Source organism: Rutidosis leptorrhynchoides, chromosome 8 (assembly GCF_046630445.1).
Source record: "Rutidosis leptorrhynchoides isolate AG116_Rl617_1_P2 chromosome 8, CSIRO_AGI_Rlap_v1, whole genome shotgun sequence".
Classification (NCBI taxonomy): domain Eukaryota; kingdom Viridiplantae; phylum Streptophyta; class Magnoliopsida; order Asterales; family Asteraceae; genus Rutidosis; species Rutidosis leptorrhynchoides.
In genome coordinates this window covers 106,769,029-106,841,117 of record NC_092340.1, presented here as the reverse complement: position 1 = coordinate 106,841,117, position 72,089 = coordinate 106,769,029, and the positions used below count along the sequence as shown (strand labels likewise).

Below are 72,089 nucleotides of genomic sequence, written 5' to 3'. Positions count from 1 at the left end.
AGTTTCTAAATTCTGAAAAATTTGAAGTTAAATTATGAATGTTTTTGAAGTAATGTTGGGAGCTGATGCATGAGTAAGTATAATATAATGACACTTGATCAACGTAATTATATTACAGTAAGTCATGTTGAGTTTCTATATGGAACGTGATGATTCACAAATCATAATGTCATCATGTGCCATATTACACGACTTTTACATTTTATTTAATCTACAAACATATTAAGAACATATTTTCTTGATAGTCCTATCTTTTCCCTTGAATTCTGGTAATTTAACCAATCAAGAATCGTGCTATTACAATTTCTTTCTTAAAACATTAACTCTGTTCATTCTGAAATTCATATCTACAAATTCTGGACCATTTTTCGTTTGACTTAAAGTCGGGAAGAGAAAACAAAAGAATAGAACTCTAAAATATAAAAGAAATGAAGAGAATGGATTTATAGTGAAATATCAGGCAGAGCAATCTAGACGATCATCGCATTTAACCTAAGAGGACTCTAATTTCCTTAATTACCGAAGAATCAAATCTTATTAAGAAGATTTTCTCTAAATCCCTTGAACTCCGGAAATCAACCCTATCTACGTCAAAAGTTATGACGAAACTTTATTTCCTCATTTCACTCTTTTGTGATAGCTTCACTTGTACTCTTCATATAAATGAAATTGTTTTATCCATATTACTTGATGGTGATAAAACTTTAATTTCCAACTCATATGAGTCATGAAAACATATTTATTGTCAGCCATGACCATCCAATCAAATTTCGGGATGAAATTTCTTTAACGGGTAGGTACTGTGATGACCCGGAAATTTCTGACCAAATATAAACTTAATCTTTATATGATTTAATGTTTTCAACACGATAAGCAAAGTCTGTAATGTTGATGTTTCAAAAACTTTGAACTATGTTCATTTAATCAATTACCCTTCGACTATTCCTGACGATTCACGAACCATTATGTGTAAATAAATATATAAATAAATAAATAAAAATATATATATATATATATATATATATATATATATATATATATATATATATATATATATATATATATATTAATTATTATAAATTAAAATATTATATGAGTTAATTAATTATGTAAATAAAATAATATATGATATTAAAATAGATCTATATATATGTAAGGTATATTGAATGTATATTTATATAGTTCTGAATTTATTTAGTAAACGATAGAAGCACTCGTTTATCATTCGATAGTTATTTAAATAAGTTAAGTTCAAACTTGGGTGATTTTAAAATAAACGGTGACCTAAAAATGAGTAATATAAATTTTAGGCTTGTAAAAAATGTATTTAGGAACTATTTGTTGAATTTTAAAACTTTTTATATTTTACTTGGGGATGGGAGTGAATAATTAATGTAAATTTTATTTAATAATTTATGATCGAATTTTATACCATAATGACCAAAATAAATAAATATATTTAATTTAAAAATTTAAGATCTTTTCGAAACCTTTTATTCGTCACTATTTAACAATGGGGTACGAAATGTACCCGTGAAAAGTGTCGGTAACTATAAAACAATATAGATGGCTGCTACACTGTTACACTGATTATGTGTTTAGATATTTATGCCCCATATTACTGTTATTTTATGTTCTTAAATCTAATCTCTATCTCTATATATCTATGTATCCACGACATATCCACGTACACATGTAAGTATTTTTTTTCTTCCTTCTTCTTTGTTACCCGAAACCATGATCTACACCTTCACCACTTAAACCACCATGACACACCACTTTTGTTGCTTCATGTCCTAAATTGCCACCATCAATGAAACCACCAACAGGAACTGCTGCGACTAATTTCTTGATCGGTTATAGCTCAAAAACGAAAACCCACTTGTCTATATTACTTACGTTCAATCAATCACAAACCTTCCTGCGTTTCTTTTATTGTTGTAGCTTACTACTACTGTATCGGTTCAACAAACCTACCACACCTTCAGTCTCCATCGTAAACCACCTAGCTTTTATGTTATTTATTTTCTTCTTCTTCGAAACCCAGAACCCGCAAACAGTGGAATAGTTAATGAAAATGGTGAACGAGGAGAAGGACGAGGATGGTTTGATTACGGAGATGATGATAATTAAGATGGTGACAAAGGTGATCCTGTGATGATGAAGATGCAACTGTGGTCGTTATGATATTGTTAGATGATGTTAACAATGTATAATAATCGATGTCTTAATGATGATATTGATGCGTATGTGATGGTGATTATGGTGAAATAGAAGAGGATGATGATATAGATAGTAGTTAAGAATGATGATGATAGTATTATTACTTTGAAGAGGATGATGAATAGTGAAAGCGAGAGGTTGATGGTGAAAGGAATCGAAGACGATGACTCGATGATGATGATATGATACGGTTTAGTGATAACGATTAAACAATAGATGATGGAAGGATGTTTAGGAAAATAATAATAATCGAATGATAATAATAGGCGATGATCTGGATGATGATTAAAGTGATGATCATGAAAAAGTTTAATGAAGAAGAAGTAACAGCTGGAATATTTAGGATAAATTGATTTAGGGTATTAATAATAATAGAAATGAGGTAGCAGAGGAATGGCAGGGACGTGTGGTTGCTGAACGAATGGTCTTGGGTTCGAATCTTGGCTACCACGCTTATTTTTATCTTTTTCAACTAATAACTACACCAGTTTGGCCAGAATCATGGTGTTGGGCCTGAGATCGAGTAGTTGGGTTGTGTTACGTTTTTGTTATTTGGCCTGCCTTATTATTGGGCTGTGAAGAGGCTATACGGTTCATGTAAGATGTAATACGAGTTATATATATAATCGGGAGATATAAAAACAGAAAATGAACGAGCAGTTGGATGGTTAAGGGTGTTATGGGTTGAACAAGAGGTCACAGGTTCTAGTCTCGTCTGGGTCAATTCTTTTTAGTAAAGGCTTTTAAAAGGGTATATACTCTTAATTATATTATTATTATTATTAGTAATTAATATGATTATTATTAATGTTATTATTATTATGATTATAATTATTATTGTTATTATTATGATTATTATTATTATTATTGTTATTATTAACATACTTACAATTATTATTAGTATTACCATATTTATAAGTAATATCATTATTACTATCATTAGTATTAGTATATGTATTATTTAAATAATTATTATTAATTTTATCATTTTAAGTATCGCTATTAATACTATGATTATTATTATCGTTGTTATTGTTAGTATTATAATTATTATTATTAATAATATCATATTTATAATTATAAGTATTAGAGATGTTATCAATATTAGTATTTTTATAAGTATTATTAAGATTATTATAAACTGTATCCTTTAAATATCATTATTTTTATGATTATTATTAGTATTATTATTATTAGTATTATCAATATTATTAAACATTAAAGTTATCATGAAAATAAAAGTTTTAAAGATATTATTAAGGTTATAAGTATGTATTAATCGTATTAACACTTTTTATATAAATATTCATAAATAATAAATTAGGTATTTTAATCATATATATATATATATATATATATATATATATATATATATATATATATATATATATATATATATATATATATATATATATATATATTAATATAACTATATAAATATTAATCATTTTGAATATATATATAAATTAAATATAATATAAATAATATTTAATTTAGGATATAATATATAAATTTGTTCAATTACGATTATATGTATTAATAGATATACGAATGATATAGGTTCGTGAATCCGATGCCAACCCTACACTTGTTCAATGTCGTCATATGTATTTTTACTACAAAATACGATAAGTGAGTTCATTTGCCCCCTTTTACTCTTTACATTTTGGGACTGAGAATACATGCGCTGTTTTTACAACTGCTTTATTAAATGCCTTTGAAATCTACATTTTTGAATTGAGATGCTTTTATAAATGTTTGACGAGATAGACACAAGCAAAACATTCCTCGAATGAATTATTATGCAGACAGAAGTTATGTGGATTATTATTGAATTAGTTGGACGTGATAATTGCCACTAATTGTTGTGAATATTTTCCCCTGATTATTATTGCTTGGTAACCTAAGAATTAGAATCGGGTATGACCCTAATTCACGCGAATCCTAAAGGTAGCTACCGGGTTTAACACCCCCACCCAGAATGTTCACTAGACGGAAGAGCTAGTGGGCGTGGTGTTTAGTACTTCGAGGTTTATATATTATACATACAAGTTGTTCTATTTTGGGATATTATTGATGCGCATTATATGTTAAGGTCGGTTACCAAGCCAAGTAATGAATGAAAAGTGAATGTTATGTATCGAGAGAATGATTTTATACACAGGTTTGTGTATGATATTTTTGTACACGAGATATGTGTACGGTTACTAATATTTATGAAAATGGTTTCGTACATGAGATAGGTGTACTGTATTTAAAACTTGTGGTCTATCAAAATGATGAATTTTATAGTTTACGATAAACTTATGAACTCACCAACCTTTTGGTTGACACTTGAAAGCATGTTTATTCTCAGGTATGAAAGAAATCTTCCGCTGTGCATTTGCTCATTTTAGAGATATTACTTGGAGTCATTTATGACATTTTTCAAAAGACGTTGCATTCGAGTCGTTGAGTTCATCAAGATTATTACTAAGTCAATTATAGTTGGATATATTATGAAATGGTATGCATGCCGTCAACTTTCAATGTAAAGAAAGTTTGTCTTTTAAAAACGAATGCAATGTTTGTAAAATGTATCATATAGAGGTCAAGTACCTCGCGATGTAACCAAATGTAATGTATTCGTCCAGATGGATTAGGACGGGTCGTTACAGCCTTTTCCCTTCGTGACCCTTTTAAATTAATTTTCCAATGAAGATAATCTCCTTAAACATTAGAGGTTTAGGTTTTGATGACAAAAGCAAATTCAATTGGTTTAAAAAGTTATGTTTTCGTGAAAAGCCTAATTTCATTGCTTTACAAAAAACCAAATGTAACATTAATCCTGAAAAGTGGGTCGAGAAAATTTGGGAAAACATGGACTTTAAATTCACTACAAAAACATCCAAATGGAAATTGGGAGGGATTCTAACGATATGGGACTCAAACCTTTTTATTGCTAACAATGTTGTTGAGCATGAATCCTTTACTGCGGTAAAAGCAAATTGGAAGGATTTAGGTACTGAGCTAGTTAACGTGAATTTTGTGGACATCAATCGAACATGGAAAAGAAAAACATTTGGGCTGATCTGGACGATGTATTGAATTATGATGGAGCAATTTGGCTATTGCTTGGCGATTTCAATGAAGTTAGATCAAACTTGAAAAGAAAAAACATAAAATATATTGAAAACCGTGCTGTTTTATTCAATGATTTTATAAAAAGAAATGGGTTAATTGATGTTCCTCTTGGGGGAAGAATGTATACTCGTAAGTGACAACAACCTCAAATTCAGCAAACTTGACAGATTTTTGGTATGTGAGAATCTCTTGCTAAACTGACCGGACATTAACACAATTGTCCTTGATAACAAACACACTGATCACTGCCCAATAATGTGAAAAGATGGAGATTTTGACTTTGGTCCAAAATCGATAAAAATTTTGATGAGTGGCTACGTCATAAGGATGCCATGAAATTATCAAAAGCGCATGGGATATTAGAGTCAATAGTAAAAAGCCAGACTATATTTTCCGAGATAAAATAAAAAACGTCAAGAATGAACTTCGAAAATGGTACTCAATCTCTCAATTCATACTACAATCGAAAATTGATAGTTTAACTAAAGAAGTTAATGATTGGGAACGAAAAGCTGAACTAACAAACATAACTGAAAACCAGAGACAGGTCTGGATGAAAACACGCAAAACTCTATTTCAAAAGGAAAATACTCAAACAGAAATGCTTAAACAAAAGGCTAGATACAAATGGTCGTTAGAGGGAGATGAAAACAACAAATTTTTTCATTCAGTTATCCTTAGAAGGCAATGCAAAAATAATATACTAAAACAACCCCAACCAATTATCATACCGACCCGGAAAAGTTTTCTTTTATTTAATGCATTAATATCGATAACAACGACACCATAGATATGTTTACAAAACATTTCCAATACTTAACAAGTTTAAACAACTTTAATTTATACATTACGTAAGTTTAGATGTCAATATGGGCATAACAACCCACGACCCGTTTAACACGACCAAAAGACACTTTCGACCCAAAGCGTTTAACTCCAACATAAGACCGAGAATGGTGATTGGGAAAACACTACCCAATCCTAAATCGAATCTAAAAGCAAAGTCTTCTAAAGTAACCCGCAATATTCCACTAACCCCGCGCTTACCCTTGCCACCTCTTTCTTGCGAATCTATAAAAATATAAACAACGAGAGGGAAGCTATAAAGCTTAGTGAGGATAAACATACTATATACATATATATGCATAAAATGAATGCGTATCTCCAACACAAGTAATAAACACATAATGCATCTTTGTATAACTAAGCAAGCTATACATAACGTACCACCATGTCAATCTGCAAGATTAACTACAACACAACAATATATATATATATATATATATATATATATATATATATATATATATATATATATATATATATATATATATATATATATATATATATATATATATATATATATATATATACGCGTGTGTGTGTGTATATATGTATACGCAACACTCAAAAACCCCAAGGTTAACCCCTTAACCTTAAATGCATGAAGATTGGCCGAAAACTCACGCGCCCTAGTGTATCCAAAAACTCACGCGATACACTACCTCAAACCACACGACATTAGGGATGTACGAACTACACAAGACATTGTGAATCCGAACTACACGAGATTCACTAGTGAAGCTGAACTACACGAGAATCACTACCCTAAGCCACAACAACAACAACAATGGGAACGTCCGAACTACACGCGACATTGTGAATCCGGACTACATGAGATTCACCAGTGAAGCCGAACTACACGAGAATCACTACCAAAATCACCACAACAACATCAACGAGATTGACCTACTTGTCAATATGAATTCGAAACTCGCGAGATTCACTACCCCACAGGTGGTAACCCAAAACGCACAAACATGCCAAGTGGACCCTAACTCACAAGGTCCATCATCCCACGCACATGTAAAGTGAACCCGAACGCACAAGGATCACTCTACCCCACCCACACCCATCCTATACATACATACGCATATAATATATTTACGCTTACCTTAGCGCCTTGATGAATACAATAGAATATAACGCAACTCATTAATGGAATGTACATATTCCATTTATCACATAACAAACAACACAATTAGGGTGGATCACAAACCAACCCAAATTGACACTTAGTGCAATTTTGACCCAAATTGCACTTTCAAGCACAACCAAAGCCCAAACTAACCAATAATCACTTAACGCTAGTGAAAATGGTCCTATAACGCCAATTAAACCAAAACACAAGTATTAAATACTTGTATTCCCCAAATTGACCCATAATCCCTAATTTGACCCATTTCAAAACTAGTCTTCCAAACACACTCTTATGAGTTCAAACATCAACACCATCACTAGTTTACACCTTTATTAATGATTATCACTAACATCTAGACCTAAACAAGGTCAATTAGTCTTCCAACCCAAAACCCACCAATAATGATTCTAAAACCCACTTACTAGCAACAACAAACTCACTCCATGAGCATCAATGGGTTTCTCATCAATTCAAACTCAAACCCTAACTTTGAATATCAAACTAACAAATGAAAATAGGAGTTAGAAATTACCACCACTATCAAAATGTAGCTAGAAATGATATGAACAACTTTAACACTAGCACTTTGAGGAGATTTCTACTTCTTCTTCTCCAAACCAAGCTTTCTCACTCTAAGAATCACGCTCTCTCTCTAAGATAAGATGAGATGTAGTGACCCGAACTTTTCCATGTTTATATATATTAATTGAGATTGATATTTACATGACTAAATGTTTCCAACGTTTTAAGCAATCAAACTTGTTAAGACTTGATTAAATGAAATAAGTTTCATATAGACAATTGATCACCCAAGTTGACCGGCGATTCACTTACGTTACGAATTTGTAAAAACTACATGTTGTGGTATATATAGACATATATATGTGGTTGACATGAGATTTTGATGAGTAAGTATCTCACTAAGTATATTAACAATGTGTGATATACATAAGAAATGAGATTACTAAGTTAAAAAACTCAAAATGATATATATAACGATTATCGTTATGATAACGTCTACTAAATATATATGTATCATATTAAGATATTGATACACTATATTTAACATGATAAAATGCTATTTAAATATATCATTAAGTGTGTTAACAATGAACTACATATGTAAAAACAAGACTACTAACTCAAGAATTACGAAACGAGACTTATATGTAACGATTATCATTGTAACGATATTTTAATGTATATATCATATTAAGAGATATTCATACATCATAATATCATGATAATATAATAATTTAACATCTTATTTGATATAATAAACATTGGGTTAACAACATTAATTGAGATCGTTAACTTAAAGGTTTCAAAACAACACTTACATGTAACGACTAACGAAGACTTAATGACTCCATTAGAATGTATATACATGTTGTATTTTGATATGTATTCTTACACTTTTGAAAGACTTCAAGACACATATCAAAGTACTTCTACTTAACAAAAATGCTTACAATTACATCCTCGTTCAGTTTCATCAACAATTCTACTCGTATGCACCCGTATCCGTACTCGTATAATACACAGCTTTTAGATGTATGTACTATTAGTATATACACTCCAATGATCAGCTCTTAGCAGCCCATGTGAGTCACCTAACACATGTGGGAACCATCATTTGGCAACTAGCATAAAATATCTCATAAAATTACAAAAATATTAGTAATCATTCATGACTTATTTACATGAAAACAAAATTACATATCCTTTATATCTAATCCATATACCAACGACCAAAAACACCTACAAACACTTTCATTCTTCAATTTTATTCATCTAATTGATCTCTCTCAAGTTCCATCTTCAAGTTCTAAGTGTTCTTCATAAATTCCATAAGTATAGTTTCATAAAAATCAAGAATACTTCCAAGTTTGCAAGTCTACTTCCAAGCTTTCTAATCCATTCCAAGTAATCATCTAAGATCAAGGAACCTTTGTTATTTATAGTAGGTTATCTTTCTAATTTAAGGTAATATTTATATTCAAACTTTAATTCAATTTCTACAACTATAACAATCTTATTTCGAGTGAAAATCTTACTTGAACTGTTTTCGTGTCATGATTCTGCTTCAAGAACTTTCAAGCCATCCAAGGATCCTTTGAAGCTAGATCCATTTTTCTCATTTACAGTAGTTTTATCCAGAAAACTTGAGGTAGTAATGATGTTCATAACATCATTCGATTCATACATATAAAGCTATCTTATTCGAAGGTTTAAACTTGTAATCACTAGAACATAGTTTAGTTAATTATAAACTTGTTCGCAAACAAAATTTAATCCTTCTAACTTGACTTTTAAAATCAACTAAACACATGTTCTATATCTATATGATATGCTAACTTAATGATTTAAAACCTAGAAATACGATTAACACCATAAAATCGGATATACGCCATCGTAGTGAAACCGGGGGCTGTTTTGGTTTGGATAATTAAAAACTATGATAAACTTTAATTTAAAAGTTTTTCTTCTGGGAAAATTATTTTTCATATGAACATGAAACTATATCCAAAAATCTTGGTTAAACTCAAAGTGAAAGTATGTTTTTCAAAATGGTCATCAAGATGTCGTTCTTTCGACGAAAATGACTACCTCTTTAGTAATTGACATGTAAATTAAATTTCCGACTATAAACCTATACTTTTTCTGTTTGGATTCTTAAATTAGAGTTCAATATGAAACCATATCAATTTGATTCACTCCAAACGGATTTAAAATGAAGAAGTTATGGGTAAAACAAGATTGGATATTTTTGATCTTTTTAGCTACGGGAAATGTTTAACAAATCTATACAAATCATATCCTAGCTAACTTATATTGTATTATACATGTATTCTAATATATTATGTAATCTTGGGATACCATAGACACGTATGCAAATGTTTTGACATATCATATCGACCCATGTATATATATTATTTGGAACAATCATAGACACTCTATATGCAGTAATGTTGGAGTTAGCTATACAGGGTTGAGGTTGATTCTAAAAATATATATACTTTGAGTTGTGATTTAGCCTGAGACGTGTATACACTGGGTCTTGGATTGATTCAAGATAATATATATCAATTTATTTCTGTACATCTAACTGTGGACAACTAGTTGTAGGTTACTAATGAGGACAGCTGACTTAATACACTCAAATCTTTAAAACATAATAAAAATGGTTGTAATTATATTTTGATCATACTTTGTTATATATATGTACATATTTGTATAGGTTCGTGAATTGATCCGTGGTCAAGTATTATTTCCGAGGAAGGAAATATCTGTGAAAGTGAGTTATAGTCCCACTTTTAAAATCTAATATTTTTGGGATGAGAATACATGCAGGTTTTATAAATGATTTACAAAATAGACACAAGTACGTGAAACTACATTCTATGGTTGAATTATCGAAATCAAATATGCCCCTTTTTATTAAGTCTGATAATCTAAGAATTAGGGAACAGACACCCTAATTGACGCGAATCCTAAAGATAAATCTATTGGGCCTAACAAACCCCATCCAAAGTACCGGATGCTTTAGTACTTCGAAATTTATATCATATCCGAAGGGTGTCCTGGAATGATGGGGATATTCTTATATATGCATCTTGTTAATGTCGGTTACCAGGTGTTCACCATATGAATGATTTTTATCTCTATGTATAGGATGTGTATTGAAATATGAAATCTTGTGGTCTATTGTTATGATTTGATATATATAGGTTAAACCTATAACTCATCAACATTTTTGTTGACGTTTAAAGCATTTTTATTCTCAGGTGAATATTAAGAGCTTCCGCTGTTGCATACTAAAATAAGGACAAGATTTGGAGTCCATGTTTGTATGATATTGTGTAAAAACTACATTCAAGAAACATATATCGATGTAATATATTTCTATTGTAAACCATTATGTAATGGTCGTGTGTAAATAGTATATTTTAGATTATCATTATTTGATAATCTACGTAATGTTTTTAAAACCTTTATTGATAAAATAAAGGTTATGGTTGTTTTAAAAATGAATGCAGTCTTTTAAAAACACCTCATATAGAGGTTAAAACCTCGCAATGAAATCAATTAATATGGAACGTTTATAATCAATATGAACGGGACATTTCAGTTGGTATCCGAGCGTTGGTCTTAGAGAACCAAAAAATTTGCATTAGTGTGTCTTATCGAGTTTGTTAGGATGCATTAGTGAGTCTGGACTTCGACCATGTTTTCTTTAAAAATGATTGCTTAACATTTTTGTTGGAAACTATATATTATTAACATGTAAATATTATGTGATATATTAATCTCTTAACATGTTTGATATTGTGTGATAGATGTCTACCTCTAGCACAAATCCCATTGACTCACCTAATAATAATGAAGAGTTGAATATATATTGGCAAGATTCACAAGTTCCCGAAGAACCGGAAGAAGAGGAAACAGAATCGGAAGAAGAGGAACCAGAAGAAGAGGAACCAGAAGAAGAAGAGGTTCCGGAGGGAGGAATAGTAGGAACCACAGAAAACCGGTCAAATAAAAGAAAATCCTCAACCAATGGACCAAAGTTAATAATGGTCAATGGTGTTTCCGCTAAGGAAGCAAAATATTGGGAAAATTACCAATTTTTCGATGAATCAGATCCTGATGAGGATTCCAATGATGTTATAGAAATTACCCCGAACCAATTTAATGAGGCAAAAGAAAATAATAAGGGAAAAGGAATCAAAATAGAGAAATCTGATTCCGACCCCAATGAACTTTATATGTACCGTCAACACCCGTATTTTCAATATCGTGACAATAACCCGGGAACCTCTAAACCACCAGGTTTTTCTAAACCAATGTGGAAAATGACGACTCGTATTAGAGGAACATCATATATCCCTAGAAGATTAGGAAAAAGAACCAAGTCCGAAGAAGAAGAAACCAGTGATTCAGATTAGAGGGGTGTGAGCATGTTGTGTAATAAATGTATTGTAGTGTGCTTGTACTTTTATGTTCTTTGTAAAAATTACTTGTATTGTTTGTTATTACGAATCTAATCCTTGTCTATTTTACAGTATAAAAACAAAATGGACGTTACGGGTAGACAACCGAATATTTTAGAAGACCTACCAGAGAATATGATTGAGGAAATCTTGTCCAGAGTCAGTCAGAATTCATCAGCACATTTAGTTATGGCGAAATTAACTTGTCAAACATTTGAAAGACTTTCCAGAAATGCCTTAGTTTATAAAAGGCTTTCCTTTGATAGGTGGGTTATATCACATTGGGGAGACTTTAAGTTACGCCGTGTTTTCTTTAAAGCGCTAAATGCGGGGAACCCAAATGCAATTTTACGCTACGGGTTAAGAACCTATTTTGACTCAACATATCCCAACATAAGATTTCGTGAATTAGAAAGAGCTTCTAACATGCAACATAAAGAAGCATGTTATGCTTACGGGTTAGTGATGTTCGCTTCTTACCAAAGTGAGAAAAAGAACATCGGATTGCAGCTTTTAAATAAAACTTTCCCACAAGTGACGGATTCAGTAGTTGGGGTGAGAAACAAGGTTTTTAGATTATTACGGGGCTGTTGGACATTACAAAACCCTCGTCCTTTTGACGACATTACAACATGCTGCCTAGCCAATGGTCATAACGGTTATTTTCCACAAGACCAAGGATGGGAAGTCGTCTTAGTAAAACCAGAATGCATGACTTGTTTCTGGACTTATGAATTACGTGTCTTTATTTCCTTTGCTGAACAACTTGCGTATTAACTAGATTTATCTTCAAAACTGTCATGTATCATAGTGTACTATATTTCATGTTATATGTAATATAGCGAAGTTGTAAGTTTGAAGAATATTTGTATGTGATATATTATTATAATCAGTTTTTCATATGGAATTGTAGTAGTTGAATTGTATATTAGCTACTAAGTATGAACTTAACGGGTAGGTAGTACCCTAATTTAAACTTATAAAATGCTAATATGAAGAAAAAGCTTTTATAAATGAGTTCATATTATGCTACGAGATACTATTGACTACTTTTAATATTCTGTATGATTAACTTGTTTCATTTGACTATTTTGAAGGAAATGGCACCGGCTACTCGACACACCTTGAATATGAGCGAAGAGGAATTTCGTGCCTTTCTTGCTTCAAACATAGCCGCAGTACAGGCCGCGCTACATACCAACAATAACTCTGAATCTAGCAATACAGCTAACGCCGCAAGAAATCGTGTAGGATGCTCCTACAAGGAATTCGCTGCCTGCAAACCTTCAGAATTTGATGGGACCGAAGGACCAATCGGATTAAAACGGTGGACCGAGAAAGTTGAATCGGTGTTTGCTATAAGTAAGTGTGCTGAAGGAGACAAAGTGAAGTACGCTACACATACCTTCACAGGTATTGCGTTAACATGGTGGAATACCTATCTAGAGCAAGTAGGACAAGATGCTGCTTACGTGCTACCGTGGTCAGCATTCAAGCACTTGATGAACGAGAAGTACCGTCCTAGAACCGAGGTCAATAAGCTCAAAGTCAGAACTTAGAGGGTTATGAACACAGGGATTCGATATTACTTCGTACGAAAGACGATTCACAGAAAATTGTGCCTATTGTGTCCGAGAGCGTTCGAAGATGAGGAAGAGAAGATCGACGCGTTTGTGAAAGGGTTACTGGAGAGAATTCAAGAAGATATAAGTTCACACGAGCCTGCCTCTATACAAAAGGCATGTAGAATGGCTCACAAACTAGTAAACCAGATTGAGGGAAGAATTAAAGAACAGGTGGCCAAAGAGGCCAACGTGAAGTTAGTCAAAAGAAAGTGGGATGAAAACGGTGATAAGAGTCACCAAAACAACAACAACAACTATACCAACAATCGCAACATCAATTGCAACTACAACAAACGGCACAACAACAACAACAACAACAACTACAACAATCATCCCAACAATAATAACAACCGCAACAACAACAACAATCAGAAGCAGCTATGCCAAAGGTGTGAAAAGTATCACTCGGGGTTCTGCACCAAATTTTGAAACAAGTGTAAAAGAAATGGTCATAGCGTGGCGAAGTGTGAGGTCTACGGACCAGAGGTTAACAAAACGAAAGGAACAAATGGTGTCGGAACGAGTAATGGCGGAGCAAGTTATGCCAATGTAGTTTGTTATAAATGTGGAAAACCGGGCCACTTTATTAGAAATTACCCGAACCAGGAGAACACGAATGGACAAGGCCGCGGAAGAGTTTTCAATATTAATGCGACAGAGGCACAGGAAGACCCGGAGCTTGTTACGAGTACGTTTCTTATTGACCATAAATCTGGTTACGTTTTATTTGATTTGGGTGTGGATAGAAGCTATATGAGTAGAGATTTTTGTGCTAAATTAAGTTATCCATTGATGCCGTTGGATAGTAAATTTTTACTCGAATTAGCAAACGGTAAATTAATTTCAGCAGATTATATATGCCGGAATCGAGAAATTAAACTGGGTAGCGAAATATTTAAGATTGATTTGATACCAGTAGAGTTAGGGAGTTTTGATGTAATAGTTGGCATGGACTGGCTGAAGGAGATGAAAGCAGAGATCGTATGTTACAAAAATGCAATTCGCATTGTACGAGAAGAAGGAGAACCCTTAATGGTGTACGGAGAAAAGGGCAACACGAAGCTACATCTTATTATTAATTTGAAGGCACAAAAACTAATAAGAAAAGGTTGCTATGCTGTTCTAGCACACGTTGAGAAAGTACAAACTGAAGAAAAGAGCATCAATGATGTTCCCGTCGCAAAAGAATTTCCCGATGTATTTCCGAAAGAATTACCGGGACTACCTCCACATCGATCTGTTGAATTTCAAATAGATCTTGTACCAGGAGCTGCACCAATAACTCGTGCTCCTTACAGACTTGCACCCAACGATATGAAAGAACTACAAACCAACTGGAAGAACTATTAGAACGTGGTTTCATTCGACCAAGCACATCACGATGGGGAGCTCCTGTTTTGTTTGTCAAGAAGAAGGATGGTACATTTAGGTTGTGTATTGACTACAGAGAGTTGAATAAACCTACCATCAAAAACCCTTATCCACTGCCTAGAATTGATGACTTATTTGATCAACTACAAGGCTCGTCGGTTTATTCGAAAATCGATTTATGTTCTGGATATCATCAAATGCAAGTAAAGGAGGATGATATTCCAAAAACTGCTTTTAGGACGCGTTATGGTCATTACGAGTTTATGGTTATGCCGTTTGGATTGACTAACACACCAGCTGTGTTCATGGACCTTATGAACCGAGTGTGTGGGCCATATCTTGACAAGTTTGTCATTGTTTTCATCGATGACATACTTATTTACTCAAAGAATGATCAAGAGCATGAAGAACATTTGAGAAAAGTGCTAGAAGTATTGAGGAAAGAAAAACTGTACGCTAAGTTTTTAAAGTGTGCATTTTGGTTGGAAGAAGTTCAATTTCACGGTCACATAGTGAACAAAGAAGGTATCCAGGTGGACTCGGCAAAGATCGAAACCGTTGAAAAGTGGGAAACCCCAAAAACTCTGAAGCATTTACGTCAATTTTTAGGATTGGCTGGTTACTACAGAAGATTCATCCAAGATTTTTCCAAAATAGCAAAACCCTTGACTGCATCAACGCATAAAGGGAAGAAATTTATATGGAAGGATGAACAAGAGAAGGCATTTCAGTTATTGAAGAAAAAGCTAACTACGGCACCTATATTGTCATTTCCTGAAGGGAATGATGATTTTGTAATTTATTGTGACGCATCAAAGCAAGGTCTCGGTTGTGTATTAATGCAATGAATGAAGGTGATTGCTTATGCGTCTAGACAATTGAAGATTCGCGAGCAAAATTATACAACTCACGATTTGGAATTGGGTGCTGTTGTTTTTGCATTAAAGACTTAGAGGCATTATTTATATGGAGTCAAAAGTATTTTATATACCGACCACAAAAGTCTCCAACATATATTTAATCAGAAGCAACTGAATATGAGACAACGCAGGGGGATTGAACTGTTGAATGATTATGATTTTGAGATTCGATACCACCCGGGGAAGGCGAATGTGGTAGCCGACGCTTTGAGTAGAAAGGACAGAGAACCTATACGGGTAAAAGCTATGAATATAATTATTCGTACTAACCTTAATACTCAAATAAAGGAGGCACAATAGGGGGTTGTAAAAGAAGGAAAGTTGAAGAATGAGATACCCAAAGGATCAGAGAAACATCTTAATATTCGGGAAGACGGAACCCGATTTGTGCTGATAGAATTTGGGTACCAAGGTTTGGAGATGTGAGAGAAATGGTACTTAAAGAAGCACATAAAACCAGATATTCAATACATCTCGGAGCGGGGAAGATGTATAAATATCTCAAGAAACACTTTTGGTGGTCGGGTATGAAAGCCGATATTGCTAAATATGTAGGAGAATGTTTGACGTGTTCTAAGGTCAAAGCTGAACATCAGAAACCATCAGGTCTACTACAACAACCTGAAATCCCGGAATGGAAATGGGAAAACATTACCATGGATTGCATTACTAAATTGTCAAGGACTGCAAGTGGTTATGATACTATTTGGGTAATAGTTGATCGTCTCACCAAGTCAGCACACTTCCTGCCAATGAGAGAAGATGACAAAATGGAGAAGTTGGCGCGATTGTATTTGAAGGAGGTTGTCTCCAGACATGGAATACCCATCTCTATTATCTTTGATAGGGATGGTAGATTTGTTTCAAGGTTCTGGCAGACGTTGCAACAAGCATTGGGGACTCGTCTAGACATGAGTACTGCCTATCATCCACAAACTGATGGGCAGAGCGGAAGGACGATACAAACGCTTGAAGACATGCTATGCGCATGTGTTATTGATTTCGGAAACAGTTGGGATCGACACCTACCGTTAGCAGAATTTTCCTACAACAACAGTTATCATTCTAGTATTGAGATGGCGTCGTTTGAGGCACTTTATGGTAGAAAGTGCAGGTCTCCGATTTGTTGGAATGAAGTAGGGGATAGACAGATTACGGGTCCGGAGATAATACAAGAAACTACCGAGAAAATCATCCAAACTCAACAATGATTGAAAACCGCCCAGAGTCGACAAAAGAGCTACGCGGACAGTAAAAGAAAAGATGTAGAGTTTGAAATTGGAGAAATGGTCATGCTTAAGGTTTCACCTTGGAAAGGCATTGTTCGATTTGGTAAACGGGGGAAACTAAATCCAAGGTACATTGAACCATTCAAGATTATAGATCGTGTCGGACCAGTAGCTTACCAACTGGAGCTACCTCAACAACTCGCGACTGTACATAACACTTTCCACGTCTAGAATTTGAAGATATTGTTTTGCTAAAGAGGATCTCACTATTCCGTTGGACGAAATCCAAATCAATGAAAAACTTCAATTCATTGAAGAACCCGTTAAAATAATGGATCGTGAGGTTAAGAGACTTAAGCAAAACAAGATACCGATTGTTAAGGTTCGATGGAATGCTCGTAGAGGACCCGAGTTCATCTGGGAGCGTGAAGATCAGATGAAGAAGAAATACCCGCATCTATTTCCAGAAGATTCGTCAACACCTTCAACAGCTTAAAATTTCGGGACGAAATTTCTTTAACGGGTAGGTACTGTAGTGACCCGAACTTTTCCATGTTTATATATATTAATTGAGATTGATATTTACATGACTAAATGTTTCCAACGTGTTAAGCAATCAAACTTGTTAAGACTTGATTAAATGAAATAAGTTTCATATAGACAATTGATCACCCAAGTTGACCGGCGATTCACGAACGTTACAAATTTGTAAAAACTACATGTTGTGGTATATATAGACATATATATATGGTTGACATGAGATTATGATGAGTAAGTATCTCACTAAGTATATTAACAATGTGTGATATACATAAGAAATGAGATTACTAAGTTAATAAACTCGAAATGATATATATAACGATTATCGTTATGTTAACGTCTACTAAATATATATGTATCATATTAAGATATTGATAGACTATATTTAACATGATAAAATTATATTTAAATATATCATTAAGTGTGTTAACAATGAACTACATATGTAAAAACAAGACTACTAACTTAAGAATTACGAAACGAGACTTATATGTAACGATTATCGTTGTAACGATATTTTAATGTATATATCATATTAAGAGATATTCATACATCATAATATCATGATAATATAATAATTTAACATCTCATTTGATATAATAAACATTGGGTTAACAACATTAATTGAGATCGTTAACTTAAATGTTTCAAAACAACACTTACATGTAACGACTAACGAATACTTAACGACTCCATTAGAATGTATATACATGTTGTGTTTTGATATGTATTCTTACACTTTTGAAAGACTTCAAGACACATATCAAAGTACTTCTACTTAACAAAAATGCTTACAATTACATCCTCATTCAGTTTCATCAACAATTCTACTCGTATGCACCCGTATCCGTACTCGTACAATACACAGCTTTTAGATGTATGTACTATTGGTATATACACTCCAATGATCAGCTCTTAGCAGCCCATGTGAGTCACCTAACACATGTGGGAACCATCATTTGGCAACTAGCATGAAATATCTCATAAAATTACAAAAATATTAGTAATCATTCATGACTTATTTACATGAAAACAAAATTACATATCCTTTATATCTAATCCATATACCAACGACCAAAAACACCTACAAACACTTTCATTCTTCAATTTTCTTCATCTAATTGATCTCTCTTAAGTTCCATCTTCAAGTTCTAAGTGTTCTTCATAAATTTCATAAGTATAGTTTCATAAAAATCAAGAATACTTCCAAGTTTGCAAGTCTACTTCCAAGCTTTCTAATCCATTCCAAGTAATCATCTAAGATCAAGGAACCTTTGTTATTTATAGTAGGTTATCTTTCTAATTCAAGGTAATATTTATATTCAAACTTTGATTCAATTTCTACAACTATAACAATCTTATTTCGAGTGAAAATCTTACTTGAACTGTTTTCGTGTCATGATTCTGCTTCAAGAACTTTCAAGCCATTCAAGGATCCTTTGAAGCTAGATCCATTTTTCTCTTTTCCAGTAGTTTTATCCAGAAAACTTGAGGTAGTAATGATGTTCATAACATCATTCGATTCATACATATAAAGCTATCTTATTCGAAGGTTTAAACTTGTAATCACTAGAACATAGTTTAGTTAATTCTAAACTTGTTCGCAAACAAAAGTTAATCCTTCTAACTTGACTTTTAAAATCATCTGAACACATGTTCTATATCTATATGATATGCTAACTTAATGATTTAAAACCTGGAAACACGATGAACACCATAAAATCGGATATACGCCGTCGTAGTGAAACCGGGGGCTGTTTTGGTTTGGATAATTAAAAACTATGATAAACTTTGATTTAAAAGTTGTTCTTCTGGGAAAATTATTTTTCACATGAACATGAAACTATATCCAAAAATCTTGGTTAAACTCAAAGTGAAAGTATGTTTTTCAAAATGGTCATCAAGATGTCGTTCTTTCAACGAAAATGACTACCTCTTTAGTAATTGACATGTAACTTAAATTTCCAACTATAAACCTATACTTTTTCTGTTTGGATTCTTAAATTAGAGTTCAATATGAAACCATAGCAATTTGATTCACTCAAAACGGATTTAAAATGAAGAAGTTATGGTTAAACAAGATTGGATATTTTTGATCTTTTTAGCTACGGGAAATGTTTAACAAATCTATACAAATCATATCCTAGCTAACTTATATTGTATTATACATGTATTCTAATATATTATGTAATCTTGGGATATCATAGACATGTATGAAAATGTTTTGACATATCATATCGACCCATGTATATATATTATTTGGAACAACCATAGACACTCTATATGCAGTAATGTTGGAGTTAGCTATACAGGGTTGAGGTTGATTCCAAAAATATATATACTTTGAGTTGTGATTTAGCCTGAGACGTGTATACACTGGGTCGTGGATTGATTCAAGATAATATATATCGATTTATTTCTGTACATCTAACTGTGGACAACTAGTTGTAGGTTACTAACGAGGACAGCTGACTTAATACACTCAAATCTTTAAAACATAATAAAAATGGTTGTAATTATATTTTGATCATACTTTGATATATATGTACATATTTGTATAGGTTCGTGAATCGATCCGTGGCCAAGTCTTATTTCCGAGGAAGGAAATATCTGTGAAAGTGAGTTATAGTCCCACTTTTAAAATCTAATATTTTTGGGATGAGAATACATGCAGGTTTTATAAATGATTTACAAAATAGACCCAAGTACGTGAAACTACATTCTATGGTTGAATTATCAAAATTGAATATGCCCCTTTTTATTAAGTCTGGTAATCTAAGAATTAGGGAACAGACACCCTAATTGATGCAAATCCTAAAGATAGATCTATTGGGCCTAACAAACCCCATCTAAAGTACCGGATGCTTTAGTACTTCAAAATTTATATCATATCCGAAGGGTGTCCCGGAATGATGGGGATATTCTTATATATGCATCTTGTTAATGTCGGTTACCAGGTGTTCACCATATGAATGATTTTTATCTCTATGTATGGGATGTGTATTGAAATATGAAATCTTGTGGTCTATGGTTACAATTTGATATATATAGGTTAAACCTATAACTCACCAACATTTTTGTTGATGTTTAAAGCATGTTTATTCTCAGGTGAATATTAAGAGCTTCTGCTGTTGCATACTAAAATAAGGATAAGATTTGGAGTCCATGTTTTTATGATATTGTGTAAAAACTGCATTCAAGAAACATATATCGATGTAATATATTTCTATTGTAAACCATTATATAATGGTCATGTGTAAACAGTATGTTTTAGATTATCATTATTTGATAATCTACGTAATGTTTTTAAAACCTTTATTGATAAAATAAAGGTTATGGTTGTTTTAAAAATGGATGCAGTCTTTGAAAAACGTCTCATATAGAGGTCAAAACCTCGCAACGAAATCAATTAATATGGAACGTTTATAATCAATATGAACGGGACATTTCATGAGAGTGTTTTGTGTGGGTGAAAATGAAGCTTGAAAGAGCCTTGGATCAGTTTTGATGATCCCAAACCGACCCCCAAGTGAAAAGACCAAAACACCCTCACTTTATCCCTTAAAAAGAGGTCAAATTCGTCACTGCCTGACGGATCTTGCGACCACAATGCCCTGGATCGCACTCGCGATGTAACTCAAATCAAAAGGCTGTTTTGCTGGTTCGGATCTCGCGCCCGCGAAGAAGGATGTCGCGATAGCGATTGGACAAAGTCCCAAAATGTGTTGTTCGAAAACCACATCTCGCGACCGTGATTACTTGGATCACGACCGTGATCCATCTCCCACCAGCTTTTTCTTAGTTCAATTTTTATATGATTCTCATTCGGTCCACGTTAACGTTCCACGAGCTTTAACATAAAACTAAGGACTTAGTCACCGCCACAAGTAACATGCTATGAAAAATGGGGTGTTACATATACATAGAGTAAATGTCTCTGGCCTATGGTGTTCAGATTCTGCTGCTATCAAGAGTGAAGCAGCTTCTTATTTCAGTGGCTTGTTTGAAAAAAACGATTCTGTCAAGTTCGAACTAAAATATTGGAATGGATCAAAATTAAACCAATAAATGGTGGAGGGACTCGAGGCAAAATTCAGCAAGACAGAGGTGTTAGATGAGATAAAAGGATGTGGAAAAAATAAAGCACCGGGACCAGACGGATTTAATATCCTATCTATACGAAATTCTAGGAAATAATAAAAAGGGATCTCTTAAATGCAATCAATTGGTTTTGGGAAGCGGGAACAGTCTCAAATGGGTTCAATCCCTCTTCCATCACGCTCATTTCTAAGGTAAGTGACCCTTTAAAGTATTTAAATTATCATCCTATTAGTCTAATTGGTAGTTACTATAAAATCTTATCCAAGATACTGTCAAATAGGATTAGGAAGATAATACCCAGGCTAATTGGTGATGAACAAAGTGCTTTCATTAATGACAGATTTATTCTTGATAGTGTTTTAATTGCCTTTGAAACCATTGATGACCTCAAAGCAAAAAAAAAAAAAAAAGTTATGTTTTCAAAGTCGATTTTGAAAATGCCCTTGACTGTATTGACTGGGATTTTCTAGTGAATATAATGGGACTAATGGGCTTTGGTCACAAATAGATCAAGTGGATCCAAGCCTGCTTAACCTCCACTTCTATTTTTGTCCTTATCAATGGATCCCCAACAGACCAATTTTATCCAAAAAGAAGGGTAAGGCAAGGTGATATACTTTCTCTTTTCCTATTTATCCTTGCAAGTGAAGGTTTAAATTATCTCTTAAACTTTGCTCTAAAAGAAAAATTAATAAAAGAGGTAGAAGTAGGATGCGATAAAGTAACCATGTGACACTTGCAATATGTCGATGAAATGATCATTTTCGAAAGATGGAAATAAGAAATACTTTAAAAATTCTCAAGTGTTGCGAAGATCTTTCGGGCTTAAAAGTAAATCTTAGTAAAAGTTGCATTTATGGAATCAGTACCACAAAATATGAATTAAATCTTTTAGCTTCTTGATTTGGGTGTATGGAAGGTTCCTTCCCTTTTAACTACCTCAGATTACCAATTGCTACAAATATGAAAAATGTAACGACCCAACCCATTAACAATCCAAAAACGCACCATAAAAAAAAAATTCAAACAGGCCTGCCCAGACTGAGTGCGCGGCGCGCACACTGCCGGACAGCTTCTGTCCAAAAAGTGCATTTTTTGTTTAAAGATCTCTCGCTTCCCGGCACTTTTAGACGTAACACTTTTTACCACATATTACAATATGTAAAACTAACACGATTCAATCATAAAATGAGTTTTACAATGCGGGGCCCACATATTGTAGTGACCCGAACTTTTCCATGTTTATATATATTAAATGAAATTGTTATTTACATGATTAAGTGTTTCCAACATGTTAAGCAATCAAACTTGTTAAGACTTGATTAATTGAAATAGGTTTCATATAGACAATTGACCACCTAAGTTGACCGGTGATTCACGAACGTTAAAACTAGTAAAAACTATATGATGACATATATATGATTATATATATAGTTAACATGATATTATGATAAGTAAGTATCTCATTAGGTATTTTAACAATGAGTTATATACATAAAATTGAGTTTATTGAATTAAGAAACTCGAAACGATATATATAACGATTATTGTTATAACAACGTCTTACTAAATACATATGAATCATATTAAGATATTGATACACTTGGTTAATTATGTTAAATGATAAGTAAATATATGATTAAGTGTATTAACAATGAACTACATATATAAAAATAAGACTACTAACTTAAGGATTTCGAAACGAGACATATATGTGACGATTATCGTTGTAACGACATTTAACTGTATATATATCATACTAAGATATATTAATATATCATAATATCATGATAATGTAATAATTTAACATCTCATTAGATATAATAAACATTGGGTTAACAACATTTAACATGATCGTTAACTTAAAGGTTTCAAAACAACATTTACATGTAACGACTAACAATGACTTAACGACTCAGTTAAAATGTATATACATGTAGTGTTTTAATATGTATTCTGTAGTGACCCGAACTTTTCCATGTTTATATATATTAATTGAGATTGATATTTACATGATTAAATGTTTCCAACATGTTAAGCAATCAAACTTGTTAAGACTTGATTAATTGAAATAGGTTTCATATAGACAATTGACCACCCAAGTTGACCGGTGATTCACGAACGTTAAAACTTGTAAAAACTATATGATGACATATATATGGTTATATATATAGTTAACATGATATTATGATAAGTAAACATATCATTAAGTATATTAACAATGAACTACATATGTAAAAACAAGACTACTAAATTAATGATTTTGAAACGAGACATATATGTAACGATTATCGTTGTAACGACATTTAATGTATATATATCATATTAAGAGATATTCGTACATCATAATATCATGATAATATAATAATTTAAAATCTCTTTTGATATTATAAACATTGGGTTAACAACATTTAACAAGATCATTAACCTAAAGGTTTCAAAACAACATTTACATGTAACGACTAACGATGACTTAACGACTCAGTTAAAATGTATATACATGTAGTGTTTTAATATGTATTCATACACTTTTGAAAGACTTCAAGACACTTATCAAAATACTTCTACTTAACAAAAATGCTTACAATTACATCCTCGTTCAGTTTCATCAACAATTCTACTCGTATGCACCCGTATTCGTACTCGTACAATACACAGCTTTTAGATGTATGTACTATTGGTATATACACTCCAATGATCAGCTCTTAGCAGCCCATGTGAGTCACCTAACACATGTGGGAACCATCATTTGGCAACTAGCATGAAATATCTCATAAAATTACAAAAATATGAGTAATCATTCATGACTTATTTACATGAAAACAAAATTACATATCCTTTATATCTAATCCATACACCAATGACCAAAAACACCTACAAAGACTTTCATTCTTCAATTTTCTTCATCTAATTGATCTCTCTTAAGTTCTATCTTCAAGTTCTAAGTGTTCTTCATAAATTCCAAAAGTTCTAGTTTCATAAAATCAAGAATACTTTCAAGTTTGCTAGCTCACTTCCAATCTTGTAAGGTGATCATCCAACCTCAAGAAATCTTTGTTTCTTACAGTAGGTTATCATTCTAATACAAGGTAATAATCATATTCAAACTTTGGTTCAATTTCTATAACTATAACAATCTTATTTCAAGTGATGATCTTACTTGAACTTGTTTTCGTGTCATGATTTTGCTTCAAGAACTTCGAGCCATCCAAGGATCCATTGAAGCTAGATCCATTTTTCTCTTTTCCAGTAGGTTTATCCAATGAACTTAAGGTAGTAATGATGTTCATAACATCATTCGATTCATACATATAAAGCTATCTTATTCGAAGGTTTAAACTTGTAATCACTAGAACATAGTTTAGTTAATTCTAAACTTGTTCGCAAACAAAAGTTAATCCTTCTAACTTGACTTTTAAAATCAACTAAACACATGTTCTATATCTATATGATATGCTAACTTAATGATTTAAAACCTGGAAACACGAAAAACACCGTAAAACCGGATTTACGCCGTCGTAGTAACACCGCGGGCTGTTTTGGGTTAGTTAATTAAAAACTATGATAAACTTTGATTTAAAAGTTGTTATTCTGAGAAAATGATTTTTATTATGAACATGAAACTATATCCAAAAATTATGGTTAAACTCAAAGTGGAAGTATGTTTTCTAAAATGGTCATCTAGACGTCGTTCTTTCGACTGAAATGACTACCTTTACAAAAACGACTTGTAACTTATTTTTTCGACTATAAACCTATACTTTTCTGTTTACATTCATAAAATAGAGTTCAATATGAAACCATAGCAATTTGATTCACTCAAAACGGATTTAAAATGAAGAAGTTATGGGTAAAACAAGATTGGATAATTTTTCTCATTTTAGCTACGTGAAAATTGGTAACAAATGTATTCCAACCATAACTTAATCAACTTGTATTGTATATTATGTAATCTTGAGATACCATAGACACGTATACAATGTTTCGACCTATCATGTCGACACATCTATATATATTTCGGAACAACCATAGACACTCTATATGTGAATGTTGGAGTTAACTATACAGGGTTGAGGTTGATTCCAAAATATATATAGTTTGAGTTGTGATCAATACTGAGATACGTATACACTGGGTCGTGGATTGATTCAAGATAATATTTATCGATTTATTTCTGTACATCTAACTGTGGACAACTAGTTGTAGGTTATTAACGAGGACAGCTGACTTAATAAACTTAAAACATCAAAATATATTAAAAGTGTTGTAAATATATTTTGAACATACTTTGATATATATGTATATATTGTTATAGGTTCGTGAATCAACCAGTGGCCAAGTCTTACTTCCCGACGAAGTAAAAATCTGTGAAAGTGAGTTATAGTCCCACTTTTAAAATCTAATATTTTTGGGATGAGAATACATGCAGGTTTTATAAATGATTTACAAAATAGACACAAGTACGTGAAACTACATTCTATGGTTGAATTATCGAAATCGAATATGCCCCTTTTTATTAAGTCTGGTAATCTAAGAATTAGGGAACAGACACCCTAATTGAAGCGAATCCTAAAGATAGATCTATTGGGCCTAACAAACCCCATCCAAAGTACCGGATGATTTAGTACTTCGAAATTTATATCATATCCGAAGGGTGTCCCGGAATGATGGGGATATTCTTATATATATGCATCTTGTTAATGTCGGTTACCAGGTGTTCACCATATGAATGATTTTTATCTCTATGTATGGGATGTGTATTGAAATATGAAATCTTGTGGTCTATTATTATGATTTGATATATATAGGTTAAACCTATAACTCACCAACATTTTTGTTGACGTTTTAAGCATGTTTATTCTCAGGTGATTATTAAGAGCTTCCGCTGTCGCATACTTAAATAAGGACGAGATTTGGAGTCCATGCTTGTATGATATTGTGTAAAAACTGCATTCAAGAAACTTATTTTGTTGTAACATATTTGTATTGTAAACCATTATGTAATGGTCGTGTGTAAACAGGATATTTTAGATTATCATTATTTGATAATCTACGTAAAGCTTTTTAAACCTTTATTGATGAAATAAAGGTTATGGTTTGTTTTAAAATGAATGCAGTCTTTGAAAAACGTCTCATATAGAGGTCAAAACCTCGCAATGAAATCAATTAATATGGAACGTTTTTAATCAATAAGAACGGGACATTTCAGTTGGTATCCGAGCGTTGGTCTTAGAGAACCATAAATTTGCATTAGTGTGTCTTATCGAGTTTGTTAGGATGCATTAGTGAGTCTGGACTTCGACCGTGTTTTCTTTAAAAATGATTGCTTAACATTTTTGTTGGAAACTATATATTTTTAACATATGAATATTATGTGATATATTAATCTCTTAACGTGTTTGATATTATGTGATAGATGTCTACCTCTAGAACAAGTCCCATTGACTCACCTAATAATAATGAAGAGTCAAATGTAAATTGGAATGATTCGTGGACTGATTCACAAGTTCCCGAAGAGGAACCGGAAGAGGAGTCGGAACCGGAAGAAGAATCGAAACCGGAAGAAGAATCGGAACCGGAAGAAGAAATAGAACCGGTGGGGGAAATAATAAAACGGTTAAGTAAAAGAGAATCCTCAACCAACCGACCAAGGTTAATTATGGTCAATGGTGTTTCCGCCAAGGAAGCAAAATATTGGGAGGATTACCAATTCTCCGATGAATCGGATTCCGACGAGAATTCCGATGATGTTATAGAAATTACCCCAACTGAATTTAAAAAGGCAGAAGAAAATAATAAGGGAAAGGGCATAAAAATAGAGAAATCTAATTCCAACCCCGATGAACTTTATATGTATCGTCAACCCCCGAAGTCCTTAAGTTGTAACAATGACCCGAGAACCTCTAAACCACCAGGTTTTTCTAAACCAATGTGGACAACGACGGCTTGTATCAGAGGAACATCATATATCCCTAGAAACTTGGCAAAACGATCCAAAACCGAAGAAGAAGAAACAAGCGAGTCGGAATAAGATAGTTGTATTCGTGTGGTGTAATATATGTAATATAGTGTGCTTATGCTTTATGATATATGTAAAAATTGCTTGTATTAATAAGTATTTTTTTTTATGAATCTAACTCTTGTCTATTTTACAGTATAAAAACACAAAATGGATAGACAACCCAATATTTTAAGAGACCTACCCGGAGACATGATTGATGAAATCTTGTCTAGAGTCGGTCAGAATTCTTCGGTACAACTATTTAAGGCGAGATCAGTTTGTAAGACATTCGAAGAACGTTCCAAGAATGCCTTGGTTTATAAAAGGCTTTCGTTCGAAAGATGGGGGATATCACATTGGGAAATCCATAAGTTACGATGTGTTTACTTTGACGCATATATTGCGGGGAACCCAAATGCTATTTTACGCAACGGGTTAAGAAATTATTTTGACTCAGTATATCCGAATATAGGACTTCGTGATTTAGAAAAAGCGGCTAACATGCAACATAAAGAAGCATGTTATGCTTACGGATTAGTAATGTTCGCTTCTCACCAAAGTGAGAACAAGAACATCGGGCTACAACTATTAAACAAAACGTTCCCACAAGTGACGGAGTCGGTAATTGGGGTAAGAAATGAGGTTTTTAAATTGTTACGGGACTGTTGGACATTACGTAACCCTCGTCCCTTTGACGACGTTACAACACGCTGTTTTATCAACGGCCATAATGGTTATGTTCCACAAGACCAAGGATGGGAAGTAATCCTAGTAAAACCAGAATGCATGACTTGTTTCTGGACGTATGAATTACGTGTCTTTATTGCCTTTTCTGAACGACTTGTGTACTAGCTAGAATTATCTTCACAACCATCTTGTATCAAATTTATTGTGTGCTATATTTCATGCTATATGTAAAATAAGCGGTATTGTAAGTTTGTAAAATATTGTGTAAAAGTTTGAACGTGAAATATTATTATAATCAGTTTTTCATATAGAATTGTAGTAGTTGAATTGTATATTAGCTACTAAGTATGAACTTAACGGGTAGGTACTACCCGAATTTAAACTTATAAAACGCTAATATGAAGAAAAAGCTTTTATAAATGAGTTCATATTATGCTACGAAATACTATTAACTACTCTTAATATTCTGTATGATTAACTTGTTCCATTTGACTATTTTGAAGGAAATGGCACCGACTACTCGACACACCGTGAATATGAATGAAGAGGAATTCTGTACTTTTCTAGCTTCAAACATAGCCACAGTACAGGCTGCGCTACATACCAACAATAACCTTGGATCTGGCAGTACAGGAAATCGTGTAGGATGCACCTACAAAGAATTCACTGCCTGCAAACCTTTGGAATTTGATGGAACTGAAGGACCAATCGGATTGAAAAGGTGGACCGAGAAGGTCGAATCGGTGTTTGCCATAAGTAAGTGTACTGAAGAGGACAAAGTGAAGTACGCTACGCATACCTTCACAGGTTCTGCGTTAACATGGTAGAATACCTATCTAGAGCAAGTGGGACAAGATGATGCTTACGCACTACCGTGGTCAGCATTCAAGCACTTGATGAACGAGAAGTACCGTCCCAGAACCGAGGTCAATAAGCTCAAGACAGAACTTAGAGGGTTACGAACCCAAGGATTTGATATTACCACGTACGAAAGACGATTCACATAATTGTGCCTATTGTGTCCGGGAGCATTCGAAGATGAGGAAGAGAAGATCGACGCGTTTGTGAAAGGATTACCGGAAAGAATCCAAGAAGATATAAGTTCACACGAGCCCGCCTCCATACAACAGGCATGTAGAATGGCTCACAAACTAGTGAACCAGATTGAAGAAAGAATTAAAGAACAGACTGCTGAAGAGGCCAATGTGAAGCAAGTCAAAAGAAAGTGGGAGGAAAACGGTGATAAGACTCACCAATACAACAACAACAGCAATTACAACAATAATCGCAACAATTATCCCAACAATCGCAACATCAATCGCAACTACAACAAACGGCCCAACAACAACAGGGGTTAATAGAACGAAAGGAACAAATGGTGTCGGAACGAGTAATGGCGGAGCAAGTAGTGTCGGAGCAAGTTATGCCAATGTAGTTTGTTATAAATGTGGAAAACCGGGCCACATTATTAGAAATTGCACGAACCAGGAGAACACGAATGGACAAGGCCGCGGAAGAGTTTTCAATATTAATGCGGCAGAGGCACAGGAAGACCCGGAGCTTGTTACGGGTACGTTTCTTATTGACAATAAATCTGCTTACGTTTTATTTGATTCGGGTGCGGATAGAAGCTATATGAGTAGAGATTTTTGTGCTAAATTAAGTTGTCCATTGACGCCTTTGGATAGTAAATTTTTACTCGAATTAGCAAATGGTAAATTAATTTCAGCAGATAATATATGTCGAAATCGAGAAATTAAACTGGTTAACGAAACATTTAAGATTGATTTGATACCAGTAGAGTTAGGGAGTTTTGATGTGATAATCGGTATGGACTGGTTGAAAGAAGTGAAAGCAGAGATCGTTTGTTACAAAAATGCAATTCGCATTATACGAGAAAAAGGAAAACCCTTAATGGTGTACGGAGAAAAGGGCAACACGAAGCTACATCTTATTAGTAATTTTAAGGCACAAAAACTAATAAGAAAAGGTTGCTATGCTGTTCTAGCACACGTTGAGAAAGTACAAACTGAAGAAAAGAGCATCAATGATGTTCCCGTCGCAAAAGAATTTCCCGATGTATTTCCGAAAGAATTACCGAGATTACCCCCACATCGATCCGTTGAATTTCAAATAGATCTTGTACAAGGAGCTGCACCAATAGCTCGTGCTCCTTACAGACTCGCACCCAACGAGATGAAAGAACTGCAAAGCCAATTACAAGAACTTTTAGAGCGTGGTTTCATTCGACCAAGCACATCACCGTGGGGAGCTCTTGTTTTGTTTGTCAAGAAGAAAGATGGTACATTCAGGTTGTGTATCGACTACCGAGAGTTGAACAAACTTACCATCAAGAACCGCTACCCACTACCGAGAATCGACGACTTATTTGATCAACTACAAGGCTCTTCTGTTTATTCAAAGATTGACTTACGTTCCGGGTATCATCAAATACGGGTGAAAGAAGATGATATTCCAAAGACTGCTTTTAGAACACGTTACGGTCATTACGAGTTTATGGTCATGCCGTTTGGTTTAGCTAATGCACCAGCTGTGTTCATGGACCTTATGAACCGAGTGTGTGGACCATACCTTGACAAGTTTGTCATTGTTTTCATTGATGACATACTTATTTACTCAAAGAATGACCAAGAACATGGTGAACATTTGAGAAAGGTGTTAGAAGTATTGAGGAAGGAAGAATTGTACGCTATGTTTTCAAAGTGTGCATTTTGGTTGGAAGAAGTTCAATTCCTCGGTCACATAGTGAACAAAGAAGGTATTAAGGTGGATCCGGCAAAGATAGAAACTGTTGAAAAGTGGGAAACCCCGAAAACTCCGAAACACATACGCCAGTTTTTAGGACTAGCTGGTTACTACAGAAGGTTCATCCAAGACTTTTCCAGAATAGCAAAACCCTTGACTGCATTAACGCATAAAGGGAAGAAATTTGAATGGAATGATGAACAAGAGAAAGCGTTTCAGTTATTGAAGAAAAAGCTAACTACGGCACCTATATTGTCATTGCCTGAAGGGAATGATGATTTTGTGATTTATTGTGACGCATCAAAGCAAGGTCTCGGTTGTGTATTAATGCAACGAACGAAGGTGATTGCTTATGCGTCTAGACAATTGAAGATTCACGAACAAAATTATACGACGCATGATTTGGAATTAGGCGCGGTTGTTTTTGCATTAAAGACTTGGAGGCACTACTTGTATGGGGTCAAAAGTATTATATATACCGACCAAAAAAGTCTTCAACACATATTTAATCAGAAACAACTGAATATGAGGCAGCGTAGGTGGATTGAATTATTGAATGATTACGACTTTGAGATTCGTTACCACCCGGGGAAGGCAAATGTGGTAGCCGATGCCTTGAGCAGGAAGGACAGAGAACCCATTCGAGTAAAATCTATGAATATAATGATTCATAATAACCTTACTACTCAAATAAAGGAGGCGCAACAAGGAGTTTTAAAAGAGGGAAATTTAAAGGATGAAATACCCAAAGGATCGGAGAAACATCTTAATATTCGGGAAGACGGAACCCGGTATAGGGCTGAAAGGATTTGGGTACCAAAATTTGGAGATATGAGAGAAATGGTACTTAGAGAAGCTCATAAAACCAGATACTCAATACATCCTGGAACGGGGAAGATGTACAAGGATCTCAAGAAACATTTTTGGTGGCCGGGTATGAAAGCCGATGTTGCTAAACACGTAGGAGAATGTTTGACGTGTTCTAAGGTCAAAGCTGAGCATCAGAAACCATCAGGTCTACTTCAACAACCCGAAATCCCGGAATGGAAATGGGAAAACATTACCATGGATTTCATCACTAAATTGCCAAGGACTGCAAGTGGTTTTGATACTATTTGGGTAATAGTTGATGGTCTCACCAAATCAGCACACTTCTTGCCAATAAGAGAAGATGACAAGATGGAGAAGTTAGCACGACTGTATTTGAAGGAAGTCATCTCCAGACATGGAATACCAATCTCTATTATCTCTGATAGGGATGGCAGATTTATTTCAAGATTCTGGCAGACATTACAGCAAGCATTAGGAACTCGTCTAGACATGAGTACTGCCTATCATCCACAAACTGATGGACAGAGCGAAAGGACGATACAAACGCTTGAAGACATGCTACGAGCATGTGTTATTGATTTCGGAAATAGTTGGGATCGACATCTACCATTAGCAGAATTTTCCTACAACAACAGCTACCATTCAAGCATTGAGATGGCGCCATTTGAAGCACTTTATGGTAGAAAGTGCAGGTCTCCGATTTGTTGGAGTGAAGTGGGGGATAGACAGATTACGGGTCCGGAGATTATACAAGAAACTACCGAGAAGATCATCCAAATTCAACAACGGTTGAAAACCGCCCAAAGTCGACAAAAGAGCCACGCTGACATTAAAAGAAAAGATATAGAATTTGAAATTGGAGAGATGGTCATGCTTAAAGTTGCACCTTGGAAAGGCGTTGTTCGATTTGGTAAACGAGGGAAATTAAATCCAAGGTATATTGGACCATTCAAGATTATTGATCGTGTCGGACCAGTAGCTTACCGACTTGAGTTACCTCAACAACTCGCGGCTGTACATAACACTTTCCACGTCTCGAATTTGAAGAAATGTTTTGCTAAAGAAGATCTCACTATTCCGTTAGATGAAATCCAAATCAACGAAAAACTTCAATTCATCGAAGAACCCGTCGAAATAATGGATCGTGAGGTTAAAAGACTTAAGCAAAACAAGATACCAATTGTTAAGGTTCGATGGAATGCTCGTAGAGGACCCGAGTTCACCTGGGAGCGTGAAGATCAGATGAAGAAGAAATACCCGCATCTATTTCCAGAAGATTCGTCAACACCTTCAACAGCTTAAAATTTCGGGACGAAATTTATTTAACGGGTAGGTACTGTAGTGACCCGAACTTTTCCATGTTTATATATATTAATTGAGATTGATATTTACATGATTAAATGTTTCCAACATGTTAAGCAATCAAACTTGTTAAGACTTGATTAATTGAAATAGGTTTCATATAGACAATTGACCACCCAAGTTGACCGGTGATTCACGAACGTTAAAACTTGTAAAAACTATATGATGACATATATATGGTTATATATATAGTTAACATTATATTATGATAAGTAAACATATCATTAAGTATATTAACAATGAACTACATATGTAAAAACAAGACTACTAAATTAATGATTTTGAAACGAGACATATATGTAACGATTATCGTTGTAACGACATTTAATGTATATATATCATATTAAGAGATATTCGTACATCATAATATCATGATAATATAATAATTTAAAATCTCTTTTGATATTATAAACATTGGGTTAACAACATTTAACAAGATCGTTAACCTAAAGGTTTCAAAACAACATTTACATGTAACGACTAACGATGACTTAACGACTCAGTTAAAATGTATATACATGTAGTGTTTTAATATGTATTCATACACTTTTGAAAGACTTCAAGACACTTATCAAAATACTTCTACTTAACAAAAATGCTTACAATTACATCCTCGTTCAGTTTCATCAACAATTCTACTCGTATGCACCCGTATTCGTACTCGTACAATACACAGCTTTTAGATGTATGTACTATTGGTATATACACTCCAATGATCAGCTCTTAGCAGCCCATGTGAGTCACCTAACACATGTGGGAACCATCATTTGGCAACTAGCATGAAATATCTCATAAAATTACAAAAATATGAGTAATCATTCATGACTTATTTACATGAAAACAAAATTACATATCCTTTATATCTAATCCATACACCAACGACCAAAAACACCTACAAACACTTTCATTCTTCAATTTTCTTCATCTAATTGATCTCTCTCAAGTTCTATCTTCAAGTTCTAAGTGTTCTTCATAAATTCCAAAAGTTCTAGTTTCATAAAATCAAGAATACTTTCAAGTTTGCTAGCTCACTTCCAATCTTGTAAGGTGATCATCCAACCTCAAGAAATCTTTGTTTCTTACAGTAGGTTATCATTCTAATACAAGGTAATAATCATATTCAAACTTTGGTTCAGTTTCTATAACTATAACAATCTTATTTCAAGTGATGATCTTACTTGAACTTGTTTTCGTGTCATGATTTTGCTTCAAGAACTTCGAGCCATCCAAGGATCCATTGAAGCTAGATCCATTTTTCTCTTTTCCAGTAGGTTTATCCAAGGAAATTAAGGTAGTAATGATGTTCATAACATCATTCGATTCATACATATAAAGCTATCTTATTCGAAGGTTTAAACTTGTAATCACTAGAACATAGTTTAGTTAATTCTAAACTTGTTCACAAACAAAAGTTAATCCTTCTAACTTGACTTTTAAAATCAACTAAACACATGTTCTATATCTATATGATATGCTAACTTAATGATTTAAAACCTGGAAACACGAAAAACACCGTAAAACCGGATTTACGCCGTCGTAGTAACACCACGGGCTGTTTTGGGTTAGTTAATTAAAAACTATGATAAACTTTGATTTAAAAGTTGTTATTCTGAGAAAATGGTTTTTATTATGAACATGAAACTATATCCAAAAATTATGGTTAAACTCAAAGTGGAAGTATGTTTTCTAAAATGGTCATCTAGACGTCGTTCTTTCGACTGAAATGACTACCTTTACAAAAATGACTTGTAACTTATTTTTTCGACTATAAACCTATACTTTTCTGTTTAGATTCATAAAATAGTGTTCAATATGAAACCATAGCAATTTGATTCACTCAAAACGGATTTAAAATGAAGAAGTTATGGGTAAAACAAGATTGGATAATTTTTCTCATTTTAGCTACGTGAAAATTGGTACAAATCTATTCCAACCATAACTTAATCAACTTGTATTGTATATTATGTAATCTTGAGATACCATAGACACGTATACAATGTTTCGACCTATCATGTCGACACATCTATATATATTTCGGAACAACCATAGACACTCTATATGTGAATGTTGGAGTTAACTATACAGGGTTGAGGTTGATTCCAAAATATATATAGTTTGAGTTGTGATCAATACTGAGATACGTATACACTGGGTCTTGGATTGATTCAAGATAATATTTATCGATTTATTTCTGTACATCTAACTGTGGACAACTAGTTGTAGGTTATTAACGAGGACAGCTGACTTAATAAACTTAAAACATCAAAATATATTAAAAGTGTTGTAAATATATTTTGAACATACTTTGATATATATGTATATATTGTTATAGGTTCGTGAATCAACCAGTGGCCAAGTCTTACTTCCCGACGAAGTAAAAATCTGTGAAAGTGAGTTATAGTCCCACTTTTAAAATCTAATATTTTTGGGATGAGAATACATGCAGGTTTTATAAATGATTTACAAAATAGACACAAGTACGTGAAACTACATTCTATGGTTGAATTATCGAAATCGAATATGCCCCTTTTTATTAAGTCTGGTAATCTAAGAATTAGGAACAGACACCCTAATTGACGCGAATCCTAAAGATAGATCTATTGGGCCTAACAAACCCCATCCAAAGTACCGGATGCTTTAGTACTTCGAAATTTATATCATATCCGAAGGGTGTCCCGGAATGATGGGGATATTCTTATATATATGCATCTTGTTAATGTCGGTTACCAGGTGTTCACCATATGAATGATTTTTATCTCTATGTATGGGATGTGTATTGAAATATGAAATCTTGTGGTCTATTATTATGATTTGATATATATAGGTTAAACCTATAACTCACCAACATTTTTGTTGACGTTTTAAGCATGTTTATTCTCAGGTGATTATTAAGAGCTTCCGCTGTCGCATACTTAAATAAGGACGAGATTTAGAGTCCATGCTTGTATGATATTGTGTAAAAACTGCATTCAAGAAACTTATTTTGTTGTAACATATTTGTATTGTAAACCATTATGTAATGGTCGTGTGTAAACAGGATATTTTAGATTATCATTATTTGATAATCTAAGTAAAGCTTTTTAAACCTTTATTGATGAAATAAAGGTTATGGTTTGTTTTAAAATAAATGCAGTCTTTGAAAAACGTCTCATATAGAGGTCAAAACCTCGCAACGAAATCAATTAATATGGAACGTTTTTAATCAATAAGAACGGGACATTTCATATTCATACACTTTTGAAAGACTTAAAGACACTTATCAAAATACTTCTACTTAACAAAAATGCTTACAATTACATCCTCGTTCAGTTTCATCAACAATTTTACTCGTATGCACCCGTATTCGTACTCGTACAATACACAACTTTTAGATTTATGTACTATTGGTATATACACTCCAATGATCAGCTCTTAGCAGCCCATGTGAGTCACCTAACACATGTGGGAACCATCATTTGGCAACTAGCATGAAATATCTCATAAAATTACAAAAATATTAGTAATCATTCATGACTTATTTACATGTAAACAAAATTACACATCCTTTATATCTAATCCATATACCAACGACCAAAAACACCTACAAACACTTTCATTCTTTAATTTTCTTCATCTAATTGATCTCTCTCAAGTTCTATCTTCAAGTTCTAAGTGTTCTTCATAAATTCTATAAGTTCTAGTTTCATAAAATCAAGAATACTTCCAAGTTTGCTAGCTTACTTCCAATCTTGTAAAGTGATCATACAACCTCAAGAAATCTTTCTTATTTATAGTAAGATATCTTTCTAATACAAAATAATACTCATATTCAAACTTTGATTCAATTTCTATAACTATAACAATCTTATTTCTAGTGGAAATCTTACTTGAACTTGTTTTCGTGTCCTGATTCTGCTTCAAGAACTTTCAAGCCATCCAAGGATCCTTTGAAGCTAGATCTATTTTTCTCATTTCCAGTAGGTTTATCCACAAAACATGAGTTAGTAATAATGTTCATAACATCATTCGATTCGTATATATAAAACTACCTTATACGAAGGTTTAAACTTGAAATCACTAGAACATAGTTTAGTTAATTCCAAACTTGTTCGCAAACAAAAGTTAATCCTTCTAACTTGACTTTTAAAATCAACTAAACACATGTTCTATATCTATATGATATGCTAACTTAATGATTTAAAACCGGAAAACACGAAAAACACCGTAAAACCGGATATACGCCGTCGTAGTAACACCGCGGGCTGTTTTGGGTTAGTTAATTAAAAACTATGATAAACTTTGATTTAAAAGTTGTTCTTCTGGAAAAATGATTTTTATTATGAACATGAAACTATATCCAAAAATCATGGTTAAACTCAAAGTGGAAGTATGTTTTCCAAAATGGTCATCTAGACGTCGTTCTTTCGACTAAAATGACTACCTTTACAAAAACGACTTGTAACCTGTATTTCTGACTATAAACTTATAATTTTTCTGTTTATATTCATAAACTTAAGTTCAATATGAAACCATAGAAACTTGAAACACTCAAAACGGATTTAAAACGAAGAAGTTATGGGTAAAACAAGATTGGATATTTTTGCTTGTTGTAGCTACGTGAAAATTGGTAACAAATTTATATTAATTATATCCTAGCTAACTTATATTGTATTATACATGTATCCTAATATATTATGTAATCTTGGGATACCATGGACACGTATGCAAATGTTTTGACATATCATATCGACCCATCTATATATATTATTTGGAACAACTATAGACACTCTATATGCAGTAATGTTGGAGTTAGCTATACAGGGTTGAGGTTGATTCCAAAAATATATATACTTTGAGTTGTGATCTAGCCTTTGACATGTATACACTGGGTCGTGGATTGATTCAAGATAATATATATCAATTTATTTCTGTACATCTAACTATGGACAACTAGTTGTAGGTTACTAACGAGGACATCTGACTTAATAAACTTAAAACATCAAAATGTATTAAAAGTGTTGTAAATATATTTTGAACATACTTTGATATATATGTACATATTTGTTATAGGTTCATGAATCGACCAGTGGCCAAGTCTTACTTTCCGACGAAGTAAAAATTTGTGAAAGTGAGTTATAGTCCCACTTTTAAAATCTAATATTTTGGGATGAGAATACATGCAGTTTTATAAATGTTTTACGAAATAGACACAAGTAATTGAAACTACATTATATGGGTGAATGATCGAAGTCGAATATGCCCCTTTTGCTTGGTAACCTAAGAATTAGTAAATCGATCTACTAATTGACGCGAATCCTAAAGATAGATCTATTGGGCCTAACGAACCCCATCCAAAGTACCGGATGCTTTAATACTTCGAATTCATTTTTATCATGTCCGAAGGATTTCCCGAAATGATAGGGGATATTCTTATATGCATCTTGTTAATGTCGGTTACCAGGTGTTCACCATATGATTGAATTTTATCTCAATGTATGGGATGTATATTGAAATATGAAATCTTGTGGTCTATTATTATTATGATTTGATAATATATAGGTTAAACCTATAACTCACCAACATTTTTGTTGACGTTTTAAGCATGTTTATACTCAGGTGATTATTAAGAGCTTCCGCTGTTGCATACTAAAATAAGGACAAGATTTTGAGTCCATGCTTGTATGATATTATTTAAAAACTGCATTCAAGAAACTTATTTTTGATGTAATATATTCTTATTGTAAACCATTATGTAATGGTCGTGTGTAAACGGTATATTTTAGATTATCATTACTTGATAATCTACGTAATATTTTTGAAACCTTTATCGATAAAATAAAGGTTATGGTTGTTTTAAAAATGAATGCAGTCTTTGAAAAACGTCTCATATAGAGGTCAAAACCTTGCGAAGAAATTAATTAATATGGAACGTTTATAATCAATATGAACGGGACATTTTAGTTGGTATCCGAGCGTTGTTCTTAGAGAACCAGAAAATTGCATTAGTGTGTCTTACCGAGTTTGTTAGGATGCATTAGTGAGTCTGGACTTCGACCGTGTTTTTCTTCAAAAACGATTGCTTAACATTTTTTTTTTGTTGGAAACTATATATTAGTAACATGTAAATATTATGTGATATATTAATCTCTTAACGTGTTTGATATTGTGTGATAGATGTCTACCTCTAGTACAAATCCCATTGATTCACCTAATAATAATGAAGAGTCGAATATATTTTGGGAAGATTCACAAATTCCCGAAGAGGAACCGGAAGAGGAGGAACCGGAAGAAGAGGAACCAGAAGAGGAGGAATCGGAAGAGGAGGAACCAGAAAAAGAAGAAGAGGTTCCGGAGGAAGAAATATTGATACTTTTAGTAAATCGATTAAATAAAAGAAAATCCTCAACCAATGGACCAAAGTTAATAATGGTCAATGGTGTTTCCGCCGAGGAAGCAAAATATTGAGAAGATTACCAATTTTCCGATGAATCGAATCCCGATGAGGATTCCGATGATGTTATAGAAATTACCTAGACCTAATTTAATAAAGCGAAAGAAAATAATAAGGGAAAAGGTATAAAAATAGAGAAACCCGATTCCAACCCCGATGAACTTTATATGTATCGGCAACATCTGTATTTCCTAAAATGTAACAATGACCCGGGAACCTCTAAACCACCAGGTTTTTCTAAACCATTATGGAAAACAACGGCTTGTATTAGAGGAACACCATATATTCCTAGAAAATTAGGGAAACGAACCAAGTCCGAAGAAGAAGAAACCAGTGATTCAGATTAGAGGGTTGTAATCATGTTTTGTATTATATGTATTGTAGTGTGCTTGTACTTTTATGTTCTATGTAAAAATTGCTTGTATTGTTTGTTAATTATCTTTTACGAATCTAATCCTTGTCTATTTTACAGTATAAAAATAAAATGGATGTTAAGGGTAGACAACCGAATATTTTAGAAGACCTACCAGAGGATATGATTGAGGAAATCTTGTCTAGAGTCGGTCAGAATTTATTAGCACATTTAGTTATGGTGAAATTAACTTGTCAAACATTTGAAAGACTTTCCAGAAATGCCTTAGTTTATAAAAGGTTTTCCTTTGATAGGTGGGGTATATCACATTGGGGAGACCGTAAGTTACGCCGTGTTTTCTTAAAGCATTAAATGCGGGGAACCTAAATGCAATTTTACGCTACGGGTTAAGAACCTATTTTGACTCAACATATCCCAACATAGGATTTCGTGAATTAGAAAGAGCTTCTAACATGCAACATAAAGAAGCATGTTATGCTTACGGGTTAGTGATGTTCGCTTCTTACCAAAGTGAGAAAAAGAACATCGGATTGCAACTTTTAAATAAAACCTTCCCACAAGTGACGGATTCAGTAGTTGGGATGAGAAACAAGGTTTTTAGATTATTACGGGGATGTTGGACATTACGAAAGCCTCGTCCTTTTGACGACATTACAACATGCTGCCTAGCCAATGGTCATAACGGTTATTTTCCACAAGACCAAGGATGGGAAGTCATCTTAGTAAAACCAGAATGCATGACTTGTTTCTGGACTTATGAATTACGTGTCTTTATTTCCTTTGCTGAACAACTTGCATATTGACTAGGTTTATCTTCAAAACTGTCATGTATTAAAGTGTACTATATTTCATGTTATATGTAATATAGCAAAGTTGTAAGTTTGAAGAATATTTGTATGTGATATATCATTATAATCAATTTTTCATATGGAATTGTAGTAGTTGAATTGTATATTAGCTACTAAGTATGAACTTAACGGGTAGGTAGTACCCGAATTTAAACTTATAAAATGCTAATATAAAGAAAAAGCTTTTATAAATGAGTTCATATTATGCTACAAAATACTATTGACTACTCTTAATATTCTGTATGATTAACTCGATTTAGTTGGCTATTTTGAAGGAAATGGCACCGACTACTCGACACACCATGAATATGAGCGAAGAGGAATTTCATACTTTTCTTGCAGCAAACATAGCCGCAGTACAGGCTGCGCTACATACCAACAATAACTCTGAATCTAGCAATGCAGCTAACGGCGCAAGAAATCGTGTAGGATGCTGATAAGGCTAAAAAGGAACATATATTTCATAGCAAAATCCCCCAAGAAAGACAAGATTTTAGTTGCAATTGTTCCATTTTCGAGTAATATTCGTTTATTTTAAATAAGTGCGAAGACAAAAGGCTAAAACGAAGATTTGAAGACGCAAAGGTCCAAAAAGCTCAAAAGTACAAGATACAATCAAAAAGGTTCAAATTATTGATGAAGAACGTCTAAAAATGACAAGAGTACAAGTTACAAAACGCAAAGTACACGATATAAAATTGTACGAAAGGGCGTTCGAAAATCCGGAACCGAGGCATGAACCAACTTTCAGCGCTCGACGCAACGGTGTAAAAATTACGAGTCAACTATGCACAAGAATAAAATATAATATTTAAATAATTCATAATAAGAATAATATTAAATAATAAAAAGTTGTTAATTGAGCATAGTTCAGGGGTCGTAAATGAAAATTTCAATTCTAATTTCGCTATAAAAGCGATGATTTACGATCAATTTGAGGAGACTTTTTTTTCGATCATTTTTTCTATCTTTTTCTTACTTTTCTATATCAAATATCAATATCTATATTTATAATTCTCTATCATAATGTTAATGTAATCAGATATAACAATAATCTTAATTTTAATTTTAAATTATGATAATAATAAGATTTATGATAGAGATCGTTTGAGTGTGTAAGTCGAAATTCTGTCCGTGTAACGCTACGCTATTTTTAATCATTGTAAGTTATGTTCAACCTTTTTACATTAATGTCTCGTAGCTAAGTTATTATTATGCTTATTTAAAACGAAGTAATCATGATGTTGGACTAATTACTAAAATTGGGTAATTGGGCTTTGTACCATAATTAAGGTTTGGGCAAAAGACCGACACTTGTGGAAATTGGACTATTGACTATTAATAGATGGGGGGTATTGTCTAATTGAGTGACAACTCATTGGAGTCTGTCGAACCTATCTTCAAATTAATTATCCTAATAATTAATAATGATTATGGTTGTCCTATTTAGTGACGTTCATATGGAATCTATTATAATTATTTAATTAATTATTCGGGTTGGGTAATTGATTATTCAAACTGATCAAGTGGGTAAATTAATATTCATATCTAATCAAAACAGGGGTAGATTACATACAGTGATAACTGGTGTAATTGTTGACAGAAGTGATAACTGCGTCACAGTTTAAATCCTTAATTTGTTGGAATATTTGACTTCGGGTATAAGGGTAATTTGACGAGGACACTCGCACTTTATATTTATGACCGATGGACTATTATGGATAAAAACCAGATAGGTATCAAATAAACCATGACAAAGGACAATTAACCCGAGTAACAATTAATTAAAATCAAAACGTCAAACATCATGATTACGGAAGTTTAAATAAGCATAATCCTTTTATTTCATATTCTATCGCAATTTTATTTATTGTTATTTTATTTATCGTCATTTATTTATTTTACGCACTTTAATTATCGTCATTTATCTTTGCGCTTAAAATATAGAATCGACAAACCGGTCATTAAACGGTAAAACCCCCCTTTTATAATAATATTACTACTTATATAATTATATGTATTTTGTATAAATATAGTTGTTAAAAATATAGTAAGTATCACCAGCTCCCTGTGGAACGAACCGGACTTACTAAAAACTACACTACTCTACGATTAGGTACACTGCCTATAGTGTTGTAGCAAGATTTAGGTATATCCCACTCTATAAATAATTAAAACTTGTGTCATATTTTGTAGTATTTTGTATTAAAAATAATACTATTTCGTACCCTCACGCTACATCATCAAGTTTTTGGCGCCGCTGCCGGGGAGCACTAAAACGCTATATTTTTAATTTATATTTGCAAAAATATAAAAAAAAACGTAAAAAAAAACGTAAAAAAAAAAAACGTAAAAAAAAAAAAAAAAAATTATAAAAAAAAAATATATTTTTAAGATTTTGTCTATAAATTTTTTTTTTTTTTGTTTTATTACCTTTAGATTTTTAGACTATATTCGCAACTTTTAGTATTAAGTTTAGTTTTGCCATAGTTATTTTTACTTCTAGAATTTTTAGTTTTGCCGTAAAATCCCTTAAGTGCTTTTTCTTTAGACTAAGATTTAGGTGCCTTAAAATTTTGCGACGCTATTTTTCGTGCTACTTTCTTATTTTTATTTATCTTTCGACGCCGTTTACCTATGTATCAATTACAATTCCAATTAGTAATCTCTATTTGTAGTTTTAATTTTAAGATAGTGATAGTTATAAGGTTGGATTAACCGCGTGTTTACAAACCACTCTTCGTCTTTTTCATTTTTCGACACTTTTCGACGCGCAATCTTTTTCTCTCTTATTTCTCGCCATTCTAGTTTTTAGGACTTAGAATTTTTTCTACTTCTTCTCTAAATTTCTTAAAATTACGAAAATTTATTTTAAGTGGTTAAATTGATAGACATCAAAATTTTCTGGTTCGTAGTAATAGTTGGATTTGTACGTGGACCGGGTTATTGGAGCCAAACAGTACTCAATTATATTGAGACCAAACGAATCCTGCCCCTCTGCTGCATCTTTTGGCTATTCGAAACGTGGGCAAAATCAGAAAAGTCTATTAATTGGATAACTTATTATAATTTTTCTTTCCTTTTTAAAAACTAATAGGATATTCAGTGAATGCACCGAGCAAGACGTTCGCCGCCGATCATACGTTCACCACCTGTAACTCGATCAAGACATCGTTTAACGAATATCGCCGCCGTTGATTTTTCTTTAGAATCGTCATCAAGTCGACCAAATCCTCAAACTCAAATTTCCGATAATCCAGTTTTTGAAACAAACCTCACAATTGAGAATCCGGAGAATATTCAGGAACGGTTTGTAGATCCCGAACCATTAAACTTTCCTCCAGAACCACCAATCATTCAAACAGAGATTGTTGAGGAAAGAAACCATTAAATCAGAGACCTCTAGTGATTCAGATACAACACTTCCAATCATGGAAAATCTAGAACCTCTAAGTATGGAAGACCGAATGAGAGCTACACGCACGGGCCAAGGTCATGCCATTATTAAACCAGAAGTTAATGCTCCAGATTATGAAATCAAAGGACAAATTCTACACATGGTGACTAATCAATGCCAATTCAGTGGTGCGCCGAATGAAGACCCAAACGAACATCTTCGTACGTTTAATAGAATTTGTACACTATTCAAAATCCGAGAAGTGGAAGATGAGCAGATCTATCTCATGTTGTTTCCCTGGACTTTAAAGGGAGAAGCCAAAGATTGGTTAGAATCGTTACCTGAAGGGGCGATTGACACATGGGATGTTTTAGTTGAAAAATTTCTTAAACGATTCTTTCCGGCATCCAAAGCCGTGAGACTTCAAGGAGAAATTTTTACGTTCACGCAAAAGCCAAATGAAACATTATATGAGGCGTGGACAAGATTCGGAAGGATGTTGAGAGGATGTCCTCAACACGGTTTAGACACTTACCAAATAGTACAAATATTCTACCAAGGTGTCAACGTTGCTACACGAAAAGACATCGACATAACAGCCGGTGGATCCATTATGAAGAAAACCGCAACTGAAGCTTACAAAATTATTGATAACACAGCCTCCCACTCGCATGAGTGGCACCAAGAAAAAGATATCTTTCGATCATCTAAAGCGGCTAGAGCCGATTCTAGCCATGACTTTGATTCCGTTTCCGCAAAAATAGATGCTTTCGAAAGACGAATGGAAAAGATGAATAAAGATATTCACGCAATACGAATCAGTTGTGAGCAATGCGGTGGACCACACTTATTGAAAGATTGTCACATTGAACCAACGATGGAACAACGAGAGAATGTTTCCTATATGAACCAAAGGCCGGGAAATAATTATCAAAATAATTATCAACCGCCAAGGCTAAACTTAAATCGAAATCAAAACATTCTTTACAATCCAAAAGGACCCGAAAATAACTGGTATAACCAACAAGGTCCGAATAACCAACCAACTCAAAACAACACTTTCAATCAACAAAGACCTGGCTTATATAAACCACAACAACAAACCGAAGAGAAAAAGTCAAATATGGAAGACGTGGTATTCAAGCTAGTTGAATCTCAAATACAATTTATTGAAACTCAAACCCAAACGAACGAGAGATTTGATCAGTCATTAAGAACTCAACAAGCTTCCATTTTGAATCTAGAAAAACACATAGGTACTCTTGCTAGCATGATGAGTGAGAGGGAACAAGGAAAGCTACCGAGTAATACTGAAGTAAATCCTCGGAAAGAGAATGTTAATATGGTGTCAACAAATTCTGAAAAACCAGCACCAGAAGATGGGAAGATTTTAGATGTGAGTAACAATGAAGAAGTTACACCACCACCACCACCCGAGTATGTAAAGCCAGTGGTGACACCATACAAACCACCCATCCCGTTTCCAAGAAAAGGAGTTGAGTATGAGCAAGTAATAGGTAATAAAGTTGGTGATACCATTGGAAAGAAGAAGAAGAAGAAGAAGTATAAGAAAGTGCAAGAAACAAAAACCGTAGAAGTAAACACGGTGAAGACAGTTCCACCAAAACCTCCACCTAGGGTAGGTGATCCGGGTGAATTTATTGTTCCTTGTCTACTTAGTGATTGTGTCATGTATGATGCACTAGCAGATTTAGGTGCAAGTGTAAGTGTTATGCCTCTTTCCTTATATAAGAGATTAGGTGTAGGTAAGTTAAGTCCAACGGATATGAGTGTTCGACTCTTTGATCAAACCATTAAGCACCCAATTGGAATTGCTGACAACCTACCCATTCAAGTAGGCAATTTAACCTTTCTAGTCGAATTCATTGTCATTGACATAGAAGAGGACCCAAACATTCCTCTAATTTTAGGTCGACCATTCTTTGCGTCCACCAGGGCGTTATTTGATGTAGGAAATGGAAGAATGACACTTAAAAGTGGTGACAAATCGATCACCTTTATGATTCTAAAATCTAAACCTCCACCAACCAAAACCGTTGAACCAATAAAAACGATTGGTAATAACCATGTTGTTTTACCAACTCCAACGGCAGTGCTTAGCAATAATGAAACGCCTAAGTGTGGGAAAAATGAAGTAACACCTAATGATAACCCAATAACAAAGGACCCCGTTGTTGATACGAAATTAGATGACCCCGTTATTAACAGTTCAATGAAGACACTTTTTAAACGGGCTATTGATGCTAGAAGTAAGGGGAACTTTAAGTTATGTAACCGGTTAGTATCCAATCTGTCGCCTAAAGAAAGGGCGAAACTAGTTGAATTTTGGGATATTACGGAAGAAACCGGGCACTGGCTTAAAGAAAAAGTCACAGATATGCAAGTTGATTATGGACCAAGAGAAATTAACGATGAAGTTAATCACAATTTCGACACCCCAGCTACCTAAGTGTGGGGAGATTCAAATGTTCTAAAAAGAAAATGCTGTCTGGAGTTAGTTGTTCTGTTCTCGTGTAGTTCCGAGAATGGAATCCGATTGGTCTTTTCCGCTAGCAGACACTAAAGAACTAGTTTTCTCCCCCCATTCTGAATTTTTTTGTTTTTTAGGTTTTATATGAAATTAATATGTTTTCTTTTTATGTTTTGTGTGATTTTAAAAACAAAAATTGACTTTATTTCATTAAGTTAAAAAAAAATTGATTTCTAAAATTTGTCGTGAGTTGAAGACTAGGTCGTTGAACCGAAATTGCTTTACCCGAGGGCGGGACGAAAAATTTTGTTATCATTATTGATTTAAAGTATGCCGAAAAAATACTATGTTTTATAAATTTTTGAACGTGGGGTTATATACCAAACTTCAAAAATATGTATATATGTTTGTATTTTATGTTATGTACACAACAGAGTAAAACAGCGCACTTTCAAAGACTGTCATTAAGTTCAACAAAAAGCTACTAATTTTGATGACAAGGCGCAAAATATCAAATGTGATGTAAAATAATATGCTTACAAACTGGGTATTTTTAATCACTTTTCTACGCTAATCACCCTCATGAATTTATAATTGTAGTCTGATTTCATGCAAATGAGGGCATTGCATGATCTCAAGTGTGGGGAAGGGTTATAAATTCTCTCGGGTTTACACTTGGTTTATTTGCCAAATTTTGTAAAAATTTGAAAAATTTTCAACTAAATGAACTCAAAATCATGTTTATACATATTTATGAACGATGAAAACTAGGTGATAATACCAAAATTATCGTTACCTCGAAAAGGACATAAATTGAGAAACACCCTAAAACGCTTGAATTCATTTAAAATGAAATAGAAGAAAATAAAAAGGCAAAGAAAGAAACTAAGTGTGGGAAGAATGTACCAAGTTATTCAATTTAAAACATATATCACATATTTTTGTACAAGATTATTGCAGGTACTTTTTCTTTGGACGATACTAATCAGTTTTACCCGGTTTACTGTAATACATTTGAAAGAAAGATGGATCTACACGATGAATCAATTCCATCATTAAAAGGAAGTAAAGTCTTCCGAAAAAGACACGCGCTTCTTGATTTAGGTCATGAAGTTGTCGTCCAGACCAGCTGTAGGTTGACGAAAAATCTAGAAAAGTCATCTCTAAAATCAGCAGGAAATCCACGGACCTCAGCATCAAACAGGGTCGCCAAGTGGTCAGATTTATCCTAACCATGAGAAGGATTTATCTCGTACAATGGGGAGGCACCGTGCAAATTAGCTTGATAAGACTAATGAATCAGATCCCCAGAAAGGATAATCTCCTTAAAGATTAAAAATCAGCTTTTAAGACTGATATTACTCAATCCTTGAGATTGACCTTAAAGATTGAGAATTCAAACTCATGGAATTCAATGATATCTAAACTCGAGCTTGAACGAGAAAATATTTTGATCAAAAATACAAACCGATTTGTTTTCTGAAAAACCATTTTCAATGCGTTCATTACCATTGAACGTAAAATCCTAAGAAATTCACCTGGAATTCATTAGGTCACCTGAACCAAATCGGGTGTCAACCGTAAGAACGGTGGTTGCATAGCATGGTCGGAGACAAGACCTTGTGCCAGACCGAAAAATCATAGGATGATCTTTACTATCGCTCCTACCAAGGATAGTTCTAGCATCCGACACGTTAAAAGACCATAATCAAATGCATGTCACGGGACATTGCCTTAACAGTTTCTTGTTCATCGCTTTCCTTTACAACCGGACGGTAGTTTACCGAAAGGTAATATACGGAACAAGTAAACTGGATGTGTGCTTTCCGATACCGGGATAGCAGTGGATTACACGAACCTAAATGTTTTTAGCCAAAATATTGATCCACAAATATATTTTGCAACACCGATGGTGGGTCAAATCAGAAAACTTGTCTAGGGTAAAATCTAGCTTGAATTTTTAAAAGATCAAATGTTTTCATAAAGATCCAATTTCCTAAAGGATCTACATTTTTATAGTCATGTGGGACTGTAAACCGCCTTTCAAATGTGCACTTTGCTTTGGAAACCGAAAGTAAATCGGCTATTTGATTGCAAGTGTCGTTGACCTAAACCCAAGGCAACTGTGGATGACACACCCACCTTTAACCATGGTTCTATTGTTAATATCATTGTTTATACCGCTCTATCAAAATCACTGATGTACAAAGTGTGAAGAATAAAGAAGTGATTCGTGTGATGTATTATATTATTTCAAGACTGTATTGCTTGAGGACAAGCAACGCTCAAGTGTGGGGATATTGATAAGGCTAAAAAGGAACATATATTTCATAGCAAAATCCCCCAAGAAAGACAAGATTTTAGTTGCAATTGTTCCATTTTCGAGTAATATTCGTTTATTTTAAATAAGTGCGAAGACAAAAGGCGAAAACGAAGATTTGAAGACGCAAAGGTCCAAAAAGCTCAAAAGTACAAGATACAATCAAAAAGGTTCAAATTATTGATGAAGAACGTCTAAAAATGACAAGAGTACAAGTTACAAAACGCAAAGTACACGATATAAAATTGTACGAAAGGGCGTTCGAAAATCCGGAACCGAGGCATGAACCAACTTTCAGCGCTCGACGCAACGGTGTAAAAATTACGAGTCAACTATGCACAAGAATAAAATATAATATTTAAATAATTCATAATAAGAATAATATTAAATAATAAAAAGTTGTTAATTGAGCATAGTTCAGGGGTCGTAAATGAAAATTTCAATTCTAATTTCGCTATAAAAGCGATGATTTACGATCAATTTGAGGAGACTTTTTTTTCGATCATTTTTTCTATCTTTTTCTTACTTTTCTATATCAAATATCAATATCTATATTTATAATTCTCTATCATAATGTTAATGTAATCAGATATAACAATAATCTTAATTTTAATTTTAAATTATGATAATAATAAGATTTATGATAGAGATCGTTTGAGTGTGTAAGTCGAAATTCTGTCCGTGTAACGCTACGCTATTTTTAATCATTGTAAGTTATGTTCAACCTTTTTACATTAATGTCTCGTAGCTAAGTTATTATTATGCTTATTTAAAACGAAGTAATCATGATGTTGGGCTAATTACTAAAATTGGGTAATTGGGCTTTGTACCATAATTAAGGTTTGGGCAAAAGACCGACACTTGTGGAAATTGGACTATTGACTATTAATAGATGGGGGGTATTGTCTAATTGAGTGACAACTCATTGGAGTCTGTCGAACCTATCTTCAAATTAATTATCCTAATAATTAATAATGATTATGGTTGTCCTATTTAGTGACGTTCATATGGAATCTATTATAATCATTTAATTAATTATTCGGGTTGGGTAATTGATTATTCAAACTGATCAAGTGGGTAAATTAATATTCATATCTAATCAAAACAGGGGTAGATTACATACAGTGATAACTGGTGTAATTATTGACAGAAGTGATAACTGCGTCACAGTTTAAATCCTTAATTAGTTGGAATATTTGACTTCGGGTATAAGGGTAATTTGACGAGGACACTCGCACTTTATATTTATGACCGATGGACTATTATGGATAAAAACCAGATAGGTATCAAATAAACCATGACAAAGGACAATTAACCCGAGTAACAATTAATTAAAATCAAAACGTCAAACATCATGATTACGGAAGTTTAAATAAGCATAATCCTTTTATTTCATATTCTATCGCAATTTTATTTATTGTTATTTTATTTATCGTCATTTATTTATTTTACGCACTTTAATTATCGTCATTTATCTTTGCGCTTAAAATATAGAATCGACAAACCGGTCATTAAACGGTAAAACCCCCCTTTTATAATAATATTACTACTTATATAATTATATATATTTTGTATAAATATAGTTGTTAAAAATATAGTAAGTATCACCAGCTCCCTGTGGAACGAACCGGACTTACTAAAAACTACACTACTCTACGATTAGGTACACTGCCTATAGTGTTGTAGCAAGATTTAGGTATATCCCACTCTATAAATAATTAAAACTTGTGTCATATTTTGTAGTATTTTGTATTAAAAATAATACTATTTCGTACCCTCACGCTACATCATCAGATGCTCCTACAAAGAATTCACTGCCTGCAAACCTTTGGAATTTGATGGAACCTAAGGACCAATTGGATTGAAATGGTGGACCGATAAAGTCGAATCAGTGTTTGCCATAAGTAAGTGTACTGAAGAGGACAAATTTAAGTACGCTACGCATACCTTCACAGGTACTGCGTTAACGTGGTGGAACACCTATCTTGAACAGGTAGGACAAAATACTGCTTACGCACTACCGTGGTTGGCATTCAAGCAATTGATGAACGAGCAGTACCGTCCTAGAAACGAAGTCAATAAACTCAAGGCAGAACTTAGAGAGTTACGAACACAAGGGTTCGACGTTACCACATATGAATGACGATTCACAGAGTTTTACCTATTGTGTACGGGAACATTCGAAGATGAAGAAGAGAAGATCGACGCGTTTGTAAAAGGGTTACCAGTAAGGATTCAAGAAGATGTGAGTTCACACGAGCCCGCTTCTATACAGAAGGCAAGTCGAATGGCTCATAAACTCATAAATCAGATTGAGGGAAGAATTAAAGAGCAGGCGGCCGAAGAAGCCAACACGAAACAACTCAAGAGGAAGTGGGAGGAAAACGGTGACAAGATTCACCAGTACAACAACAACAACAACAACAATAATTACAACCATAATTGCAACAACTATCCCAATAACCGCAACAACAATCGCAACAATAACCGCAATCCTAACAATAACTACAACAAACATCCCAACAACAACAGCAACTACAAAAACCGTTTCAACAACAATAACAATCCCAACAACAACCTCAATAACAACAACGGCAACAAAAACCAAAAACAGCCATGTCATAGGTGTGAAGAAAATCATCAGGGGTTTTGCACGACATTTTGCAACAGGTGTAAAAGAAATGTTCATAGTGCGACAAAGTGTGAGGTCTACGGACCAAAGTTTAACAGAACTAAAGGAACAAATAATGTCAAAATAAGTGATAATGCTAAAAACGAACATATATTTCATAGCATTATCCCTAAAGAAAGACAAGATTTTAGTTGCAATTGTTCTATTTACAAGTGATATTCGTTTAAATATTAAAAGGTGAAGACAAAAGACAGATTCGACGAATTGAAGACGCAAATAACCAAAAAGCTCAAAAGTACAAAGTACAATCAAAGTGGTTCTAATTATTGATAAGAAACGTCTCAAAATTACAAGAGTACAAGACGCAAAATGCAAAGTACAAGATATTAAATTATACGCAAGGACGTTCGAAAATCTGGAACCGGGACCAAAGTCAACTCTCAACGCTCGACGCAACGGACTAAAAATTACAAGTTAACTATGCACATAAATATAATATAATATTTAAATAATTCTTATAATTATTTATATATTATATTTATATATTAAAACGTCGACAAGCAAAGAAACAAAAATATGTGAGCTGCTACCTACCCCCATGCGATCGCATGGCCTATAGGCACAAAAGCCATGCGATCGTATGGCCCTGAAATCCAGGCCACATTGCTATAAAAAGGCAGTTTGTCGAACGAAATAAAAACATATATCAATCCATCTCTCTATCTACAAACGTAAATATATATATATTTATATTATAATTTTAATTTTAATTTTAAATTCTAATAATAAGGGTATGTTAGCGAATGTTGTAAGGATGTAAGTCGAAATTCTGTCCGTGTAACGATACGCTATTTTTAATCACTGTAAGTTATGGTTAATGTTATTTTTAATTTAATGTCTCGTAGCTAAATTATTATTATGCTTATTTAAGACAAAGTAATCATGATGTTGGGCTAAAAATATTAAGATTGGGTAATTGGGCTTTGTACCATAATTGGGGTTTGGACAAAAGAACGACACTTGTGGAAATTAGACTATGGGCTATTAATGGGCTTTATATTAACTAAAAGATACCTCGTTAATTTAATATATAGACTTATAATTTGACGTATTTATATATAACCACATACACTTGACTGGGCACGGTGGGCGGGATATCTATAAATACCAATAATTGTTCATTTTACCGAACACGAAACTGGATTAATAGTTAGTAGACTTGTTGAAACAGGGGTGGAGTACATTCAAGGGTAATTGGTGTAATTGTTAACAAAGTAGTAAAACCTTGGTTTCCATGCAGTCGATAACCAATTCGAATCCCCAGGTATTAAAACCTTGTTACAATTCGAATCCCCAATTAGTTGGAATATTTGACTTCGGGAATAAGAATAATTTGGCGAAGACTTCCGCATTTTATGATTATGACTGATGGACTATTATGGACAAATTCGTATGGATATATTGAATAATCCAGGACAAAGAACAATTAACCCATGGGAATAAACTAAAAATCAACACGTCAAACATCATGATTATGGAAGTTTAAATAAGCATAATTCTTTTATTTCATATTTAATTGCACTTTTAATTATCGCACTTTTATTTATTGTCATTGTATTTAATTGCACTTTTAATTATCGTACTCTTTAATTATCGCAATTTTATTTTATCGCACTTTTATTTATCGCAATTTCATTATCGTTATTTACTTTACGCTTTAAATTAAGTTATATTTATTTTTAATATTTTACATTAGGTTTTAACTGTGACTAAAGTTTTAAAAATCGACAAACCGGTCATTAAACGGTAAAAACCCCCCTTTATAATAATAATATTACTTATATATTTTTGTATTTTTACAAATATAGTTTTTAAATATATAGCGTTAAGCTTGTTTAAGAGATCCCTGTAGAACGAACCGGACTTACTAAAAACTACACTACTGTACGATTAGGTACACTGCCTATAAGTGTTGTAGCAAGGTTTAGGTATATCCATTCTATAAATTAATAAATATCTTGTATAAAATTTTATCGTATTTAATAGTATTTCGTTGTAAAAATTATACTATTTCCTAGTACACCTCGCACACATCAAGTATTTTTTGGCGCCGCTGCCGGGGAATGTTCTTGCTTAAACGCCGGAAGCGCAACGCTATATAAAAAAAAGATTTTTTTTAATTTTTAGTTTACTTTTATAAAACTACACTTTTATAAAAATACGTTTTAAATATTCAAAAATATAAAAAGAAAAACAAAAATTATATATTTTTAATAGTTTGTTAAATATATATATATAAAACTATAAAGTTTCTTTATTTTTATTTTGTAAAAATATAAGTTTTATTTAATTTATATAAATATATTATATCTAAAATAGAAAACTGAAAAAAAAATTACTCGAGGCCCGATCACTGTAGCAGCCCAAAGCCTGGTCCGAAATTCTTATCCATGCGATCGCATGGATTTTTAACATGAGAACCATGCGATCGCTTGGCCCTGTCTGACACGCCAACTGTTGACCTAATTAAGCATTAATTACGGAGTATTATTTATTATTATTATTTAAACCCTAATTAGGTTTTATTTATTTATTATTTAGTTTAGTGTTATTTAATTAATTTGTTTTATTTAGTTTAATAAGTTTTAATAAATTATAAAATTAATAGTTTTATAAAATAAATAATATAAAAATAATATTTTTATAAAAATTGTACTTTTTACAACTTTAATTATATTTTTATATTTTGTACCTTTTTATTCGTTTTAGCGTAATATTTGTATTTTTCGCTCGTTTTTAGTTTCAAGTCATAGTTTTTGCCATAGTTATTTTTACTTCTAGATTTTTAGGCTTTGCCGTAAAATCTCTTAAGTGCTTTTTCTTTAGACTAAGATTTAAGTGCTTTAGAATTTTGCGACGCCGTTTTTATATTTTAGTACCTTTTTAAGTTATTGCCATTTGGGATATAGAATTTCTTTTAAGTTTTAATATTTTTAGACGCAACTTTTAATTTTTAGTTTTTAGTTCCTTTTTAAGTTTCGACGCGCTACATTCTTATTTTTATTTTTCGACTTTTTATTTTTTGACGTTTTTCGACGCGCTCTTTTTCTTTCTTATTTCTCGACACTCTGGTTTTTAGGACATAGAATTTTTCTATTTCTTCTCTCTAAATTTCTTTAAACTTTAACGAAAAATTATTTTAAGTGGTTAAATTGATAGACATCAAAATTTTCTAGTTCGTAGTAATAGTTGGATTTGAATGTGGACCGGGTTATTGGAGCCAAACAGTACTCAATTATATTGAGACCAAACGAATCCTGCCCCTCTGCTACATCTTTTGGCTATTCGAAACGTGGGCAAAATCAGAAAAGTCTATTAATTTGATAACTTATATAATTTTTCTTATTTTTATAACTAATAGGATATTCAGTGAATGCACCGAGCAAAATGTTCACCACCTTTTGTACGTTCACCACCTGTAACTCGATCAAGACATCTAGCAAATATTGTCGCCGTTGATTTTTCTTTAGAATCGTCATCCAGTCGACCAAGTACTCCAAATCAAATTTCCGATAATCCATTTTTTGAACCCGACCTCACAATTGAGAATCCGGAGAATATTCAGGGACAATTCATAGATCCTGAACCATTAATCTTTCCTCTGGAACCACCAATCATTCAAACAGAGATTGTTGAGGAACCTACCATTAAATCAGAAACCTATAGTGATTCAGATTCAACAAATTCAATCATGGAGAATCTGGAACCTCTAAGTATGGAAGACCGAATGAGAGCTAAACGCACTGGCCAAGGTCACGCAATTACTCAACCTGACATAAAGGCGCCAGATTATGAAATCAAGGGACAAATTCTACACATGGTTACTAATCAATGCCAATTTAGTGGTGCGCCGAAGGAAGATCCAAATGAACATCTTCGTACCTTTAATAGGATCTGCACACTATTTAAAATAACAGAAGTGGAGGATGAACAGATATATCTCATGTTATTTCCCTGGACTTTAAAGGGAGAAGCCAAAGATTGGTTAGAATCGTTACCTGAAGGGGCGATTGATACATGGGACGTTTTAGTTGAAAAAATTTTTAAACAATTCTTTCCGGCATCTAAAGCCATAAGACTTCAAGGAGAAATTATTACATTCACACAGAAGCCAAACGAAACTCTATATGAGGCTTGGACAAGATTTGGAAAGTTATTAAGAGGATGTCCGCAACATGGGTTAGACACATGTCAAATAGTACAAATATTCTATCAAGGATGCGACATCACTACACGAAAAGACATCGATATTATAGCGACCCGACCAAAACATGTTTGACGGCGCCGACTACTTAGGTCCCGTTACTTGGTCATAAGTCTTTAATATGACGTTTGACCAAAATATGTCGCATTCATTTCATAAGTAAAAGGATGTTTCAAGTTTACAAACGTAGTTCAAAAGACTAGTTACATTACAATGTTTAACATACGAATGAAACCCTTGCAACACAATTTAAAGTAGTCAAAAGATGCTCCAACTATGCATGTATACTCGACCTCCAAGCAAGTATCAAAAAGAGTGCGGAAAGCATGTATCAAGTAGCGTTCAAGGACCTGAGAAAACATATAGAAAACTGTCAACGAAAACGTTGGTGAAATCATAGGTGTTTTAGTAAACGTTGCATTTGAACCACAAGACTTAATATAATATGATTATCAAAATCATTTACATTCCAAAGTTGTTGATTGTTTCGTGGGCACCCAATTATCAAACTTAACTGTTTTGCACCCTTTGCGTTGTGTTAGAACATACAGTAGACCCGAAAATATATTTCATCCGCTAACGGTAGCGAACCGTCCGAATGAGGCTCGTCAAGCCCATGTGATCACATAATATAAGTTCACGTTTACACCCTGCAAGTGTAACTAATGATAATTGAATTGAGGATTTTCGTTCAAACCCGTACGTGGAATGTTCATTTTCGTACTTGTGTTCAAGTGTAAAAGTATGATACGTATATGTTTCTCATTCCATAGTTTAAAGCATAAAAGTTGTTTGAAAGGTGGGACTATGATCTCACCTTGAGTGCACGTATGAAAAGTACTTCACAAAGTAACGTGTGCGAAGTATAATGCTAGTCTTGACCTAAACAAATAGGTCGTATCAATAACGGTAAACACGATAGATCAAAGATGTTCAATTAGTCCTATGGCTCGTTACGACTCGATTATGTAGCATGTGAATCAAATTGTCAAGTTTCAGGCAAGATACAAGTATAGAAACAAGTTAGGAAGGTCGCATAATCATTTGGTTAAGTTTGACAAAAAGTCAAACTTTGGTCGGTCAAAGTCAACTAAAAAGTCAACACGTTCGGGTCGGGTCCCGAACTATTTTTCTGAGGTTTTTATTCATATATAAGCATGTTAGAACAAGTCTCATGTGAATCAGAGGTCCATAGTGTGCCAAACATTTTTCTTATTTTGACCAAGGAGGTCAGAACCTGGACACGTTATATGTCGCGCCGCGACCCAGGATGGCCGCGCCGCGGCGATCAACGGTTGCTGGTACCTGGTCAGTCTCAATTGTCCAAGTCTCAAATCAAACTTCATTTTCACATAAATCACAAACCGTAAACTCTTACGACACGCATTTTATATCGTTGGAAAGCTAATTTGACAAAGAACACAACTAAATACATTTCACCAACCAAAAACGTTATTTGTAACAATCGGCTTTCCAAAATAAATGATCAATTAATGCACACATTTAATACTCAAATTTGATAAGTGCACATTTATGATTCGGGCATTTAATGCATACATACAACACACCGTTTTGTAGGTAATCGAGCATACAATACAACTAACTACTTACTAATAATAATTCATGGCATTCAATGCATCAAATATTCATTTCATGCTTATCAAACCCTAACCCAAATTTATCAAAATCACTAATCAAGTTTATGGAGTTTTCTCAAGCAACCTACACATCAAATTGAAGCTAGTGATGTTAGGAACACATTTAGTACATGCATTTATAACATTTAACATCATTCAAACAACCAAATCACTAAATCAAACACACCAAAGTTTATGTTCATGCTAGTTACTTCAAATAACAAAATCGAACATATAAATCATATATTCATGTTAGACTTGAGCCATAGACACTAATTAACAACTTTATAAGTTAAAAACATCAAGAACACAAAATCTAGTGATTTTAGAAAGTTACCCAAATGTAATGAAATCGGTATGGAATCGAAGAGGAAGTTGCAAGGATTGCAAATATGTAATTTGTTTTGCAAGACACCGCTAGCTTGAATTTAGATGATGATTCTTTGTTTGAAGATTTGAGAGAAAAATGGGAAGTATAGAAAGAAAAGGAAAATGAAATGGAAAAGAAAGAGGAGGTGGGTTGACTAGTCAAATGCTAGTCACCTCTTTGGCACTTTGGCAAAACTAGTCCCTCGAGTTCGGTTGCGGGTGCGTGAATTACCTAAACGAGATATTTTTAAAACGCGTATTAACGGGAGATGTTATAAACATTTAACGGAATTTAAATAGTTAAACGGAAAAGTAAACGGAAAAAGGCGGGATGTTACATTACCTACTCCTTAAAAAAAAATTCGTCCCGAAATTTAAGTAGGCGTAGTAGTCGTTGTTTCTTCCTCGAAATTTTGCGTTTCCGGAATCGGGAATAAGTGAGGGTATTTCTTTTGCATTTGATCTTGCCTTTCCCAAGTAAACTCGGGTCCTCTTTTGGCATTCCAACGAACCTTGACAATCGGGATTCGGCTTTGTTTCAACATCTTGACGGAGGTGTCCACAATTTCAACCGGTTCTTCCACAAAATGAAGTTTGTCATCAATAGTAAGTTCCTCGAGAGGGATGATGATATCGGGTTCGGCAAGACACTTTTTCAAGTTAGATACATGGAAGGTAGGATGAACGGAGCTCAATTGGGGCGGAAGATCTAAACGATAAGCAACAGTTCCAATACGCTCCAAGATTTCGAAAGGACCAATATACCGCGGATTTAATTTCCCACGTTTTCCAAAATGAACGACACCTTTCCAAGGTGCGACTTTTAACATGACGCGGTCACCGACTTGAAATTCAAGGTTGTTGCGTCTTTTGTCGGTATAGCACTTTTGACGACTCCGCGCCGTCAGAAGCCTATCTCGGATTTGAACGATCTTCTCGGTGTTTTCGTGAATGAGTTCGGGTCCAGTGATTTGCACGTCGCCTACCTCGGCCCAACAAAGAGGTGAACGACATTTTCGGCCATATAGAGCTTCAAAAGGTGTGGCTTTAATACTCGCGTGATAACTATTGTTGTAAGAGAACTCGGCGAGAGGTAAGTTCTTGTCCCAAGCTTTTCCAAAATCAAGCACGCAAGCTCGTAACATGTCCTCCAAGGTTTGAATTGTGCGTTCGCTTTGCCCATCGGTTTGGGGATGATATGCGGTGCTCATATCTAAACGCGTTCCCAATGCTTCTTGCAAGGTACGCTAAAATCTAGAAAACAAAACGGCTATCTCGGTCAGAGATAATCGATAAAGGTACACCGTGTCGGCTACGATCTCCTTGATGTAAAGTTGTGCAAGTTTCTCCATTTTTTCGGTCTCCTTCATGGTGAGAAAGTGTGCGGATTTGGTGAGACGGTCAACAATAACCCAAATGGTATCATAACCGCCCGTCGTTTTTGGTAGTTTGGTGATAAAATCCATCGTTATCCTTTCCCACTTCCATTGCGGGATCTCGGGTTGTTGAAGTAGTCCGGACGGTCTTTGGTGTTCGGCTTTGACTTTGGAACATGTCAAACACTTGGAAACATAAGTAGCTACGTCCCTTTTGATGTTCGGCCACCAATATTGTTGTTTAAGGTCGTGGTACATCTTATTGGTACCGGGGTGAATCGAGTATCGTGACTTATGGGCTTCATCTAAAATAAGACTTCGTAGGTCCCCATAACTAGGCACCCAAATCCTTCCGGCAAAATATCGAAGTCCGGTTTCCTTAGTTTCGAATCAAGAGACGAGAATGTTCAAGAGCTCGTGTGAAACGTTTTCATCCTTGAGAGCTTCATCTTGGGCTACCCGAATTTGGCTATTAAGGGTTGTGTGGATGGTGATGTTTAAGGCTCGAACACGAAGAGGCACCGCTCTTTCTTTTCGACTTAAGGCATCGGCTACTACATTTGCCTTTCCGGGATGGTAACAAAGCTCGCAATCATAATCGTTTAAGGTTTCAATCCACCTTCGTTGGCTCATGTTTAGTTGCTTTTGATCGAAGATGTGTTGGAGACTTTTGTGATCGGTAAAGATAGTACTCTTGGTTCCATAAAGATAGTGTCTCCACATTTTAAGTGCAAAGACAACGGCTCCGAGTTCGAGATCATGCGTCGTGTAGTTTCGTTCATGAATTTTGAATTGTCGAGAAGCATAAGCAATGACTTTCGTTCATTGCATCAATACACACCCAAAACCATGTTTCGAGGCATCGCAATATACAACAAAGTCATCATTGCCTTCGGGAAGTGACAAGATAGGAGCGGTGGTTAGCTTCGTTTTCAAGATTTGGAATTCGGATTCATGTTCGGTTGCCCAAACGAATTTTCTTCCCTTATGAGTTAACGCGGTTAGAAGATGAGCAACCAAAGAGAAATCTTTGATGAATCTACGATAGTATCCGGCTAGACCCAAGAATTGACGAATGTGAGTAGGAGTAGTAGGAGTCTCCCATTTACTAATGGCTTCGATTTTTGATGGATCGACTTTAATACCTTGATCACTTACAACATGACCAAGAAATTGAACTTCCTTCAACCAAAATTCACACTTGGAGAATTTGGCATAGAGTCGTTCTTGTCTTAAAAGTTCAAGCACAAGTCGGAGGTATTCCTCGTGTTCTTCTTCGCTTTTAGAATTAACCAAAATATCATTGATGAACACGATAATGAATTTGTCAAGATACGGTTTGCACACGCGGTTCATAAGATCCATGAACACTGCCGGTGCGTTAGTGAGACCAAATGGCATGACAAGGAATTCATAACTACCATAACGAGTTCGGAAAGCGATTTTGGAGACATCTTCCCCCTTAACCCTTAATTGATGATAACCCGAGCGGAGATCGATTTTCGAATATACACAAGACCCTTGTAGTTGATCAAAGAGGTCATCGATGTGAGGAAGAGGATATCGGTTCTTAACCGTCAGTTTGTTTAGTTCACGATAATCAATGCACATTCGTAGGGATCCATCTTTCTTTTTAACAAACAAAATCGGAGCGCCCCAAGGTGAATGTCTAGGTTGGATAAAACCACGATCAAGTAGTTCTTGGATTTGACTTTGCAATTCTTGCATTTCGGATTGAGCGAGTCTATATGGTGCACGTGCTACGGGTGCGGCTCCCGGAATAAGATCGATTTAGAATTCAACTGGTCGATGAGGTGGAAGACCCGGCAATTCGTCGGGAAATACATCGGAATAGTCACTAACAATTGGCACATCATCGATGTGCTTCTCATCGGACTCGACTTTCTTAACGTGAGAAAGGATCGCAAAACAACCCTTACGGAGTAGTTTTCTAACTTTAATGCATGAAACGAGGTTGAGTCCGGTGCAACTCTTATCGCCATAGACAATCAAAGGTTCACCGTTCTCGATAGGAATTCGGATTGCGTTAAGATCATAAAGGATGTGAGATTTCGTTTTGGCTAGCCAATTCATGCCGATTATTACATCGAAGCTTCCTAGTTCCATGGGTATCAAGTCAATTTCAAACTCATTACCCAAAATGTTTAACGTACACCCCCAGTAATATTTGTCAATAGTTTTCCGTTGGCCACTTCAATGGTATAAGTGGTATCTAGTGGAAGTGGTGGAGTGTTAAAAGAATGAGTCAAAGTCTTGGATACAAAACTCTTATCGGCACCCGAATCGAATAAACAAGTAACATAAGTGCTGTTGAGGAGAAACGTACCCGTGACTAATTCATTGTCATCTCGGGCTTCCTCGGTGTTGATGTTGAAAGCTCGACCGTGTGTGTTGGGGTTGGCTTTCTTCTTCGGACATGCATTTCTAAAATGACCCGTTTGGCCACATTCATAACAAGTACCCAATTTTGGTGCATTGGGCACCTTTTGAGCGACGGGGGCGCCACTTCTACAATCGTTGGCCACATGACCACCCCTTTGGCACCGATGGCAAAATAGATTGCTACATTCACCATAGTGGTGTTTGTGGCATTTGTTGCAAAAGGGTTTATTTCCGCCATAAATTTTCTTGTCGTCAGAGGTGAAAGGATTTTTGGTGAAGTTGTTGTTGTAGTTGTTGCTTGATTGGGGGGCTTCCCATTTTCTTTTGTTACCGCCCGATTTATCCTCGGCCTTAGGTGCCAGAACTACGATTTCGTCAACCGTTTCGATCAATTGGCGGGCCATGTTCAAAGCTTGTTGTAGGTTAGCGGGTTTGGATGACATCACTCCTTGTTTGATGCTCTTTGGAAGACCATCCATATAGAGTTCAACCCTTTGAGATTCGGGGTTCACGAGGTTGGGACACATCAAGGATAGCTTGGCGTATCGTTGATTGTAGGCCTTGAGATCGTTTCCGACCGCCTTTAAAGTTCTTAGCTCTTGTTCGAGCTTTTGGGTTTCTTCACGAGGGAAAAATTCGACGATCATCCTTTCCCTTAAATCGGCCCAAGAGGGCATGAGCTTCGTCGGTACCCACCGATTGTATATACGTGTTTCACCACGTGAGGGCTATACCGGCAAAGGTGTGGGTGGAATATTTGACTTTATCTTGGTCTCGACAACCGCTTATGCTAAAAACGGCTTCCGTTTGTTCGAACCATCGAGTGAGTACAACCGGTCCCCCGGTTCCATCAAAAGTGTGAGGTTTGCACCCCATGAAGGCTTTGTAGGAGCACCCTTCGCTTGAGTTACCGACCCCTTGATTGTTGTTGTTGTGGTTGTTGTTATTGTTGGAGGAGTGATCGGCCATGGCCGCTTCCACGGCGGTGGCTATCATTCGTTGTAGAGCTTGTTCGGGAGTCTCATGGTGTGGCACACGACGAGGAGGCATTGTTCCTTCAAAACACAAAAATACCGTTGATTAGTATTCTTAATAATACTAACCATGATATGGAATAAGGATAGAGAGAAATTTTCCTTGACTCGCCTTAAATTCTTTATGTCATAATGTCGGAATGTTCATATGAGTCACCGTAATATAATCCTGGAAATTATATTACCCTAATTCATATGTGCATTCGACACTAATTCATATAGTCAAGGTGGCGTGTCAATTAAATCAAGTAACATGAGATTAAGATTGAATAAGAATTAGATATGATAGACGAGTTTGAGTATAATGCACAAGTAGTCAAGTAATCCCTACTTCAAGTCTATATGCCGGTTGTAGTCTAGACTCACCAATGTACCCTATGACTCGGGGTCGACACCAATGGACTCTAAATCCCTACAACCAACGCTCTGATACCATCTGTAGTGACCCGACTAAAACATGTTTGACGGCGCCGACTACTTAGGTCCCGTTACGTGGTCATAAGTCTTTAATATGACGTTTGACCAAAATATGTCGCATTCATTTTATAAGTAAAAGGATGTTTCAAGTTTACAAATGTAGTTCAAAAGACTAGTTACATTACAATGTTTAACGTACGAATAAAACCCTTGCGACACAATTTAAAGTAGTCAAAAGACGCTCCAACTATGCATGTATACTCGACATCCAAGCAAGTATCAAAAAGAGTGCGGAAAGCATGTATCAAGTAGCGTTCAAGGACCTGAGAAAACATATAGAAAACTGTCAACGAAAACGTTGGTGAAATCATAGGTGTTTTAGTAAACGTTGCATTTGAACCACAAGATTTAATATAATATGATTATCAAAATCATTTGCATTCCAAAGTTGTTAATTGTTTCGTGGGCACCTAATTATCAAACTTAACTGTTTTGCACCCTTTGTGTAGTGTTAGAACATACACTAGACCCGAAAATATATTTCATCCGCTAACGATAGCGAACCGTCCGAATGAGGCTCGTCAAGCCCATGTGATCACATAATATAAGTTCACGTTTACACCCTGCAAGTGTAACTAATGATAATTGAATTGAGGATTTTCGTTCAAACCCGTACGTGGAATGTTCGTTTTCGTACTTGTGTTCAAGTGTAAAAGTATGATACGTATATGTTTCTCATCCCATAGTTTAAAGCATAAAAGTTGTTTGAAAGGTGGGACTATGATCTCACCTTGAGTGCACGTATGAAAAGTACTTCACAAAGTAACGTGTGCGAAGGATAATGCTAGTTTTGACCTAAATAAATAGGTCGTATCAATAACGGTAAACACGATAGGTCAAAGATGTTCAATTAGTCCTATGGCTCGTTACGACTCGATTATGTAGCATGTGAATCAAATTGTCAAGTTTCATGCAAGATACAAGTATAGAAACAAGTTAGGAAGGTTGCATAATCATTTGGTTAAGTTTGACAAAAAGTCAAACTTTGGTCGATCAAAGTCAACTAAAAAGTCAACACGTTCGGGTCGGGTCCCGAACTATTTTTCTGAGGTTTTTATTCATATATAAGCATGTTAGAACAAGTCTCATGTGAATCAGAGGTCCATAGTGTGCCAAACATTTTTCTTATTTTGACCAAGGAGGTCAGAACCTGGACACGTTATATGTCGCGCCGCGACCCAGGATGGCCGCGCCGCGGCGATCAACGGTTGCTGGTACCTGGTCAGTCTCAATTGTCCAAGTCTCAAATCAAACTTCATTTTCACATAAATCACAAACCGTAAACTCTTACGACACGCATTTTATATCGTTGGAAAGCTAATTTGACAAAGAACACAACTAAATACATTTCACCAACCAAAAACGTTATTTGTAACAATTGGCTTTCCAAAATAAATGATCAATTAATGCACACATTTAATACTCAAATTTGATAAGTGCACATTTATGATTCGGGCATTTAATGCATACATACAACATTCCGTTTTGTAGGTAATCGAGCATACAATACAACTAACTACTTACTAACAATAATTCATGGCATTCAATGCATCAAATATTCATTTCAAGCTTATTAAACCCTAACCCAAATTTACCAAAATCACTAATCAAGTTTATGGAGTTTTCTCAAGCAACCTACACATCAAATTGAAGCTTGTGATGTTAGGAACACATTTAGTACATGCATTTATAATATTTAACATCATTCAAACAACCAAATCACTAAATTAAACACACCAAAGTTTATGTTCATGCTAGTTACTTCAAATAACAAAATCGAACATATAAATCATATATTCATGTTAGACTTGAGCCATAGACACTAATTAACAACTTTATAAGTTAAAAACATCAAGAACACAAAATCTAGTGATTTTAGAAAGTTACCCAAATGTAATGAAATCGGTATGGAATCGAAGAGGAAGTTGCAAGGATTCCAAATATGTAATTTGTTTTGCAAGACACCCGCTAGCTTGAATTTAGATGATGATTCTTTGTTTGAAGATTTGAGAGAAAAATGGGAAGTATAGAAAGAAAAGGAAAATGAAATGGAAAAGAAAGAGGAGGTGGGTTGACTAGTCAAATGCTAGTCACCTCTTTGGCACTTTGGCGAAACTAGTCCCTCGAGTTCGGTTGCGGGTGCGTGAATTACCTAAACGAGATATTTTTAAAACGCGTATTAACGGGAGATGTTATAAACATTTAACGGAATTTAATTAGTTAAATGGAAAAGTAAACGGAAAAAGGCGGGATGTTACAGATATAGCAGCTGGTGGTTCCATTATGAAGAAAACCGCAACTGATGCTTATAAAATTATTGATAACACTGCTTCCCACTCACATGAGTGGCACCAAGAAAAAGATATCGTTAGATCATCTAAAGCAGCTAGAGCCGATTCTAGCCATGACTTAGATTCCATTTCCGTAAAGATAGATGCTGTTGAGAGACGAATGGAAAAGATGACTAAAGATATTCACTCAATACGAATTAGTTGTGAGCAGTGTGGAGGGCCACATTTGATAAAAGATTGTCTCAGTATTGAACTAACAATGGAACAAAGAGAGAATGTTTCATACATAAACCAAAGGCCTGGAAATAATTATCAGAATAATTATCAACCGCCAAGACCAAACTACAATCAAAACCAGAATTATAACCGAAATGTTCCATACAACAACCAACAAGGTCCTATCAATCAACAAGTATCTAACAATACTTACAATCAGCAAAGACCTATTTTTCAAAATAAACCACCACAAACCGATGATAAAAAGCCAAATTTAGAAGACATGATATCGAAGCTAGTTGAATCTCAAACTCAATTTTTCACATCTCAGAAACAAACCAATGAACAAAATGCTCAAGCATTAAAAATCAACAAGCTTCTATTCAAAATTTGGAACAAGAAGTGAGCAACCTAGCAAGGTTGATAGGTGAAAGAAAACCAGAAAGTCTACCTAGTGATACTAATGCTAACCCCCGGAATGAAACAGCTAAAGCCATTACCACAAGAAGTGGTATGACACTTAAACCACCTGAAATACCTGTAATTTCTGATGATGCTATTCCTACTCCACAAGAACCACAATCTGATCAAGATAAGGAAAAAGAACCGGTAGTTGAAAAGGTTAATGAAGATAACACAGTTAAGGCTAAACCTTATGTTAAACCATACCAACCACCACTTCCTTACCCGAGTAAAATGAGAAAAGAGAGACTTGAAGCCGAGTAATCCAAATTCTTGGATATGTTTAAACAGATAAATGTCAATCTTCCTTTCATTGATGTGATTTCAGGAATGCCTAGATATGCTAAATTTCTGAAAGATCTATAGAAAGAAAATGGAAGAACACTCGGCTGTTACTATGAATGCTAATTGTTCTGCAGTGCTGTTGAATAAGATACCAGAAAAACTATCTGATCCAGGAAGTTTCACAATTCCATGTTTTCTGGGTAGTCTTAGTTCAATAGAAGCATTGGCAGACTTAGGTGCTAGTATAAATTTAATGCAGTATTCACTATACACTAAACTAGGCCTTGGAGAATTGAAACCAACACGAATAAGTATACAACTAGCCGATCGATCAGTAAAATATCCTAGAGGGATAATGAAGAACATGCTAGTTAAAGTTGGTACTTTAGTATTTCCAGTAGATTTTGTTATTCTGGACATGGAAGAAGATTCTCAAGTTCCTCTCATATTAGGAAGACCATTCTTAAACACGACTAAAGCAATGATAGACGTGTTCGGTAAGAAACTGACCCTAAGTATAGAGAACGAGAGTGTTACCTTTTCAGTTGATAGAGCCATGCAACAACCGCAATCTGCAGATGATACATGTTATTATATTCAAACTATAGAATCACATGCAGAATTGTTAGAAGAATTTTCAGAATTACAAGGAACAGGAGAATGTTCTTTAGGAAAAGGAACTGAACCAATTGATGAAACTGAAATGATAGCTACACTAATGGCTAATGGATATGAACCAACAACAGAAGAAATTCAAATGCTAAAAGAAGAAGACAGATATCGATATAAATCATCGATAGAAGAACCACCGACATTAGAGTTAAAGCCACTTCCAAACCATTTGGGATATGCTTATTTACACGGTGAATCTGAATTACCTGTAATAATATCGTCTTCTCTTACTGAAAATGAAAAATCTCAACTCATTTCTGTGTTAAAAGCTCATAAACCAGCTATTGCATGGAAAATTCATGATATTAAAGGAATAAGTCCTTCGTATTGCACACATAAAATCCTTATGGAAGAAGGTCATAAAACGTATGTGCAATGCCAAAGAAGACTAAATCCTAATATGCAAGATGTTGTTAAGAAAGAAATTACTAAACTGCTGGATGCAGGTTTAATATATCCAATCTCTGATAGTCCATGGGTAAGTCCAGTTCAATGCGTACCTAAGAAGGGTGGCATGACTGTCATCACAAATGAGAAAAATGAGCTTATTCCTACTAGGACTGTAACAGGATGGCGTGTTTGTTTGATTATAGAAAATTAAATGACGCCACCAGAAAACATCACTTTCCCTTACCTTTCATTGATCAAATGTTGGAAAGATTAGCCGGAAATAGTTACTATTGTTTTCTTGATGGTTTTTCCGGATATTTTCAAATTCCAATAGCACCCGAGGACCAAGAGAAAACCACATTCACGTGCCCTTATGGTACTTTTGCTTACAAACGCATGCCATTTGGACTTTGCAACGCCCCTGCAACCTTTCAAAGGTGCATGATGGCGATTTTTCACGACATGATAGAAGAATGCATGGAAGTTTTAATGGTTGACTTTTCAGTCTTCGGTGATACATTTGAATCATGTCTAGTTAATCTTGAACGAATGTTTATTAGATGCGAACAATCAAATCTAGTACTTAATTGGGAGGAATGTCATTTCATGGTTAAAGAAGGCATCGTTCTTGGTCATAAGATTTCAAAGGAAGGAATTGAAGTGGATAGAGCTGAAGTAGATGTAATTGCTAAACTTCCACATCCCACCAATGTTAGAGGAGTTAGGAGTTTTCTAGGGCATGCCGGTTTTTACCGACGTTTTATAAAAGATTTTTTCTAAAATTGCCACTCATATGAATAAACTCCTAGAAAAGGATGCTCCATTCATCTTTTCAGATGAATGCATCAAATCTTTTAATATTCTTAAAGAAAAACTCACTAATGCGCCGATCATGATAACTCCAAATTGGAATCTACCATTCGAACTAATGTGCGATGCAAGTGATTTTGCAATGGGAGCCGTTTTAGGACAAAGAATTGAAAAACGATTTCAACCTATATATTACGCTAGTAAGACGTTACAAGGAGCACAAACGAATTACATAACTACTGAAAAAGAACTCCTTGCTATTGTCTTTACTTTTGACAAATTTCGTTCATATCTCGTTCTAGCTAAAACGGTGGTCTATTCCGACCATTCTGCTCTTAGATACCTTTTCTCGAAACAAGATGCTAAACCAAGATTAATCCATTGGATCTTAATCTTACAAGAGTTCGATATTGAAATCCGAGATAAAAAGGGAGCAGAAAATCTCGCCGTTGATCATCTTTCTCGTCTTGAAAATCCTGAATTAGAAGTTCTAAATGAATCGGCCATACAAGACAACTTTCCGGATGAATATCTATTGAAGATAGATTATAATAAAATTCCATGGTTTGCAGACTATGCAAACTACTTAGTATGTGGATTCCTTGAAAAAGGATTATCGTACTAGAAACGAAAGAAATTCTTTAGTGATATAAAACACTATCTCTGGGAAGATCCACATTTGTTTAAAAGTTGTCCCGATAGAATAATACGCCGATGTGTATTCGGAGACTAAGCTAGTCAAATCTTAAACCATTGTCACACAGGACCAACAAGAGGGCATTATGGGCCTCAACTCATAGCAAGAAAAGTTTATGATGCTGGATTCTATTGGCCTACAATTTTTAAAGACGCACACCTTCTTTGCAAATCCTGTGATGCTTGTCAAAGGGCCGGAAAAATAAGTCAACGTGATGAAATGCCACAAAATGTCATTCAAGTATGTGAAGTATTTGACATTTGGGGTATTGACTTTATGGGTCGATTTCCAAAATCTCATAATAATCTCTACATTCTCGTTGCCATTGATTATGTATCTAAATGGGTTGAAGCACAAGCTCTCCCAACTAACGATGCACGAGTTGTAGTCAACTTTTTAAAACGTCTTTTTGCAAGGTTCGGAACACCGAAAGCTTTAATAAGTGATCGGGGTACTCATTTTTGTAATAATCAACTTGAGAAAGTTCTCAAAAGATATGGAGTAACTCATAAAATCTCCACCGCTTATCATCCACAAATAAGTGGACAAGTTGAAAATACCAACCGAGCTTTAAAATGTATTCTAGAGAAAACCGTAGGATCAAATCCGAAGGAATGGTACATTAAATTGGAGGATGCACTCTGGGCTTTTAGAACAGCCTACAAAACTTCAATTGGAACCACACCTTTTAAACTCGTTTACGGAAAAGCATGTCATCTTCCAGTAGAAATTGAACACAAAGCATTTTGGGCTTTGAAGACATGTAATCCTGATTTACATGAAGCCGGGCATCTACGATTAAGTCAACTAAACGAATTAGAAGAATTAAGACATGAAGCATACGAAAATTCGTTAATCTATAAGGAAAGAACGAAGAAATGGCATAATAAAAGAATCAGAAGTTCAAAAGAATTCAAAGAAGGAGACAGAGTTCTTCTTTTCAATTCACGATTCAAGCTATTTCCTAGAAAATTGAAATCAAGATGGACTGGACCATTTATAGTCAAAAGAGTTTTCCCATACGGAACAGTAGAGTTAATAAATTCAAATGGGATTGAATTTAAAGTTAATGGTCACAGAGTTAAACATTACGTATATGGTCTGATGGAAGTTGACAATGAAGTCAATCATAATTTCACCACCCAAGAAAACCTTCAAAATGAAAACATAAATATGTTATCAACAACATATGAAAAATCAAAATTGGAAAATAGGGAGGATTCAAATTTGAGTGATGAAGAAGAATTCTTATACGAACCTCCCATTCCAAGAAATGAAGAAAAATGTGAACAAGAAGTTCAATTAGAAGTGAAAGAACACCCGAAAAAGGTTTACAAACCAACTCGACTTACTAAAGCAGGAGACCCGGGTGAATTTATCATTTCTTGCTTGCTTAATGATGGTGCTGTATAAAATGGACTAGCTGATTTAGGAGCAAGTGCAAATATTATGCCTCTTTCGTTATACAAAAGATTAGGTATGGGTAAATTAAAACTAACCAAAATAGGTGTTCAATCATTTAACCAAACCATTAAATACCCGGTTGGAATAGCAAATAATTTACTTGTTAACGTGGGAAGTCTGACCTTTGTTACAAACTTCATAGTGATTAATATGGAGGAAAACCTTGATATTCCTCTAATTTTAGGTCGCCCATTTTTAGCAACCACCGAGGCATTCATTGATGTAAGAGAAGTTAGAATGACACTTAGGGATGGTGATAAATCGATCACCATTGTGAACCAAAAGTTTAGATTTTCACCAACCAAAACTGTTAAACCAATAAAAATACATAAGTGTGGGGAAGATGAAGAAACACTTAATGATGATCCAATCACAAAGAACCCCGTTGATGATACGAAATTAGATGAACCCGTTTTTAACAGTTCAATGAAGAAACTTTATAAACGGATTCACGATGCTAAGATTAAGGGAAACTTTAAATTATGTAACCGATTAGTATCCAATTTATCGCCAAAAGAAAAGGCAATGTTAGTTGAATTTGTGAAAGTGACGGAGAAAATCAACAAATGGATTGAAGTAAAAGTCAAAGATATACAAGTTGTTGATGATCCAATTGGAAATAACGTTAATCACAATTTCAACTAAGTGTGGGGAGGTTCGAATCTTTTTAGGGTAATATGTATTTCTGTTAGAGTTAGATTTTCTGTTTTCGTGTAGTTCTCGAAAATGGAACCCGAATGGTCTTTCCCTAGCAGACCCTAAAGAACTAGTCTTCTCCCCCCATTCTGAATTTTATTTTTTTAGGTTTTACGAGATGAAGACTTCCTGTGAACTAAACCATGGTCTAATGCTACACGCTTTGATCACTAAACGTAATAATGACACCCTTCCAAGTGAAATAGTATCATTAATCAGAGGTAAATTGGACGGAGTAAGAAAAGAATCCAGGAACGAAAATAATAAGTTACAATTTGGTAAAGGAAAATCAAAATCTGCA

The 72,089-nt window shown here is 34.3% G+C and overlaps 1 non-coding gene across 1 annotated transcript; it reads right to left on the bottom strand.

Moving 5' to 3' along the window:
- Positions 1–45,220: 45,220 nt before the first annotated feature.
- Positions 45,221–45,327, bottom strand: LOC139865436 (small nucleolar RNA R71). The gene has a single exon (XR_011764957.1). It is a non-coding gene; the product is annotated as a small nucleolar RNA R71 (small nucleolar RNA).
- Between the last annotated feature and the right edge of the window lie 26,762 nt (positions 45,328–72,089).